The sequence below is a fragment of the Malania oleifera genome, chromosome 9, assembly GCF_029873635.1.
Source record: "Malania oleifera isolate guangnan ecotype guangnan chromosome 9, ASM2987363v1, whole genome shotgun sequence".
Lineage (NCBI taxonomy): Eukaryota > Viridiplantae > Streptophyta > Magnoliopsida > Santalales > Ximeniaceae > Malania > Malania oleifera.
Window position 1 is genome coordinate 23,416,803 of NC_080425.1, and position 72,089 is coordinate 23,488,891.

General features: G+C 37.1%; 1 protein-coding gene and 1 pseudogene across 3 annotated transcripts; both read left to right on the plus strand.

The window, feature by feature from the left end:
- Positions 1-7,401: 7,401 nt before the first annotated feature.
- On the plus strand, positions 7,402-51,361 carry LOC131164802 (protein SUPPRESSOR OF GENE SILENCING 3-like). Of its 3 annotated transcripts, none has more exons than XM_058122266.1 (6): positions 7,402-7,611; positions 34,065-35,121; positions 35,334-35,628; positions 35,823-36,067; positions 50,444-50,601; positions 50,987-51,361. In XM_058122266.1, exons 2-6 carry the CDS (start codon positions 34,081-34,083, stop codon positions 51,186-51,188), a joined length of 1,941 nt encoding a protein of 646 aa, XP_057978249.1. In that variant the 5' UTR covers positions 7,402-7,611; positions 34,065-34,080; the 3' UTR covers positions 51,189-51,361. The 3 variants fall into 3 exon arrangements, with proteins under 3 accessions (XP_057978249.1, XP_057978248.1, XP_057978247.1); XM_058122265.1 differs by having other exon boundaries at positions 7,465-7,611; positions 34,070-35,121; XM_058122264.1 differs by lacking the exon at positions 7,402-7,611 and adding an exon at positions 10,634-14,753.
- LOC131164801 (heat shock cognate protein 80-like) lies at positions 23,774-31,533 on the plus strand (annotated as a pseudogene).
- Positions 51,362-72,089: the final 20,728 nt, after the last annotated feature.

A 72,089-nucleotide genomic window follows, 5' to 3' on the forward strand; every position in this document is an offset into this window, starting at 1 on the left:
AATTGCTTGTAAGATGATTGGAAGAAGAAACAGTTCAGGTCTGGATTAAAGCAAAGATCAGCAATGAAGGAGAAGATTGGAAGATAAGAATAGGGAATAACTGGGGAGGAAGGCTGTGAAAAATTCTTTTTCCATTTGCAGTGTTTTAAAGAACTACAAAATGTATCTTATTTATTTGTTGTTTTTATTATTATTATTTTTAAGTTTTTAACCTTTGTATATGAAGGCTAGAAGAGAATAAATGACGTTTTTCAATTTTTGAAAGATGAGCTTGTAGTTTCACAATTATTTAGAAAACTGAAAAATAAAAATTAAAAATGTTTTTTCACAACTAAAAATACCCTGAAAACATTCAAACTAACTAATGAGGCAAAAATTGAAAGGTAGTTTTCAACTCTCTTGATTTTTGGGAATTTACTCGTGAAATCTCTTCAGTGATGATTCTCTTGAGATTAAGGTAAGAAATCAAAACAAGAGTTAGAGGGGACTTACCCTTTGATAAGAACATTGATCTTAGATTGTTACTTCTTAATGCATCAGCTGTGTTCCTCAATTAACATATCCACCGATATGACCTTGATCGACCATAGCTTACTTTATTATTCCTAAGCAAGGGGACTTCTCTTGGCATGCTACCCTTCTACTCCTCTTCTAGGGTTGGCGTCGGACCTTAATTTTTTTCTCCCAAGCTCTCATTGTTAACCTTTTATGGTTGGGAGTGAAACTCTCTATTCTTCGTCTCCAATACTAAAATGTCAAAAGTTGATGTAATGCCATCTACATGTGAAATGCTAGGTATCACACTTTGTGACGACATGAGCTTGCGTAGTAGGGGGGCTTTCTAGTACAGTAGTGTGGGGCCCACACTACCGACACAATGAGACCCTTCCATGTGGGCTCATGTCATCACGGGCCTGTGATGCATAACATAACTCCATTTACATTTATTTATATTTTGAGTGTGTTCAACTCATCTAACACGCTCATATGTGTTACCAAATAGTGCTATCATTTGGAGGTAGGTAGCAACCGATCATGCATTTTAAAATTTATTTTTTCAATTATATTGTCATATTTAAGTGATAATTTCAATTTTTTTTATCTTGCTTTATTGTTTCTCTGAAATAGAGATGTACATAGTTATTACAATTCATGCTCACTAATTTATACTTACCTATCATAAATAAATGGGTTGAGATACACCTATAAAATATACGGGTAATAAACGAGTATTCCTTTTGGACTAAAAATAAATTAAGTGTACCCTTTTAATCGATCAATCATTAACTTTTCAGCCCCATCAACCATTTATCAATTGACTAATGTACTTCCTTTTGAAATTATACTATGATTACATAATTAGTATTTAATTTGGATATCTATGTATGCAATTATATAATTACGGACAATTTGGTTTGAATACGTACCTAATTGACTTTTCTAATTATAAAAAAACAGCTAATATACATGTATGTAGTTATATATTTCATTCCATTCATGTAATACTCTATGTACGCAGTTATTGTAATTAAATATTAATGTAAAAAGTGATAGTCCATGTGAATATGTACATAATTACATGATTATTTATGTACGTAATTAGCTTGATATGATTACCCAAATCAATTAAAATGCATGTACATAAATACATAATTAGTTCGACTCAATTCATATAATTTTTATTCTTGTATAATTTAGTGCTCACTTTAAATAGGTTGATTCATGTTTAAATGGGTAGAATATGATTGATGAATGGGTGTTCTTATGATTTTAAAATGTCTACTTGGAAGGTGCTATTGAAGCTTCTTGACACTTTACTTTCATTTTCTTCTTTCTTCTTCTTCTTCTTCTTTAACTTAATCGGTTGATTTCTTAGTTCTTCCTTTCATTTTTCATTGTATTTGCTCGTTTTTTGTTCAAGAAGATTGGTTGTTTCACATGGCAGAGTGTACGCGAACCTATATGAGGGCTCGTTAGGCCTTTAGTGTAGAGGCTGAGCCCCATGAAAAATTGTTTTTATTTTTAAATAAATATTAAAAATTAGTTAATTTTTCAATTTTTTCAATACTTGTATATTACTAAATAATAATAAAAAGTTTGGTACTATTTGGTTAGGAAAATAGTCCCTTTTTTATTTTTATTTTTCAAAAACTACTAAAATATTAGTTTATTCTTAAATTTTTAAAATTCACAAGGAAAAGTTGAAATATATATACCATTATTTTTTAGATTTTTAACTTCTTACTTGGAAGTATGAAATTTTGATATTGGACTTTGATTTGTGTGAATTGTGTATTGAATTTCTTCTAAATCCACATAAATCTAAATTCAAGCCCCAAACAAAAAGTATTTTCCACAACTAAATAGGCCTTGAATTTTTAAATTTTTTTTTTCCTTTTACCACTACTCACCTCAGAGCTTTACTAAAAAAATATCCATTTCGAGACTATGCATTGTTTTGTGAGTAGATCATTATCTAGTAATGCAGTGCTCCCTAACTTATACTTGCTCCCAAACCTGTAATGTCACGCCCCAAACCTGTAGGGGTCTAAGGTGTGACTTCCTATAATAATTGCACAAGTGACGTATAAATATATTTGGGATCATTACGCGTAAAGACCTCAAGCGCGTGAATGGGGCCAGTTTTATTTCTTTTGTATTCACCCTTCATCTCCCATCTTCATCAAACCTATTTATACAAGGATGCCTTGTGGCATGCCTTAAGACTTTCTTTTCCTTCTTTTATCAAAACCCCATTTTTACCCAGGCCCAATATTATTATTATTATTATTATTATTATTATTATTATTATTATTATTATTTTATTATTATTATTATTTTGCTATTATTATTATTATTTTAATATTATTATTATTTTGCTATCATTATTATTATTATTATTATTATTATTATTATTATTATTAGTTTTCATTATATTTATTACTTTATTATTATTATTATTATTACTTTACCATTATCATTTTTTATTCTTATTTATTTATCTATTATTATTATTATTATTATTATTATTAGTATTTTTATTTATTATTATTATTATTCTTATTCTCATCATTATTTATTTATTTTTGTTATTACTATTATTATTATTTTGTTATCATTATTATTTTTAATATATTTTTATTATCATTATTATTTTATTATTATTAACATTAGTATCTTATTTTGACTATTATTATTTTTATTATCTTTATCTTTATTAGTACTGTTATCATTATTATTATTATTATTAATTGTTAATTTTAATCTTTGTATTATTACCTTATTAGTATCATTATTTTACTGATAATATCTTTATTATTTTTATTTTAATTATCTATTTTACTATTAGTATTATTATTATTATTTCCTTATTGATCTTTATATTATTATTATAATAATTATTATTAGTATTACTATTTTCATTATTACCATAATAGTTAAAGTAGAAAGAGAAAAAGAAAAGAAAAAGAAAATCGAAAAAGGAAGTTTTTTTAGGGTTTCTAGAAACTAGCGGTCCGTCATTATCAAAACTAGGGATTGAACTTAAAAAGTCAACAGAAAAGGATGGAAAAGAACTTTGATTAATTGCATTGAATGAATCCAAAGATGATTATATTTGAAAAAAAAAATTGTATTTTTTTTTAAAATAAAAAGGTGGAGAAATTTGGTGATTGAGTGGTTTTGAAATCAGGGAGCAATGGAGGTCAACATTAAAATCTCTTAATTTAAATAAGGGATTAAATGGGTCACATGAAATCATTGATTGGGGCTAGGGATTAATGGAGATTGAGATTGGAATTCCATGACTAAAATCAAGGATTTATGATGATTGATATAAAAATCACTTATTGGAATTGAGAATTTATGATGATGGAGATTTAAAAATCCAAGATTAAAATAGAAGATTTAATAGTGATCGAGTTGAAAATCCCTTGATTGAAATCAGGAACTTATGATGTTGAAGATTTAAAAATTCAAGATTAAAATCAAGATTTAATACTGATTGAGTTGAAAATCCCTTGATTCAAATAAGGAATTTATGATGGTGAAGATTGAAAAATCAAAGATTAAAATCAAAGATTTAATGATGTTTGAGTTGAAAACCTTCCAATTGCAATTAGAAATTTGTGGAGATAGAGAATAAAAAAATTCAAGATAAAAATAAGAGCTTTAATGATGATTGAGTTGAAGATTTCTTAGTAATCTATCATTAATGGTTATCAAGAAGACTTTCAATTTGTAATCAATCGTCAAGATGAATTTTTTAAAAGCAAAAGATACTTGTGATTCAAAAAGGAAAGTTTCCTTTTGAAATGAGAATCTTTGACAAAATGAAGAGGTTTTTTTTTTGAAAAAAAAAATATTACTAGGTTTCATCATTAGGCCATTAAAAAGAAATAATTTGAAATCAAATTAAAAAAGTTTTTCTTTTTGGAATACTGGCATTTTGAAAATGAAGAGAGAATTTCAAGATCACCCTTCATGCTTCAAACTCGTGGTGTTTGCAACTACTTCCATTCACCAATACGTGCTGAAGAAAGAGTACTCACACCGTACTTAGGGAGGGAAGAGAGAAAAACACAGTGAGATTCTCCTCCTCATCCCATCATAAGCCGAGGTGACATCATGAAGGTTAACAAGAACATCCTATTTTAATAAGATGGACATAAAAGTGTAGTTAAAAATTTCAATTTATACAAGTGAGCAAACATTGTAGTACCAATAATGCAAGCGAGATTATTATCCACATGCAACATAAACTAAATGTAGGTAAAAGAGGATCTTTCTCTTTATTTCAAAGTTAATCCTAACATTTTTGGATTTTTGTTGGTTTTCTATATCTAAAGACATATTTGCAAGGAAGGAAACCTAATCTATTTTCAAATAATAAAAATGATAGTAGTATTAGTAGTAATAATAATAATAATAATAATAATAATAATAATAATAATAATAATACTAGTAGTAGTTGTAGTTGTAGTAGTAGTAGCAGTAGTGAAAATAATGGAATAATAATAACTCTTACTATCCATCATAAATATCCATGCAAAAACTTTCTTAATGAAAAGTAAAATGAAGGAAACTAAAAAAAAGTAAAAATTATCCAAATATTTATTTTCTTTCCCTAGTTGGCCATGACTGCTGCTTTAACCCCTCCATGGTCTTCACCCAGCAGCACGCTATTACACGAACTTGATCAGCCAAAACTAAGTCACTCCAAACCTGGTTCTCCTCTCTGAGAGGCTCAAATAATTTAATAAAACAATGATATGCCCAAGAGAAATCAAATATATTCATATGAAAATACAATAAAAATCACATCCAAGACATCATTATATAATATGTTAAAACATGATTCTAGATTGCCAAGAATTTGAAAAAAAAAAAAAAAAAAAAACTTATAAAAAAACTTGAAAAATTGAAATACAATACCTTGCACTAAGGATCATGTTAAAATTTTGATAAGAACACGCAGTGGAAGAAGATCGATCCTTGCAAGCAAGTGTAGCCTTTTTTTGAGAACTCTATAATCTTCTTTTTCTCCTCTCTTAATAAATATGCAAAAATTTAATCACTTTTCCTCTCAAGCCCTTAAGCATGAATGTTTTCCACCCTCTTCTAAAAATATGTATGTCTTGCCCTCACCATAGCCTTTTATTTATAAACACGGGGTTAGAGCTTAAAAGAAATTTTAATCCCAAAAGTGTATTAGGAGCAAGGAAAACTACTTCCTTGCCCCTCAAGTTGCTTGGAAGCACCAAAGAGGCTAAACTACACTAAGAAAAGTTAATCTAACAAGGGTAAGAGTTTAAAACATCAAATTGATGTCGTAAGAGGGCTCCAAAATGAAATTGAGATCCAAAAGTTACAAAAAAAGGTTTTAAACCTTTTTTATGCACACTAAGCAAAGAAAGCAAGATTCGGTAAAAAATGGGCATCGACAACATTGATTGACTTTAACATCACAATTTTACTTACCTGGGATAGTAATTTGCTTTGCCGTAAGGACGGTTGAACCCATGTCTATGTGCAATCTTCAACCTTCCAAACTATTCATAGAAGTACCTCCATGATCTGGTAGCAAATTTGTCTTGACATTTAGAATTATCCTTCTTGGTTTATTTGGAATTTCAAAACAATTGTATCAATGAGATCTTGAACCTAGTGTTTTAATATGCTTTTCAGTGATGTGTCCAGGGCCATTCATGTGAAACTCGTAGGTTGCATTGTGGTTGTATCATTTTGGAGTTAGACTAGGTTTTCGATGGAAATGGTGCAATCTTTTCTTGTTTAATTAGTTGACTTAAAGTCTCACAAAATTGGCATTAGGCACAACTGGTGCATGATTAAGTTGAGCCTTGGTCCAAGTGATTTGTTTCACCATGGGTTAAGAAAGCAAAATAATACATTTGACACATAAGATACTGGTGCTTTGTCAGCATCAAAACAAAGATCGGATTCAAAAAGTCAACAATTATCATAAAAATAAAAAATTATTATAATAATTATATTTCAAAATTATTTAGTAATACATGAACAATTTTTTTATACATAATAATTGAAAATAGTAAAAATATTTTTTAAATGATTTTTATTACTTTCTAAAATTTTAAAAATTTTATGGATACTTTTTTGTTTGAATTGCATATTAAATTCATGAGGTCATTTTATTTAGTCTTAATACAAATTATTTGCAAAATGAATAATTCCATTAATAATAATTACTTTTGCATATTTAGATATTTGAACACAATTGTCAAAACAATTGGAAACTATAAAACTCAATTTTTAATTTTTTTTAGTACAATTGATAATCAACAATAAGAAGAGAAAATTAACAAAATAAACAAACACATTTTCACAATATGTTCTCTCACTATATTAGAAATGAAAAAAAATGGAACAAAAATAAACCCCTAAAATAATATAAACATATAAAACTGTATTTTACAAAAAAAAAAAATTATCTTTATTTTTAAACAAATCAAATTCTTAATATTTAGGTAAACTAATTTTTAATACATCTTAATTATCTTTTTTTTTTTATAAAAAATTAAGTGGCTTAAATTTAAATTCTTAAAACTGGATTTCCTAAAAAAATTATTTTCATTTTAAACAAATTAACTCCCTAATATTTAAGTAAAATAAAAATATCAATTTTTTTTTATTTTACAAAAATAGAAACTAATCAATTAAATTTATATTTAAATTCTTAAAACATCCACACGTAGGACAAATTTATACTTTTCTCGTGCGTATCATGACACATGAGATCCTTGTAAACAGCATTAAAACGCAGATGCGGTGCCACGAGGCAGCTCAGCCACATTTTGGGTCCCACTAATCCAATTTACACTTAAATTTTATTCAACAAATTTTATACGCTTTTGGAGTCCGGACCTCATTTCTCTTTTTTTAATGTTCTCCATTCCTCCTAAATTGCTCTCTGCTCCGTCACCATCAGCACCGTAACTGTCATTCTATCTCTCGTGTGCTCCCATCCCTCTGCAGTTCCGGAGCGTGTGTCGCACTCGCCTGTGATTTCGCCGTCCTCCGCCTATTCTGCTCCAATTTCCGGCCGACTCCGTTTTTGTTGTCGCGCTACTCGCTGTATTCCTCTCTCTCTCTCTCTCTCTCTCTCTCTCTCTGTGATTTTGCTCCCATTCTTCCTCGCGCACTGGCAGTTGCTTTTTTGGAAACTCTGTGTGTGATTTTATATTCCATCTTTTCTGAGCTAGAATTGAATCTGGTTATTGGTATCTATGCATTTCAAAACTATATGCTTTTGATATCAGAAGGCTTGAGCATGAATCATATTTGTTGTTTAAATTTAAAGCGAGGTGGTTTCTTTCATTCCTGATGGACTTTGAGTTGAAATAGAAGCAAATCTGTGGCTACTTTTTAATTCTTAGCGAAATCGAATGCATTTTATTTGAGAGTTGGGGGACCATTGGGTGGTCTCATTTGGATTGTAAGGATGCTACATGAACATGCAGTAGTCTGTGTTCTACATTCAGTAATTTTAGAAGAGAGTTTGTTTCATCACTCATGCCTTCTCCAGAACAGCAGCTCATTGCAGCCAATATTTTAATTCAAATTCTTATTGCAGTTTAAAATACAGATTGATGGATTTATTAGTGTCGTGAGAATCTTCTTTTCAATAAATCCTCCGTCTTCCCATCAAATCTATAATTTATACCGTTCTGTTGTTATTTGAACATTTTTTTTTACCATCTTACACATCCTTCTACATTTTTAAATTCATATATTTATTTACTTACATTTTAAACTGTAAGTATCATTTTCTTGTTATTTTATGATTCTTACTGTCATCTATTAGGTGTTATTTTATTATTCTTACAGTCATCTATTAGGTATGTGTTTCCATGAAAACGTGGCGAAATAATTTAAGTAGCATAAACTTGTTATTTTGATGTGATTTAATTGGAAGAGTTCCAACATTGTTGTCTGTAAATATTTTTGCAAAGATTGGAAAAGAAATTTGTCAAGGAATAAGAAAAATTATACGAGATCAAAATGTCCTCCTATAAGTAGGAGAAAATTACAATAGCCTTCCAATTCCTTTGCAGACCAAACAAAAAAATGCCCCAAAACACATCCAAGGCTAATGCACAAAGTAAAGTGAAAGAAACCACTCTACCCCACGGAAAATGGGGAGTCATAGCCCAATCCTCAAGATTCTATTGTTCTTTTCCTTTTTACAGAATCCAAAGAATAGCAAATCAAGTACAGTGCTACAAAACCTTCTTTTTCTTTGTCAAAGTCTAAAATCACTCTCATCATGTGGACGCACCACCTCTCAAAAAATTATAGGGCAATTATAGCTGTGTGGTCACCTGACCATGAAAAAGCAGGTACTTGCTTGTCTCATTGGAAGCTAAGCACATAGTGTGGATATACAGGTTGATTGCCTTATTAGGTCTCCTGCAACATGTCACTAGTTTTAATTTTGTTGAGAACCGAACTCCAGATCAACAAGTGAATTCCTTAATTTTAGAGGGAACCTTAGCATTCAAAATTGTTAAAAGAAGTGGACTTTTGTCTACTAATTTATAGAATAGACAATTTAGATGTTTAATCTTAGTCTACAGGTAAACAGAAAGAATATTCTTTGTACTACTTTCCTAAAGATTTTTGCTTTTTGTCATTTGATGTTGGAGAGGAGAGCTGGTTCTTTGTCTGCTTATGTACTGTTTATAAAATTAAGTTGCTGGAGTAGAGTGCTTGAGTAATCATTTAATAGCTGCCAGTTTTAAGTAATCTTTGCTTTTCAACATTCCTGCGACAATGTGCTGGAAATTATAGAGCACGTGGACTTTTTGAAATGGAAGAGAATGTGTGACAAATTTTTTTTGGTGAAATGAAATGCATTTTACTGGAGAGTTGGGGAATCTTTGGCTCTCATGTGGAATGTTAAGAATGCTACATGCACATGCTGTTGCCTGTCCTCCACCTCTAGTAAATTTAGAAGTGAAAGTTTGCTTCATATCTCATGCCCTCCCCAGAACAGCAGCACATTGCTACTATTTTAATTTAAATTGTCAATGCAGTTAAAAATACAGATTGCCAGATTATTTGTGTCATGAAAATTTTCTCTTCAATAAATCCTGCATTTTTGTACTTGAAGAATTGCCTTTTAAGGCCTCTTGGTTTACAGTGTGGAGGAATATTTGTGCTAGTTTTCGCAGAAATAAAAAGGAAAAAGATTTGAATAAGTTCAAATCTGTATTGGTGGATTTTTGTTTTCCAGTGAAGATTTATACACTAGTTTGCCAGGAGGTGAAGGGAGTGGAAGGCAAGATAATGGACGGAGGGGTTTAAATACATTTGTTTGGGACAAAAGGTTCCTCAATACCGTTATTTCCCTGCGAAACTCCCAAAATATAAATTGTGGGTTTCAAAAGGAACCTGAAAGTTAGTTGAATGATTATCCTCTTATTCCTTTATGTAAATTAAAGGGTAGTGTTAAAAAATATGTTTATTTTTATTTATTTATTGTGGCTTTTATCACAGCCGTCGGATCGTCTCTAAATCCAATGGTTATGTGATGTCATATATATGTTTGTAAGTCATGGGAAAATATAGGGATTGCTTGTCATTTTGTACAAGAGTGAGCTAAAGGTGGGTTCTCTCTAGGAAGAACTTTTCTTCAACAGGTTGAAGGTGAAGGGGTGTATAGGGGATTTGGGATTGGGAAGAGACTAATCAGATCTTGTACTGCCATCATTTCATAGTGGATTTTTCTCCAGGTGCACGCTTCGTGGATGTAGGCAACCTTACCAAACCACGTAAAATCTCTCGTCTCCATTTTTTTGTGAATGTTCTTTGTGTGATTTATTTTGTTGATCGGAAGATTAAAATCGCTGCGCGTCAACAAGTGGTATTAGAGCACAGTTTTGATTAGGTGCAGATTTGATAGACAGATCAGATCGAAAGAAATTTTTTGGAGAAGAAGGTTTTCCGCGAGAGTTATCAAGATCAGAGCGGTTCATTCAGATCGGATTGAGGTACGCGAAGATTCAGATCAGGTGCCGGAAAATTATTTTAGAAATTTTCAATTGAAGGAGGATCATTTTTCAATTGAAGGTGTGAAAAAAAAGAATTTGGAAGAAAAAAAATTTTCGCGAATGAAGAACATGGTGAACAGTGCCAGAATTGGGTGATAGACTCGGATTCAGAATCAAGTGGGGTTGGAGCGCGGGTCGAGGCGTGGATCCTCCTCGTGGAGCACTGACGTCATGCTGACGCAGGTGCCGTTGCTGACGTCATCCTGATAGGTGCTGATGTCCGAGGAGAGAAAGGTAAAAAAAGAATATATATATATATATATATATATTTTTAATGGCGAGTACTTTAACGGCCAAGTTCGAGGTGGAGTCCTTTAATGGGAAAAATAATTTCAGTCTGTGGCAGAGTATTGTGAAGGATGTGTTGGTCCAATAAGGACTGATTAAGGCACTGTATGGGAAAGATAAGAAGCCAGAGATCATGTCAGATGATCAGTGGGAGGAGCTGGAAATGAAAGCGGTAAGTACCATTCGCTTAAGTTTAGCACCTCCAAAAATTAAATACAATGTGTTGAATGAAACATCACCAATTGAGCTTTGGAAAAAATTGGAGAATATTTATATGTCCAAGTCCCTAGTTAATAGATTGTATTTGAAGAAACAGTTGTATCAGTTGAGGATGACTGAGGGCACAGAAGTCAGAGACCACCTCAATTATTTCAATAAAATAATCACGCAGTTGTTGAGTATTGAGGTAAAAATTAAGGAGGATGATAAAGCACTAATTCTGTTGTATTTGCTTCCCAGTTCACTTGTTACTTTAAAAACCACACTACTGCTAGTTAAGGAGACACTTACAGTTGATGAGGTGACTACTGCCATTCTGGAGAGTGAGAATTTTCACAAACCAGATCATTCAGGACATGGAGAAGGGTTGGTGGCTAAGGGTGAGTCTAGCCAACAGCGGGGCGGGAGTTTTAGGAGGGGTAATTGGAATCGAGGGAAATCTCGATCCAAGTCCAACGGTAAGGGTGGGAATTGGAGGAGTGGTTGTTTTTATTGTGGGAAAGAAGGACAAATGAAGAAGGGCTGTCTAAGGAGGAAAAGAGATTTAGAGGAAAAGAATAGAAAGAAGACTGAGCAGGTTATTGTAGTGGAGAGCAGTTAATTAGTTTTTGATGGGGATCTTTTGGCTGTTACTACAGGTTCCAGTTATTTAGCCGATACCTGGACTTTGGATTCAGCGTGCTCATATCATATGTGTCCATACAGGGACTGGTTTGACTCCTATGAACCAATCTATGGAGGGACGGTGTTAATGGGTAATGATGCTTCCTGTGGTATTCTTAGTATTGGAACGGTTAGAATTAGGATGTTTGATGGTGTGGTTAGAACCATCAAGGATGCGAGGCATGTTCCATATCAGAAAAAGAATTTGATTTCCTTGGGCTCTTTGGATAGTAATGGTTTCTCTTTTTCAGCTATGGATGGTGTGCTGAAAGCAGCTAGAGGTTAACTGGTAGTAATGAGGGGTCATTTGAGGAACAATTAGTACACTTTGGTGGGTAGCACAGTGACAGGTGGAGCTGCAGCTAGTACCTCTTCAGATACAGATACAGATGATACTACTCTGTGGCATATAAGGTTGGGTCACATGAGTGAGCATGGTTTGTAGGAGCTGCACAGGCGAAACTTACTGAGAGGTAATTCTTATTGTCAGCTTAAGTTCTGTAGATACATTTTGTTTGGTACATAGCACAGGGTGAGTTTCAGAACAAGAAAGCATACTAGCAAGGAGGAGCTGGAGTACATTCATTCAGATGTATGGGGTCCAGTACAGGTACAGTCTCACAGTGGTGCTATTCATTTTGTCTCATTTATTGATGACTTTTCTAGGAAAGTTTGGGTGTATTTTCTGAAGCACATGAGTGAGGTATTTAGTAAGTTTAGGGAATGGAAAGCTCAGATAGAGAAGCAAACGAGGAAACAGGTGAAGTTTCTGAGATCTTACAATGGACTAGAGTACAAAAATAGCCAGTTCATTGACTTCTGTAAGGAAGAGGGGTTCACTAGGCACTATACGATTCCACATGGGCCATAGCAGAATGGGGTGGCTGAAAGGATGAACAGAACATTACTAGAGAGGGTAAGGTGTATGAGGATTCACGCTAATCTGCCTAAGTCGTTCTGGGCAGAAGCAGTGAGTATGGCATGCTACTTGGTAAACAAATCTCCTTCTGTAGCTATTAACGCAAAGATTCCTAAGGAGGTATGGACAGGTAAGCCAGTAGATTACTCTGTGTTGAGAATATTTGGTTGTCCATCGTATGTGCATGTGCAGGAATAGGACAGATCAAAGTTGGACTCAAAGTCCAAATCGTGCGTATTTCTTGGTTTCCAAGAAGGAGTGAAGGGATACCGGTTCTGGGACCCTATAACACGAAAGGTGGTCATTAGCAAGGATGTGGTCTTCAATGAGGAAGCCATGTTGAAGGAGAATGCTGATAAGAATGTGGAGTTTGATTCAGCAAAAGTACCTATTCAGGTGGAGCTGGACAGTATGCAGAATTCAGGTATGGGTAATACTTAGACTACTGTTGTTGATTCTGTTGCACAGGATACAGTGAGATAGGCTACAGTTCCTTAGGAAATTCCTTAGACAGGTGATAGACATGAGCCTACAAGGCTAGCCATCGGTAGAGAAGGAGGAATGTTAAGCCTCCGGTCAGGTATGGGTTTGAGGACTTAGTTGCATTTGCTCTGATTACTAGTAGTAGAGATCCTTTTGATTTTTAGGAAGCAGTTCAGAGTTCTGAACGAAATAGTTGGCTTGGAGCCATAGTTGAGGAGATGGAATCTCTTCATAAGAATGACACTTAGGTGTTGGTTCAGAAGCCCAAGGACAGGAAGTTGATTGGTTGTAAGTGGGTTTCAGAAAGAAAGAACCTACTTCAGAATGAGAAGGGATAAAATAGAAGGTCAAGTTAGTAGCAAAAGGATACAAACAGGAAGAAGGTATAGATTATAATGAAATCTTTTCTCCTGTTGTTAAGCGTGCTTCTATTAGATCCTTGTCAGCATTGGTTGCCATGCATGATTTAGATCTAGAACAGATGGATGTAAAGACAACTTTCCTTCATGGTGAGTTGGAGGAAGATATCTTTATGGAGCAACCAGAGGGGTTTGTGGAACAAGCTAAAGAGCACCTGGTATGTAAGTTGAATAGGTCTCTTTATGGTTTAAAGCAATCTCCTAGGCAATGGTATAAAAGGTTTGATTCTTATATGTTGAGGATTGGGTATGTTAGAAGCAGTTATGACAGTTGTGTTTACTTTAGATTGCTTAACAGTGGTGTATATGTGATCCTTATGCTATATGTGGATGACATGTTGATTGTCTTTAGCAGTATTGATGACTTGAATGTGTTGAAAGCTAGGTTACAAGATGAGTTTGAGATGAAGGATCTTGGTGCAACTTAAAAGATCCTTGGCATGGAAATCAGGAGCGACAGACAACAGAAGAAGTTGTGGTTGTCACAGGGTAAGTATATTGAGAAGGTGTTGGAAAGATTTAACATAGATAAGGCTAAACTGGCAAGTACACCTCTAGCTGCTCATTTTCAGTTGTCTGCTAAACTATGTCCTTATACTGATGAGGATAAGTTGGATATGACTAGTGTGCCTTATGCTAGTGCAGTAGGGAGTTTGATGTATGCTATGGTATGTAGTAGACCAGACTTGTCATATGCAGTTAGTTTGGTAAGCAAATATATGGCTAATCCAGGTAGAATGCATTGGAATTCAATGAAATGGGTTTTCAAATATTTGCATGGCACTTCTGATTATGGTATCCTGTTTAAAAGTACTAATGATTGTAATGTTCAGGGTTATGTGGACTCCAATTATGCAGGTGATTTGGATAAGAGGAGGTCTACTTCTGGCTTCATTTTTACCATGGCAGGTGATTTCATTAGTTGGAAGGCTATGTTGCAACCTACTACAGTTTTGTCTACTACAAAAGCTGAATACATAGCTTTGGCAGAGGCAGGTAAGGAGACTTTATGGTTAACTAGACTGATTCAGGAACTTGGTGTTATGCAGGATAGGTTACACGTATTCTGTTATAGTCAGAGTGCGATCCACTTGGCAAGGAATCATGTCTACCACTCTCGCACGAAGCATATTGACATGCGGTACCATGCAGTTAGAGGTTGGGTTGAAAGTGGTAAGTTCATTTATCGAAGATCCACACAGATGGAAATGCTGCAAATATGCTCACGAAGCCTGTTACATTAGCTAAGTTTAAGTGCTGTCTGGACTTAGTTAATGTAGTCTCTTGTTGATTGTTGATAGAACATCCCAGAGCGTGGGGATGGAATACTGTGCTTGGCTGTGATTAAAAGCTAAGGTGGAGATTGTTAAAAAATATGTTTATTTTTATTTATTTATTGTGGCTTTATCACAACCGTTGGATCGTCTCTAAATCCAACGGTTGTGTGGTGTCATATATATGTTTGTAAGCAATGGAAAAATATAGGGATTGTTTGTCATTTTGTACAACAGTGAGCTAGAGGTGGGTTCTCTCTAGGAAGAACTTTTCTTCAACGGGTTGAAGGTGAAGGGGTGTACAGGGGATCTAGGATCGGGGAGAGATTGATCAGATCTAGTACTGCCATTGTTTCATAGTGAATTTTTCTCCAGGTGCACGCTCCGTGGACGTAGGCAACCTTTCCGAATCACGTAAAATCTCTCGTCTCCATTTTTTTGTGAATGTTCTTTGTGTGATTTATTTTGTTGATCGGAATATTAAAATCGCTGCGCGTCAATAGGTGGTAATCATCACATTTTCCCTTTCTTTTCTTTCCTTTTTCTTCCTTTGAAACCTTTCTGTTCAGTGTTCCCTCCCCTCCCCTTAAACTCTTGAACATAGTGTTAAAGATTGTTTTAGCTATTATTTTTCAATAACTTTAAGTGTTATTGACCGTATTGATCTTGTTTCTAAATTCATTCTCTATGGGATGTTCAAATTTGTTTTAAGAGGATTGTAACATGGTTCTGTTAGTAGTTAGTTTAGTCCTTGTTATTTTTACATTTTTTTCCCTATGGAGGGAGATTAGAGTTTGTTTGCCCTTTTTTCTGTTTATTATTTGTGCTTCCTGATTTTCCTTTTTTTTTTCTCTGTTTTTTTTTTTCTTTTTATAGTAAAAGAAGAATTTCATTAATAGAATAAGAACATACAGCCAGGAGAATAAAACATCTCCTTAATGTATTCTGAAAAATCAAGATAAAGAACACAAAGAAACAATCTGAAAACTAAAAAACAAGTGAGAGAAAAAACCAACATGAACTAACTCTCCAACACATGACGCCAATCATGCTGAATATTAGAAAAGCTCACTCCCTTAAAATTCCCCTGCCCCATACACCGAAGAGAAGCCAAATAATGTATCTTTTACCAAACTAGCAAATGAGGTAACTCCTTGCCTAGAAAAATACACACATTGTGCTCCATCCACAATCCCCAAAAACTGCCAAAAAAAGAAAAAAAGAAAAAAAAAAAAACACATTCCAGAGAGCTGGCCCTTCCCTTTTTCCTGCCAAAACCAGCAATGAAACTGCCAAAGAGTCCTCCATTAGCTCTAAACCCACCCAATATTTGCCTAAAATACCAAATAGCTATTTCCATATCCTCCAAGCATAATCATAATGAATGAGCAAATGCGATGCAGATTCTAAACAATAAAAATAAAGGACACAGATGTTTGGAGATATAGCCTTGTCTCCTTACCTGCAGCAAGTTATTGGTATTAATTCTATCAAGCGCAACCAACTAGATAAAAGGCTGGATTTTTTTAAAGGGGACTTTGGCTTTCCAAATGGATATTTGGAGAGGAAGGTAAATTATGCCTATTCAAAAATCACAAAAAGATTTGCGAGAGTAAACCTTCGAAGGATCTAAAGACCAAAACTGACTATCCTCCTCTAAATAAAAACGACAATTATTCAACAAGACTAGCCAAGAGGATAGCTCTACCATCTCCCTATTGTTTAACAGTCTACGAAAGTGGAAATCCTCAAGAAGGCAAAGGACCACCTGGATCAACAATAAAAGTAGAAATGGAATGATCCTGTCATGAGCTCAAGCGAAAAAGGCATGGAAAAGAGGTGGACAAAACTGCATCCCCAACCAAGGATCTTTCTAAAAATAGATATTACTACCTCTTTCCACCAGGAGTTTAATATGGGGAATGAAGAGGGAATAACTATGAGAGATAGCTTTTCATGGACTCTCAGAAGAACATCTAAATCTCAAATCAGTATCCCACCCATTGTCGTTTAATCCTTACTTATCACAAGGAATAATTTTCTAGTGGAAACTGCCAAATCTACTTTGCGAGAAGAGCTTGCTTTTGGACACCAATTTTCCAATACCCAAACCACCCTCTTGTTTAGACCTACCCATTACTCCCCAACTTACCAAATGGTTCCTAAAATCCCCTGACTTCGACTTATGTCCTAATCTTTTCACATACAGCCAGTCCCACATACGGGTAAAGGAGGAGGATTGCTTTAGGTAGTTGAAAGTCCGCGTAAAATTTGTAAGGTCATTATGATATGAATCCTTACTTAATATTCGCTGGAGTGTCCCCTACGAGTGACGCGTTGCACTTATACCACCTGAGTGTAGCGAAAAGTGGGCGAGGGTGGGTTAGGTCGTCACCTCGAAGCTAAGCGACGTGTCGGGGCCCGGATATGTTGTCAAATATGTGAGTTTCCGCATTATTCTGGATATGAGCGGGTAAAGAAGTTAGTTTAGGAGAGTAGGATTAGATTACCAACTTGGAATATAGGGACACTTATGGGTAAAAACATGGAAATTGTGGACACAATAATTAGAAGAAAAATTAATATAATTTGCCTTCAAGAAACTAAGTGGATGGGGGATAAAACTAGAGAAATTGATAAATCAGGATTTAAACTTTGGTACACTGGAAAAGAAAAACATAAGAATGAGGTAGGAATTATTGTAGACAAAAACTTGAAAGATAGTGTTGTAGATGTAAATAGAGTAGGAGATATAATTATAAAAATTAAGATGGTCTTAGGCCAAGAGATACTAAATATCAGTAGTGCTTATTCTCCATAAGTAGGCTTATCAGAAAATCTTAAGAGACATTTTTGGGAAGATGTGGACAGTATTATACAAGACATATCAGGAATTGGGAAAATATTCATAGGAGGAGATCTAAATGGACACATTGGAAGAGATAATAAAGGTTATGAGAGGATATATGAAGGATATGGATATGAAGACAAAAATGAGCCTAGAGAAATTATTTTAGACTTTGTTATATCATACGATTTTATTATAATGAACACTTGCTTTAAGAAGAGAGAAGAACACTTAATAACCTTCAAAAGTGGACAAAATAAAAGTCAAATAGATTTTTTCTTAACTAGGAGGGTAAATCGTATATCATGTAAGGACTGTAAAGTTATCCCCGATGAAAGTTTAACCACACAACATAGAGTTTTAGTGTTAGATATATGTATTAAAAAAATGGAAGAGAAAAGATAAAATAAATCAATGTAAGAGAACTAGATGGTGGAATATAAAAAGAGAAACTATAATAAAATTTAAAGAAAAAATGATCTAAGATGGTGAGTGGACTATAGAAGATGGTGTAGACACAAACACTCTTTGGAGTAGCAAAGAAAGTTGGTGGTGGGATCAACATGTTCAAAAAGCCTGAAAGACAAAAAGAATTTGGCGTAAAACATGACAAGAATGTAGAAATATGGATAGCTTTGAAAAGTATAAAGAGACAAAAAAAGATGCTAAAAAGAGCATTAGTGAAGCTAAACATAGAACATTTAATAATTTGTATGATTTTAGAGACAAAAGAAGAGGAAAGATATATATTTAAACTTGCTAGAGCTAAAGAAAGAAAAAGTAGGGACTTAGTTAATGTAAATTGTATAAAAAGTGAGGATGATGTTGTCTTGGTTAGGGAAGAAGACATAAAAGAAAGATGACGAAGTTACTTTAGTAAGTTATTTAATGTAAACCAAATAGAATACTTAAACTTAGAATTGATAAATGAGGAAAAACCTAAAAATATGAGATTTATTCGCAAGATTAAAGTTAACGAAGTTAAGTTTGCACTAGAAAATGTGAAAAGTGGAAAAACTATAGGACCGGATAACATCCCAATTGAAGTTTAGAAATTTTTAGGTGATAATGGAATTATATGGTTAACTAATTTATTTAACACAATTATAAAAACTAAGAAAATGCCAGATGAATGGAAGAAAAACAATTTAATACCTGTATACAAAAATAAAGGAGATATTCAAAATTGTAACAACTATCGTGGAATTAAACTTATGAGTCATACAATGAAATTGTAGGAAAGGGTGGTTGAACAAAAGTTAAGGCTAGAAACGAAGATCTCAGAAAATCAATTTGGTTTTATGCCTAATAATAGATCTACTATAGAAGCTATATATCTTTTAAGAAGATTAATGGAAAAGTTTAGGGAAAAGAAGAGGGATTTGCATATGGTATTTATTGATTTAGAGAGCATATAATAGGGTACCTAAGGAAGTTCTATGACAGTTTTTAGAAAAAAAAGGGGGTGTATGTAGTAGGTATATTGATGTCATTAAGAATATGTATGATGGAGTAATGACTAGTGTAAGGACTATTGGTGGAGAGACTAGAGAATTTCCAATCACAATAGGTGTGCATCAAGGATCTGCTTTGAGCCCTTATCTTTTTGCTTTAGTGATGGATCAACTGACTAGGAGTATCCAAAATGAGGTTCCATGGTATTTGTTCGCAAATGATATTGTTTTGATTGATGAAATTAGGGGTGGGGTAGAGGCTAAGTTAGAATTATGGAGAGAAGCTTTAGAATCTAGAGGCTTTAGGATAAGTAGAAATAAGACAGAACATATGAAATGTAATTTCAATAATAGTAGGAGGAATATTAGAGACAAAGTTAAACTTGATGATGTAAAAATAAATAGCATTTGTAGATTTCGATACCTTGGATTTATTATGCAAGATGAAGGAGAAATTGAAGAGGATGTAATGCATAGAGTTAAAACAGGTTGGGTAAAATGGAAAAGTGCTTCAAGTGTGATCATAAAATACCCTTAAAATTAAAAGGAAAGTTTATAGAATGTCTTTAAGACCAATTATACTATATGGATCAGAATGTTGGCAACTAAGAAACAACATATCCAAAAAGTGAAAGTTGCCGTGATGGGAATGCTTAGATGGATAAATGGTATAACATTGAAAGATAAGTTAAAAAATGAACATATTCATAGTTTCCTGTAGAAGATAAGATAAGGGAGGGACGACTCAGATGGTTTGGGCACTTGCAACGTAGGCCACACAGTGCACCAGTGAGGAAGAGTGAGCTAGTTATTGTGAAGGGTAGTAGAAGGGGTAGGGGTAGAACTAAAATAACTTAGGATGAGATAGTAAGTAGAGATTTTTTTAATAGTCTTGAATTTGTCGAAAGATATAATCCATAATCACATAAATTAGCAGAAAATGATTCATGTAGTCGACCCCACCTAGTGGGACTTAAGGCTTGGTTTTGTTGTTGTTGTATTGCTATTTAAACGTTTGTTAGAATCCTACAAATCCTTTCTACAACAACAACAACCAAGCCTCGAGTCTGATTGGGTGGGGGTTAGCTATATGAATAATTTTTCACCAATTTAAATGATTGTGGACAATTCCCTTGACAATTTAAGGGCTATTAAATACTTACTCATTATCTCATTCCAAGTTGTTTTAGGTGTTATCCTACCTCTTTTATGACTACTAACAGTAACTTGTTCACTGCTTCTCATTAGTACACTATTTGGCCTACATTGCCTAAACCATCTAAGTAGCTGCTGCCCTATAATATCTTCCATTGTTGCCATGCCTAACTTACCATGAATATATTCATAATGTTACACCCAAGGTCTTAAATTTCGATTCGACTCAAATTTCAAAGCTCCAAAAGTACGGAAATTTCGATGGAAATTTCGATTTCGATTTGAAAAAATAACGCAACTAGTAGTAAAACATGGAATTCTTTGTGAAACTTTAGAAATGGTTAATAATATAATAATATAAGTTTTAAGACTAATATATTACAAATTAAATACATCTATATTTTGTATAGGGTGGAAAAATTTTAAAATAGTATTTGTATTAAACATGTTTGTAAGATAATGTACATTAAACAGATTCAGTTAATGCAAATGAAATTCATAATTCATTTAAATATTATTTATTATACAAATATTGATAATTTAGACATGAATGGTAAAATAAAAGATTACTATAAGTTTATTTTTTCATATAATTTCAAAAGCACTTGTGGTAACCTTTTGTTTCAATAAAATAAATTAAAAGAGAAATTTCACTTCACTCTTAAATCTCTCGTTTGAATTTCGACGAAATTTCATTGTGTAGTTAAAATTTTGACAAATTTCGCTAAAATTTCGAGGTTTCGATAAATTTAGGATAATTCGTTGAGATTTCAACGGAAATTATGCAAGACGGAAATCGACTGCCATTTCGATTTCGAGGGGGACAGAAATCGGAAATTTCGACGGAAATTTCGACAATTTCATGGAAATTTAAGACCATGGTTATACCACTCATCCACCTTAGCATTTTAATTTAGGAAACTTTTACTTTTTGGATATATTGTTTTTTAGTTGCCCAACATTTGGATCCATATAGCATAATTGGTTTTATAGTCATCCTATAAAACTTTCCTTTTAATTTTAAGGGTATTATACGATCACACAACAGATGCAAAGTACTTCTCCATTTTAACCACCTTGTTTTAACTTAACATCTTCGAATTCTCTTTCAGCTTGCATAATAGATCTAAGGTATTGAAATCTAGTAGTGCTATTATTTCTTGACGATAAAGGTTAATATGTTCTCTATATTCCTCCTACCACTGAGATTACATTTTATATACTCTGTATTATTTCTACTTATCCTAAAACATCTAGATTCCAAAGCTTCTGTTGATAATTCTAACTTAGATTCTATTCCATCTCTAGTTTCATCAATCAAGATAATATCATTTGCAAACAAAATAACCTTGAAACCTCATTTTGGGAAAATCCTAGTAAGTTCATCCATCTTTAGTGCAGAAAGTAAGGGGTCAAAGTAGATACTTGATGTACATCTATTGTGATTGGAAATTCCCTAGACTCTATCATACACATCCTTAATGACATTAGTATACCTACTACATACTCCTTCCCCCCCCCCCCCCCCTAAAACCCACTATAGAACTTCCCTAAGTATAGTGTCATAGGCTTTCTTTAAGTGATAAAAATCATGCAAGTTCCTCTTCTTTCCCTTAAACTTTTTCATTAATTTTATTAAAAGATATATAGCTATGTAGTCGATCTCCTAGGTATAAAAACAAATTGATTTTTTGTGGTCACCTTTGCTTCTAATTTTAGTCTTTGTTCAAATATCCTTTCTTGCATTTTCGTTGTATGACTTATAAGTTTAATTTCGTGATAGTTATTGCAATTTTAAATATGTCCTTTATTTCTATATATAGTTATGAAAGTGCTTTTTCACCATTCATCTAGCATTCTCTTAGTTTTTATAATTTTGTTAAATAAATTAGTTGACTATATAGTTCCATTATCACCTAGGCATTTCCAAACTTCAATTGGGAAATGTCTTTAATGAAGACATTATCATCTTCATTTTAATTCATTTTACATTACCTAAGTCAAAGGGGAGCTTAGGTGCAACGGTAAGGTTGTCATCGTGTGACCTGGAGGTCACGAGTTCGAGGCGTGGAAACAACCTCTTGCAAAAATGTAAGGTAAGATTGCGTACTATAGACCCATTGTGGTCTGCCCCTTCCCCGAACCCCGCATATGCGGGAGCTTTGTGCACTGGACTACCCTTTACATTACCTAAGTCCTTGTTCTTTCTTTCTCTAGCTTGAGCAAATTTAAATGTCTTTTTTCCTTTCTTTTGTTTCTAATCTAGCCTATAACTGATCATATGCTCTATGTTTTTTTTTTTTTTTTCACAAATGACCTTTTTTGCATTTTTCTTGCCTCTTCATACTTATTACTTATTTTTTTCAATATGTCTATATTTTTCCCATGTTTTATGACAAATTCTTTTTGTATTTGTGATTTTTTGGACATCTTCATCCCACCTCCAGCTTTCTGTACTAGCCAAGAATCTTCATCAAAATCTCTTTCATCTTTTTAATAAAGCTAGCCATCTTGGACCACAAAGTGTTTGCATCTACACCATCCCCTAGTTCTCTTGCATTGCTTCATGGTATCTTTTCTCTTCCATTTTTTAATATATATATCTAATAAGGGAAGAAGGGGGAGCCTAGGCACATTGGTAATATTATCACCATATGGCTTGGAGGTCATGGTTTTGAGACATGGAAACAACATCTTACAAAAATGCAAGGTAAGTTTGCGTACTATTGACCGATCGTGTCTGCCCCTTCCCCAAACCCTACATACACCAGAGTTTTGTACACCTAGCTACCCTTACATATCTAACAAGGGGCCTCTATGTTGTGTAGTTAAACTTTCACATGCTAACTTTACAATCGTTAAACGATCTACCCTCCTTGGCAAGAAAAAAATATTTGACTTATTTTTCCCACTCTTGAAGGTTATTAAGTGTTATTCTCTCTTCTTAAAGCATGTATTCATTGTAATAAGATCATGTGTCATGTCGAATTGGAAGATCATAACAGAGTCTAGATTTTTGAAGGAACCTTGGCCTTCCAAATGATGTGGCTCCAAGGAAAAAAAATCAAAGAAGGGATTTTTAAAAGGTGTAAGAAGAAGGATTTGAAAGAGAGGAACCGCGAAGAATCACCTTCCCGCACTATCTCATCCCCCCTATAGGGACAAACTTGTCCAATATGAAAAGCAATGTGTTAATCTTGTTTACCATTTTTTCACTAAGATTCCTAAAAAAATGGAAATACCATGAAAGAGGGCGTCACTTAGAAGAAACGAAAGAGATCATAGATGCACTATGGATGGAAGAAATCTTAAACAATCAGAGCACCTTCAACTTGAATGGGACCTCACCCAACACATTCTCCCAAAAACGTACCCTATTACCATTACCAACTTTGATACGAGTTGCGTCTCTGCTTCCCATCTGCTGTTTCTTCTTCCTCTTTTTCTTCAGCGTGGAGAGAGTGCGAGAGAGAGAAATGGCGGAAGCGGAGACGTTTGCATTCCAGGCCGAGATCAACCAGCTCCTGAGCTTGATCATCAACACCTTCTACAGCAACAAGGAGATCTTTTTTCGCAAGCTCATCAGCAACGCTTCCGATGCTCTGGACAAGATCCGTTTTGAGAGCTTGACGGACAAGAGGAAGCTAGATGCTCAACTAGAACTTTTCATTCACATTATTCCTGACAAGACCAACAATAGCTTGTCAATCATTGACAGTGGAATTGGAATGACCAAGGCTGATTTGGTAAACAATCTTGGAACCATTGCAAGGTCTGGGGCAAAGGAGTTCATGGAAGCCCTTGCTGCTGGTGCTGATGTTAGCATGATTGGGCAGTTTGGTGTTGGCTTCTACTCAGCCTACCTGGTTGCTAAGAAGGTCATTGTTACCACCAAGTACAATGATGATGAGCAGTATGTCTGGGAATCCCAGGCTGGTGGGTCATTCACTGTTACCAGAGACATCTCTGGTGATAAACTCGGCAGAGGTACCAAGATAACTCTCTTCCTTAAGGATGACCAGCTTTAATACCTTGAGGAGCGTAGGCTCAAGGATCTGATTAAGAAGCACTCTGAGTTCATCAGCTACCCAATCTCTTTGTGGATTGAGAAGACCACTGAAAAGGAAATTTTAGATGATGAGGATGAGGAAGAAAAGAAGGAAGTGGAAGGAAAGTGTTGGGGGATTAAACTTGGAGCAACAATCACGCACAAAGAAAAATACAAGCACATCCACGATGGAACACCGGATTTACGTGGTTCAGTCCAAACTGACCTACGTCCACGGGAGCACACACCACTGCACTATAAGCTGGGAGAAACAATACAAGGAGGAGCCACTGCTCAACTCTCTCTCTCACCAAAACTCTCTGCTCTCTGCACTTCTCTCTGCACTCTCAGCACACTACACATACACTCTTATGCAACCCACACACACCTCTCACAACTCACTACAACACATAGCAATCTCACCACTCCACACACACACGTATATATATACAAGAGGGAGCGAAGAGTTCAAAGAGGGTGGCGGCAGATTTCAACAAAATCTGCAGCGTAGGTGGCCGCCGGTCTTCACTGTCAAAGGTGGTGGCTGGGTTGGTGCGGCTATCGGCGGCTCCACACTTGCAAATTCAACAATCTCCCACTTGGAGGCGGAGACAGCATCTCAACCAGTGTATATGCAAATGTTGTGCTCATGTCTGTCTTCAATCATGAAGACCAACTGAAGTTGAGCATAACTTCAGTTTCTCTGTAGTTACCACCTTGGTCAACATGTCAGCTGGATTTCTGCTGCCTTGAATCTTTTCAAGTGTCAGTACTCCATCCTCTAATAGAGATCTGATGAAGTGATAACGCAATCCGATATGTTTGGTTCTGAAATGAAATGCAGAGTTCTTTGCCAGATGTATCCCACTCTGACTGTCGCTGTACAAAACATTCCTCTCCTGCTTTAACCCAAGCTCTGTCAACAAACCCTGAAGCCAAATCATCTCTTTGTTGGCTTCTGTCACTGCTACGTACTTAGCTTCTGTAGTGGATGGGGCTACAATCTTTTGTATCTGCGACATCCAACTAACAGCTGTTGTGCCAACAATGAATACGTATCTGGTGGTGCTCCTGCGGTGATCAATTTCATCAGCAAAATCGGCATCTACATACCCTTTGACTTTCAATTCTCCTTTGCCGAAACATAAGCACTTATCAGTAGTGCCTCTGAGGTACCTGAAGATCCACTTCACTGCTTCCTAGTGAGTCTTTCCTGGATTAGACATGAATCTACTGACTGCTCCCACTGCTTGGCCAATATCTGGTCTTATACAAACCATAGCGTACATGAGACTTCCAATGGCTGAGGCGTAAGGTACCTTAGCCATGAAGTCCTTCTCTTCATCAGTCTGGGGAACCTGATCCTTGGAGAGGTGAAAGTGTCCTCCCAAAGGTGTATTTACTGCTTTGGCGTTGCTCATGTTAAACCTCTGTAGAACACGGCCAATGTACTCCGACTCAGATAGCTGCAATGTTCCTTGTCGCTTATCTCTGGAGATTCGCATCCCAAGTATCTGCTTCGCTGAGCCTAAGTCTTTCATGTCAAATTCCATTGACAATTGCAGCTTCAATTTCCTGATCTCTTCTATATCTGGTCCTGCGATCAACATGTCATCCACATATAACAACAGAATGATATAGCTATATCGATACCTCTTGAAGTAGTAACAGTGGTCGGCATTACACTTTAGAAAATCATTCCTGTGCATAAAGCCGTCAAATTTCCGGTACCATTGTCTGGGAGCTTGTTTGAGACCGTACAAGCTCTTCTTTAACCTGCACACCAAATTCTCTTTACCTTTCGCTGAGAATCCTTCTGGTTGATGCATGTAGATTTCCTCATCAAGATCACCGTGAAGAAACGCCGTCTTCACATCTAACTGCTCAAGATGTAAACCCTCTGAGGCAACAATACTCAGAACAGATCTGATGGTTGTCAACTTCACAACTGGTGCAAAAATGTCGGTGTAGTCAATTCCTTCATTCTGCTCGAAGCCTTTAACTACCAACCGAGCCTTGTATCTCCTGGAGCCGTCATGCTCCTCTTTGATTCTGTACACCCACTTGTTGTGAAGGGCCTTTTTACCTTTGGGCAACTCAGCTAGTTCCCACGTTCTGTTGGAGGTGAGGGACTTCATCTCGTCCTTCATTGCAAGCTCCCACTTGCTCGCATCTCCTGCCTGACATGCTTCACCATAGCATTCGGGCTCTCCTTCATCTGTAAGAAGTAAATAATCTATATACCTTCTGTTTGGTACATGGGGCCGAGTAGATCTCCTAAGCTCCGGAGCTGGAGTAGGAGACGGTGATGCGACAATCTGCTCCATTGGTTCCTCCACCTGAGGATTCTCGGCATTTTGTTGTTGTGTCCCGACACACTTTGGGACATCATCCATATCTACACAGGTTGATTCTCTCTGAACTGGTTCGGTGGATTTAGCTGTGTGCCTATCTTTGTACATCACCTTTTCATCAAAAATCACATCTCTGCTTCTGATCACCTTTTTGTTTTCATCATCCCAAATGCGGTATCCAAATTCATCTCCACCATAACCGATGAAAGTGCATTTCCGGGATTTTGGATCCAGCTTATCCCTGACATGATCATTGATATGTACATATGCAACACAGCCAAAAACTTTCAAATGTGAAAGTCTTACCTCTTTGTTACTCCAAACTTCTTCTGGTAAGCAATAGTCCAATGGTATTGAAGGACTTCTATTAATCAAATAAGCTGCTGTATTGACTGCATGTGCCCAAAACATCTTTGGCAAGCCTGACTGCATACGCATGCTTCTGGCTTTTTCTGTCAACGTTCTGTTCATCTGCTCGGCTACGCCATTGTGTTGAGGAGTACCTGGCACAGTCCTTTCCATTCTGATGCCGTGCTCATAGCAGAATTTCTTGAACTCGGTGTCAACATACTCTTCACCGTTATCAGTTCTCAGCCTTTTGATTTTCAAACCAATTTCATTTTCTACCATCGCTTTCTAATTTTTAAAAGCATAAAAAACATCAGATTTATACTTTAGGAAGTAAACCCATACCTTCCGCGAATGATCATCGATAAATGTGACGAAGTAATGCTTTCCTCCTGTAGACGAAATGGTTGTTGGTCCCCATACATCTGAATGGACTAGCTCAAGTCTCTCCTTCTTCGGGGTACTGATATTTTCCTGGAAACTAATTCTCTTCTGTTTCCCAAATATGCAATCCTCACATGTGTCGATCTTCACTGACTGTAAATCACTCAACTTACCCTTTGAGTGCATCACCTTGAGTCCCTTCTCACTCAGGTGTCCGAGTCGTTGATGCCATAGGTTGCTATCATCATTTCCTGTAGCAACTGTAATAGACATACATGTATCAGGAGTTACATAAAGAGTACCACTTTTCTTACCTCGAGCAATTGTCAATGCACCCTTCGAAATCTTCCATCATCACCAATGAAAGATGTGTTATAACCTTCATCTGCCAATTGATCGACTGAGATCAAATTCTTCCTCACGTCTGGAATATGTCTGACATCCTTTAGCTTTCATATTGACCCGTTCATTTTGATCTTCACTGTCCCCTTACCGGCAATGTCGTAAGGTTGATCATTGCCCAGATATACTTTACCGAAATTACCTGATGTATACTCCTCTAGGCAATCTCTGCTGCAAGTGGCATGGAATGAAGCTCTAGAGTCTAACACCCAAGACTCCTTTTTGCTCTCCAAAGAGCAGATCAACAAATCATCAATTTCGGAAGCAATATTTGCTTCTGTCTTTGCCCTCATCCTTTTCTTTTGACTTCTACACTGGTTCTTGTAATGACCAGTCTTTCCACAATTCCAGCACTCAATAACTTTTCTACTCTGAGAACCTGTGTCCTGAGTACCTCTGGAATCTCTGGATTTGGACCGCCTGGTCCTGGATCTACCACGATTGTTAGATCGTCCATGCCTGCTTCCCTTTCCCTGGTTTTCCACATTCGAAACTGAATTTGAAGTGGAGTCGTTGTTCGACTGCATTCTGATCTCCTCTGTCCAAATCATGCTGATAACCTCGTCGTATTTCAGCTTCGATTTTCTTGCAGAGCTACTGATCGCAGTAACAATACCTTTCCAACTCTCAGGCAGCTGACTGAGAATTAATAGGGCACGGATCTCACTGTCAAAGGTAATCCCGACCGAGGCGAGTTGATCCGACAACTCGTTGAAATTATTTAAGTGTCTGCTGAAGCTTTCACCTGCAGACATGCTCATGGTAAACAGTCTTTCCATGAGATGTACCTTGTTTGCGGCTGATGGCTGCTCGTAGATGTTAGATAGCGCATCCATAAGGGACTTGGTGGTTGTCAAGTGCTTGATGTTGAAGGCAACAGACTTTGTCAACGTCATCCTCACGGCTCCGAGGGCTTTTCTGTCAAGCAACTCCCACTCGCTCTCCTTCATGGACTCTGGCTTCTCCATCAATGGTAAGTGCAACTCCTTACCAAACAAGAAGTCCTCGATCTGCATTTTCCAGAAACCGAAGTTCGTGCCATCAAACATCTCGATGTGAGAGCTCTTTTCATTTGACATCTCGATTCGCTGATCTAGAGATGGAATTAGCTCAATCGGACAACACGGTTGGATCCGAAACGACCGAAAACCCTAGAAATGGCTTAAGTCGCTCGAAAAACGGACCCGAAATGGCTTTGAAAAACCCGGTCAAGGTTTCGGTCAACTCTGGTCAACCCTGCTGATGTGGCACGTGGAGCCCATTGCTGACGTGGCACGTGGGGCCACTTGATGACGTGGCACTAACTTGGCGTGGGTCCGAGGCTGACGTGGCGGCTGACTCAGCTGCTGACGTGCGCGATGACGTGTCACCGGTCCCCTGCTGACGTGGCGCTGACACAGCGCTGACTTGCCCGCTTACTTGGCGCCACGTGGCGCCGACATAGCGCTCTGACAGGGCGCTGGCGTGGCGCCCTGACGTGGCGGGGTCTGGCTGATGCGGACGCTGACGTCAGCGTCTTCAACCTCCGAAACGCTCGCCGGACTTTCTCTGGCGCGTGGGTGCGCGTGAGTATTTCTCCTGACCAGGTGAGGGCGCGTGAAGGCGCGTGGCAGGGCGGAATTTACGCCGGTTGCGCGTGTGGGCGCATGCGGCTTCTTCTGAGCTCTGTTTGAGCTCCGGTTACCTTTGTTGGATTCGTCTCGGCGAGGAGAGATTGATGGCAGCCTCGAAATCAAAATTTGAGCTACTGGACAGAGGCTCAAAATCCGGAATTTTTCTCGATCTGGCGATTTTACTCCAACCAAAGCTCTGATACCAATTGTTGGGGGATTAAACCTGGAGCAACAATCACGCACAAAGAAAAATACAAGCACATCCACGATGGAACACCGGATTTACGTGGTTCGGTCCAAACTGACCTACGTCCACGGGAGCACACACCACTGCACTATAAGCTGGGAGAAACAATACAAGGAGGAGCCACTGCTCAACTCTCTCTCTCACCACAATTCTCTGCTCTCTGCACTTCTCTCTGCACTCTCAGCACACTACACATACACTCTTTTGCAACCCACACACACCTCTCACAACTCACTACAACACAGAGCAATCTCACCACTCCACACACACACACGTATATATATACAAGAGGGAGCGGAGAGTTCAAAGAGGGTGGCTGCAGATTTCAACAAAATCTGCAGCGTAGGTGGCCGCCGGTCTTCACTGTCAAAGGTGGTGGCTGGGTTGGTGCGGCTGTCGGCATCTCCACACCTGCAAATTCAACAGAAAGGTTGAGGAGGTTGATGAAGAGAAGGAGAAGGAGGAGAAGAAAAAGAAGAAAATCAAGGAGGTGTCCCACGAGTGGTCTTTGGTGAACAAGCAGAAGCCCATCTGGATGAGAAAGCCAGAGGAGATCACAAAGGAAGAGTATGCTGCATTCTACAAGAGTTTCACCAATGATTGGGAGGAGCACTTGGCTGTCAAACACTTTTCTGTGGAGGGCCAACTTGAGTTTAAGGCTATTCTCTTTGTACCAAAGAGGGCACCTTTTGATCTCTTTGACTCAAGGAAGAAGCCGAACAACATTAAGCTTTATGTCTGCCATCTTTATCATGGACAACTGTGAAGAGTTGATCCCGGAATATCTTGGATTTGTGGAGGGTATTGTGGACTCTGAGGACCTTCCTCTCAACATTTTCCGGGAGATGCTACAGCAGAACAAAATCTTGAAGGTTATCTGCAAGAACTTGGTCAAGAAATGCGTTGAGCTCTTCTTTGAAATTGCTGAGAACGAGGATGACTATAACATATTCTATGAGGCTTTCTCTAAGAACCTGAAGCTTGGCATCCATGAGGACTCCCAAAACAAAACAAAGCTTGCTGAACTGCTCCGTTTACCACTCTACCAAGAGTGGGGATGAGTTAACCAGCCTGAAGGACTATGTGACAAGGATGAAGGAGGGCCAGAATGATATCTACTACATTACTGGTGAGAGCAAAAAGGCTGTGGAGAACTCCCCATTCCTGGAAAAGTTGAAGAAGAAGGGATATGAGGTTCTTTTCATGGTTGATGCCATTGATGAATATGCTGTGGGGGAAAGAAGCTGGTCTCAGCAACCAAGGAAGGCCTGAAGCTAGATGAGAGTGAGGATGAGAAGGAAAAGAAGGAAGTTCTCAAGGAGAAGTTTGAGGGTCTTTGCAACGTCATCAAGGACGTGTTGGGTGACAAGGTTGAGAAGGTCATTGTTTTTGACCGTGTTGTGGACTCTCCCTGCTGTTTGGTTACTGGGGAGTACGGATGGACTGCTAATATGGAAAGGATCATGAAGGTGCAGGCTCTCAGAGACTCAAGCATGGATGGTTACATGTCAAGCAAGAAGACCATGGAAATCAACCCAGAGAATCCCATCATGGAGGAACTCAGGAAGAGGGCTGATGCTGATAAGAATGACAAGTCTGTTAAGGACTTGGTCTTGCTGCTTTTTGAGACTGCTCTCCTCACGTCTGGGTTCAGCCTTGATGATCCCAACACCTTCGGAAACAAGATCCACAAGATGCTGAAGCTCGGTCTGAGCATTGATGAAGATGCCGCGGAAGCTGATGTGGACTTGCCTCCTCTTGAAGATGTTGAGGCTGATGCTGAGGGCAGCAAGATGGAGGAAGTTGATTAAACTTAATTTTAATTTTAATTTTTTTTTGCCAAACTCCTTATATTAGTTCTTATTGTTAGATGCTGTGGTTTTGTGTTTTTTTTCTCTTATGGTTGCGGGGTGGCTCCAGTGAAGAAATTATTAGTATAAAAAAAAAAAAAACTTTGATATGGTTGAGAGGGAAGAAATGACTTGCTACCTAGGGAACAAACTTCCATAGGAAAGCATGAGAAATAATTCCACTTTCTCTTGTCTCCCATGCATTTCGATAGAGCTGGGATGTTGTTAGGAGGTCTAAGGCCCGGGTGAGGTCAGAGGCTTGGTAATGTGGTTTCTAAAAATATCTCCTTTTCTGGGAAATGGTTATGGAGATCACCTTTAGAATTTTGAACCTAATTCTTTATGGCATCAAGTAATAAGGAGTTAGTATGGAATGTGGAGTTAAGAGTGGATTCTAGAGGGAGTGGCAATGCTACTCACGCAAGCCTTTGGAAGTTGTTTCACAGTAGCCTGCCTTTTCTTCCATTTCATATGTGCTAAGGTCCACAACCTAATAGCTTAAGATTTTAGGTGAAGTGGTATTCTAACATGGTGTTAGAGTCAGGTTGTGAGGAGGGCCTGGGTTCTAGTCTTGTTGCCCAAGTTATTGTTTATTTGTTAAGAATCATCTTATTCCATAAAATGGGTGCACATGCTGTTGGGCTGCACATGCAAGGGAGTGTTAAGGCCTAATATACATTGTTGGTCCACAACCTAATAGCTTAAGCTCTAGTTCCCCATTAGGGAGGTGTTATTTTACTATTCTTACTGGCATCTATTTGGTATGTATCACCATGCAAACAAGGTGAAATAATTTAACTGGAATAAACTTGTTATTGCGACTTGATTGAATCTTAAGAGTTCAAACATCATTTTCTGCAAATATTTTTTTAAGTTTGGAAAAGAAACTTATCAAGCAAGAAGAAGAAATTATAAGTGTAAGAGATCAAGCTGTCCACCTACAAATAGGAGAGAATTACAACAACCTTCCAATTATTTTGCAGACTGAACAAAGAAGTGCCCCAAAACACATCCTAGGCTAAAGGTCAAAGAGAAGCAAGAAAAACTAGTCTACCCCACGGAAAATGGGGAGCCATAACCTAATCTTCCAAATTCTATTGTTCCTTTCCTTTTATCCAAAGAATAGAAAATCAAGCACATTGCTACAGAATTTTTCTTTTCTTACTCTTGCCAAAATCCGTAACTTTATAAAAGCTCACGCTCATCATGTTGATGCAACTCACCAGAAATTATAGAAAACTATTATAGCTGTGTGGCCACTTGATGATGAAGAACCAAGTACTTGCTATTCTCATTGGAGGCTAAGCACATCACCCAGATATTCAGGTTGATTGCCTCATTAGGTCTCCTCCTGCAGCACTCCATTAGTGCAAATTTTGTTGAGAACCAAAGTTCAAGTCAACAAGTGAACTCCTTAATTTTAGAGGAACTTTAGCCTTCAAAATTGTTTTCTCCAGAGGAAAAGAAGGGGACTTCTATCTATTAATAGAATAGACAATTTAGATGTTTAATCGTAGACTATTGAATGTGGTAAAAACATAGAATATTTCGGTGTAATACTTTTTGAAAGATTTTAGCTCTTTTGTTCATTTGATGCTGGAGAGGAGAGCTCGTTGTTTGTTTGCTTATGCACTGCTTATAAAATTAAGTTGTTGGAGTGCTCAAGTAATCATTTAATAAGTGCCAATTTTAAGTATGCTTGCTTTTCAATGTTTCTGTGACAGTGTGATGCAAATTGTAGAATGTGTGGACTACTTTATCCACCATACAATCTGCAATGTTCTGTTAATTGTCTATGTTGAAAAATGATAAGATTGATGTGGAACAATTTGTTTTCATACTCTGGTGAGGTTTGGGTGTCTCAAGCTACAATTCAGGATTTTTTGAAGGTGAAGTTTTGGGGTTTCAGGAAGAAGAAGAGAGAGTATATTTTGGGACTGCTTTTACAATCCTCTGGTCACTTTTTCTGAATAGGAATGCTAGAGTTTTTAAAGATCAAAAGACTTAACCAAGATTGCTTTGTAAGAAAGTTATTTTTCTTGCTTCTTTTTGGGCTCATTCTTTTGCGAATTTTATTGAGGGATTCCTTATTCTCATTTCATTGTAATTGTGTATTCTTTTTTAATAGACTTGTTTTATCAACTAAAAAAAAATGATAAGATCAGTTTGTTTAGTAGTCAATAAATATTTATGTTTCTTTTCCTCTTCAAGTTATTGAGCATGCTAATGTTTGAAAGTACAATATATAGTGAATTTCAGTGCATAACACATGTTGTGTGTGCGTCAATCAATCGTCTAATGTTTGAAAGAACAATATCTAGTGACTTTCAGTGCATAAAACATGTGTCTACGTCAATCATTCATCTTCACATTTTTATCATATATGTGTTAGCCTTCTGATGCAGTATCTTTTGCAGTATAACTAATTTGTATATGATAAACTTCATTTCTCTCTCTTCTATTGCCTATAAATAATCTGATGGGGATTTTCATCCTCTATGATACAGCATAGATCTGCAGACTATGATGAGTTCAAGAAGAGAGGGTGGAAAGCCTTTCAATATTGGTCCTAATGCTAATTTGTCACTTGGGGGGAATTATGTATCTGAAAGCCCTACAGTTGATCAGTTGAGTCGTGGTGTGGCAGATGCTAACTTGGCCTCATCTGATGATGGTGAGTGGGAGGTTTGTGCCAGGAAGTCCAAAAACAGAGCTGGAAGCAGTTCTGCAAAGGCTTGCATTCCTCAGAATTCAAATTCCAAAGCATGGGGACACCCGGATGTAATTCAGAAGCTAGGCATGTGTAATGATGGTCCTGGAAAGGCATCTGGCAATACCTGGCCTACACAATTTGCTGATTCTAAGAGACCAGCTGGTAGAGGGGGTCTAAGGCCCCAGTCATTTAATAGAGGATTTGAGAACAATCATGTGGCCCCACCAGCTGTTATTCCTCCACCTATGGTGGGAGGATGGAATTGGTCTTCTAGAGCTACTGCTGTGCAGCTGAAAGGGTCTGAAGATGTAAGGGGCAAAGACGTTGATGATGGTGGCAGAGACGATGATATTGATGTTGGTGATGACAAAGATAATGACAAAGATAATGACTCTGATGCTATTGATGACAGTGATGATGATTTCTTTAGTGATGGCTTTGATTCTGATACAAGTCAAAAGAGCCATGAGACACAAAAGAAGAATAAATGGTTCAAAAAATTCTTTGAAATCTTAGATAAGTTAACTGTTGATGAGATCAATGAACCAGCAAGGCAATGGCATTGTCCAGCATGCCATGGTGGTCCTGGTGCTATTGACTGGTACCGAGGGCTGCAGCCCTTAATTTCACATGCGAATACCAAAAGGACTAAAAGGGTGAAGCTCCACCGAGAATTAGCAAAAATTTTGAATGAGGAGCTGAGTAGGAAGGGAACTTCAGTCTTACTTTCTGGAGAAACATTTGGTAAATGGAAAGGCTTAAATCAGACAACAATCAAAGATTATGAAATTGTTTGGCCACCAATGGTTGTTGTTATGAACACGAAACTTGAAAAGGATGAAAATGACAAGGTGCAGTCATATTTACTTGTTTTCTTATGAGAGAATACATCTGAGATCAATTATTATTCAAAATTCAAATACATTCTTACTATAAAATGCCACAAAAATGGGTTATTTAATGAAGGGATTGGCTAGATTTATTATTGCAATTCATTCCATTTGTTTGTTTATGTATTTATTGTATTTTTGCTTATTTATTTTGTCTTATATTGAATTTTCAGTGGATTGGCATGGGAAATCAGGAGCTTCTCGATTACTTCAGCTCATATGCTGCTATAAAAGCTCGACACTCATATGGTCCACAAGGACATCGAGGGATGAGTGTGTTGATTTTTGAAGCATCAGCGATGGGTTACTTAGAAGCAGAGCGTCTGCATAAGCATTTTGAAGAGCAAGGAACAGATAGGAATGCTTGGGATCGTTGTCGGGTCCTATTCTATCCGGGTGGGAAGCGGCAACTTTATGGTTACATGGCAGTGAAGGAAGACTTGACTATCTTCAACCAGCATTCCCAAGGTTCTCTCTCTGTTTGGGTTGCCCAAGTCCGACCTATGTTTGTTTTTTCCTTTTTCTTTTTTCGCCCAAAGGGGGAGGGGGTCGAGGTGGTGATGGTGGTGGTTTGATTTTTTGTTGATCTTGGGATTTCATAACGATCCTTATAGAATTTTGCTAATCCAATTTCTTGCTGTTGCGTGTTGCATTTTGTCTAGGCAAATCCAAACTGAAATTTGACATGAAGTCCTACCAAGAAATGGTTGTCAGTCAGATGAAGCAAATGAGTGAGGATAATCAGCAGCTTATCTTGTTCAAGGACAAGGTTGTTAGAGAACAAAGGCGTTCAAAAGCCTTGGAGGAGTCTTTTGGTATTGTGACCGAGAAGCTTCGCAAAACCATAGAAGAAAATCGTATTGTGAGACAAAGAACCAAGATGCAGCATGAACAAAACAAAGAAGAGGTATATTTGAATTATAGATTAATTTTAGGTTGCAAGATGTGGGTTATAGTGTTTAAACAAGATAAATTTATTGCTAGTTGTATTTTATGCATTGGATTTTTTAAGCCATTTTTCCGTTGGTTCTACATGTTTCTGAGATCCTAGTGTTTGTCTTGCTAGGGTGTGGCTCATATTGGAGTCGGCAGCCACACCACTTAGCCGCACTTGTTGACACTGGAAACCGACAGCCACCAAACTCTGCCTACCATGTTGAATTGCAGCCACCTTCTGTGACTTTTCCCCTCCCATTTGTGTATATATATGTAATGTATGTGTGTGTAATTGTGTGTGGTAAGGTTGTGAGTTGCGTGCTATGGTGTGTGTAGAGAGAGGGAGTTGCAGAGTGCGGTGTGGTGGTGTGCAGAGTAGTGTGAGGCAGAGTGTGTGTTGTAGAGAGAGAGAGAGAGAGAGAGAGAGTCGAGTCGAGGACAGTAGCCTCCTCCTCGTAATTCTCCCGATTATAGTGGATTATGTATTCTCTCGTGGATGTAGGTCACAGTGGACTGAACCACGTAAATTTGGTCTTGTATTGTGGTTTTATATTTTGCTTGTGCGATTGTTGCTCGTAGATCCACTTTTCAACAAATGGTATTAGAGCGAGGTTGGAGCAAAATCGCCAGATCGAAGCAAAATTCCCAGATTGGAGCCTTTGCACAGTTGCTGAAAACTCAATTTTGAGGTCACCAAAACATTCCTCTCATTGAGATGAAGCCATAGGAGGTAACCGGAGCTTGAACGGAGCTTCGAAAATGCCACACGCGCCAACACATGCCCTCGACGGAAAGATCGCGTTGCCACGCGTCCACATGTGCCGGTAGGTGATTGGAAGTGCGCTCACGCGCTCTCACGCGCCGGCAATCGGAAGGTGGGATTGTGAGCTCTCATGCGATGGTGCACGTCCGACAGCGTTTGGAGGTTGAAGATGCTGACATCAGCTGCCACGTAAGATCTGAGTCGGCATTTGCGTTAGCAAAGAGTCTGGCCACGTAGCGCCATGTCATTGAGCTATGTCAGTGCTGAGTCGGTTGCACAGTCAGCAACCACGTCAGTGGGGGACTTAAGCCACCTCAGCAGTCAGGATCGTGCCATGTCAGCAGCTGGGACCCACGGTGGGCCCCACAGGACACGTCAATAGGTGGGCCCTGGTGCCATGGCAGGTGGGCCCAACGGTGCCACGTCAGTAGACGGTGTCAAGTAACGGCGTCAGTGACCGCTAACGGCGTCAGGAATATTCCATTAAAGGAGCGAATATTCTGTTAAATTTGACGGATAGTTGACTATATTATTCTGTTTGACCTGAAGTTTGACTGGGCCTTTTGGAGCTATTTCGGGTCGGTTTTCTGAACGGTTTGAACCATTTCTAAGGTTTTCGACCATTCTAGAGCCATTGGCAATGTCCGTTTTGTGAGATTTGAAGTAGAATGGTAGATGTTGGCACTTCAAAATTTGAGGTGGAGAAGTTTGATGGGCGAAACAACTTCAGCTTGTGGCAAAGCACGTTGAAGACTATTTTGGTTCAACAAGGCTTGATCAAGCTGTTGATTAGGAAGAAGGTAGATGATATCAAAGATGATGATTGGACCGAATTAGAAATGAAGACGGTCAGCACAATCCGATTGTGTCTGGCAAATGAAGTCAAATATTTAGTGCTAGATGAAACCTCACCGATGGAGCTCTGGAAGAAATTGGAGCAAATATATATGTCGAAGTCCCTTACCAATAAGTTGTTTTTGAAGAAGAAACTTTATCAACTCCGAATGAACGGGGGAAGTAGTCTTTTTGATCACATAAATGATTACAACAAGATTTTGACTCAGTTGTTGAGCCTCGGTGTAAAAATTGATGAAGAGGATAAAGCGCTTCTACTTTTGTTGTCTCTACCAGGTTCATTTGATGGTCTGATAACCCCATTGCTCATGGGGAAGGATACCTTGAAGTTGGATGATGTGATGGCATCACTTCAAGATTCTGAGACGTTAAGAAAGCCGGTTGTGACTTCTTATGAGCAAGCTTTGGTAGCTAATAGTAAGAGACAAGGAAGAAGCAAAAATCGAAAACTCAGAGGTAAACAATGGTGTTCAAAATCAAGAGGACGAGATACGAGCGAGGTCGTATGTTATTGGTGTGATAAAAAAGGGTACTTCAAGAGGGACTGTGAAAATTGAAAACGATACAAAGAAGAAAAGAAGACACGGGATGGTGTCAATGTATCAGAGCATGTCACATGACATGATAATGATGAGGTCCTTGTAACGGCGAGCAGCTTACATCGACAAAATCGAAATAATGTGCAGTGTCGATATTGCAAGAAGTATGACCATATGAAAAGCGAGTGCCGAAAATTGTTGAGAAAGAACATGAATGCTTATGGCAATCCAAACGATGATGGATGGGTTTTGGACTTCGGGAGTTCAGTTCATGTTTGTTTTAACAAAGAATTTTTCATTCTTTCAAAAAAGTTTGCAGTACGGTATCACTCAGTGATGGGCCTTCATGCGATGTCAGAGGGATTGGATCTGTGAAGCTGAAGACGCCTGTTCGAGTGGTCCGTATTTTGGATGATGTAAACTTCGTTCCAAGGATGCGAAGAAATTTGATCTCCCTTAGTCGGTTGGATTCTAAGGGTTGTCAAATCTCTGTCGCAGGTGGAGCTATGGAGGTGACCCAATGTGACTCAATGATATTTACTAGGAAGGAGTCTTGTGGGCTGTATCAGTTGATGGGAATCACAGTGGTTGGTGGTTTGACCTCTAATGATGATAGTGGGACGTCGTCAGAAACGAACAAACGAGTTTGGTTTGCCGATGAAGAAGGCGGTGCTCTTTGCACGGTTCAGATGGTTCAACCAAGTTATGAAGATTTGCCTTGATCAAATTCGTATCAAGGTGGAATTGAGAGTTGATACTCGCCAAGGTGGAGATTGTTAGGGTGTGGCTCGTATTGGAGTCGGCAGCCACACCACCCAGTCGCAATCGTTGACACTAGAAACCGACGACCATTAAACTTTGCCTACCATGTTGAATTGCAGCCACCTTCTGTGACTTTCCCCCTCCCATTTGTGTATATATATGTAATGTATGTGTGTGTAATTGTGTGTGGCAAGGTTGTGAGTTGTGTGCTGTGGTGTGTGCAAAGAGAGGGAGTTGCAGAGTGCGGTGTGGTGGTATGCAGAGTAGGGTGAGGCAGAGTGTGTGTTGTAGAGAGAGAGAGAGAGAGAGTTGAGTTGAGGGCAGTAGCCTCCTCCTCCTTGTAATTCTCCCGGTTATAGTGAATTGTGTGTTCTCCCGTGGATGTAGGTCACAGTGGACCGAACCACGTAAATCTGGTCTTGTATTGTGGTTGTATATTTTGCTTGTGCGATTGTTGCTCATGGATCCACTTTCCAACATGTCTTGCACCTAAAACGACAGTTAAAATTGGAAGTTGCAGGGACTATAGAAGAGGAGCCTTGTTCTTGTCTGACCCACAAACATGTATTTTACATGCATTTGTTGATACACATGTAGTCACAATTTCTCTGAGCAGTAATAATAGCTAAGATATTTTCTTGTTAAAAATTAAATATTTTTTTACATTTTGACATGCTCTTGTGTATTCGGGATGAATTTCATTATGTTGTGTGAGCTACCATATTCCATTTTTTTCTTTTAAATTTGGTCTATAATCATTTGTATTGTATTATACATGTTTGTCGCAATACAAATCACAACTGGTTGGTGATATTCTCTCTCTCTCTCTCTCTCTCTCTCTCTCATGTGGCAAAAAAATAAAATAAATATGGATTCCTAACAAGTAACAATATTGTGACGTAGAACAGTAGGGGATTACAGAGAGAGAGAAAGAAATAAGGGAGAGAGAAAGAGGACAGTGAATAAGAAGAAAGATGAAGGAAGTAGGAAAAAGAAAAATGAGGGAGGGGTCTGTACCTAAAGGAGGTGGGAAGAAACACAAAACTACCAAGTATTTATATCCTGCAATGAACTAATACACATAGTTACAAAGTAACCCCAACAAAACAGAAAATTATACAACACAATGTTAACCTCATGCATATATTGATCTAATTCTATGCTGAAAATAAGTATACTGGGTAGGCAGAGTGTTATGTAAATTGGAAGACCTAATTACAGACATTAGTCTTCCACTCTATTTATAATACATGTCAAGTATATCGCAATCTCCATAATCCCTCAACTCACTCTTAGTTAATAACATGGGTAATTACACTAAAGAACTGATAATCAATGACTAATAACTCTCCCCCTTAAGTTGGAGCATAAATATTATATGCTCCTAGTTTGTTACAAGATAATTTAATTTGAGCACCCAAGCATTAGTAACAGAGCAGCAAGATGGTGGGTTTCAAGAAGCTCCTGCACAAGTTTCTCTTGAAAAAAATAACAGTCAACTTCGATTCTTCCGCTCTCTCGTGGAAGATTGGGTTGGATGAAATTTGAATAGCAGCTTGATTATCATGCATCAACTCCATAGGGTGAGACTCTGGAAAACCACTTTCTTCCAACACGTAGTGCATGCCTTGGCCCTATATTCAGACTCAGGACTGATTGGGTCACATCAGGTTGTTTCGTAGTGCACGCACTACACTATTGAACACAATATACAAAATTTGACAGTGATACATTATATAACAAATGGGGGACTAACGGAGTGGACAAGGATGTAAGCAACTAATTATCCAGAGGAAATTTGTATAAAAAGGGGCAGCTTTGTTTAGTTAATCTTTTTAGATGGAAATGAGAAACTTGGAATTATGCAAATTTGCTAATTTCCTAGTCCTTTTAACATTAATCACATCATATGGGAAAATTTTTTACCTCACCTAATACCTGAAGCACAACCTTGCAATTTTTTCAGACTTGACTCATTTTCACAATCTATCTTCAAATTATCCATCTTGAATATCCACAAACATTCAACAAATACTTGCAGACTACCCACAACAGGCAGAAATAAGGTCTGTTTCTTGATGCTGGCAGCCTGGCAGCAACAATCATTTCTCATATGTGGGCCAAACACAGAACAATCAAATTTCAACTGGGCAGATTTAAAATATAGCATGAAATGCCGGTTGGGAGAGAAGATTTTTTTTGCCATCTGGAAGTAGCAGAAAAGGGGTCGAAAATTCCACGTGTCTCAGCCACATGTGAGCCGTTGGCAATGGTCTTCCGACTAATGACAGATTGGGGGATGACAAGCCTGTTGGTGATGGCTGTGTGTCAAAATAGCCTAGGAAAAGGTCAAAAACTGAAGGGGTAGTGGTCAGGAAAATTTCAGTTGGCATGTTGGACCACACACCTGGTCAGACAGAGGCAGCAAGTAAAATTTTGTTTGAAAGGCTTATTGGTGTTTCTGTTTCTGATGGTGATGGTTATGGAGGTGTGAAGATGTTTTTAGCAATACTGTTTTTGAAAATGGTTGGATGACTGTAATTTTGGCTTGAAGGCCCAGAACTTTTTAACAATGAACATTCTCTGGTTTCTATGAGTGCATCACCTGGTGTTCTGAATGAAGGGATTATGAGTTGGAATGGTGATTACAGTTAAAATGTAGTGCAGTTGATCTCTGAGCAATCGTTTTGATGGCAGCAGCAAAGTACAGTGAAGTGACTGCAACTCAAGTTTGGGGTGACACTTTGATTGAGATGGCTATGGCATGGGTCATCGTGATTTGCTCTGACGCCAAACCAAAGTAGAACAGTAGGACTTTGTTTGGACTAGTGTGTTTTACAAAACGAGAGGCAAAAAAAAAAAAAAATCTATTTTTCATTGTATTCTCTCTATGTCTAATACTATTAAGATTCTAATAAGGGAGAGAAATGATGTAAACAAGCCCTAGGGGAATACACATACAGATGGAGGAATAACAGAGAGAAAAATAAAGGATGATGGAAGGAGGAGGAAGAGGAAGAACAAGAAGATGAGGGAGAGGGCTGTGCTTTGAGGGATAGAGAAGAAACATAGTTACAGCTACCAAGTATTGTACCCTACAGAAGAAAGTAAAAGAGAGAGAACTATACAAGAGGAAGTGAATATCACTTCGTGTACTTAGCTTACAACTTTGAGATGTATCTATACAAGAGAGTGAGGTTATCCTTACATTCCAATGTGGGACTAAAAAACTATACACTATGTTCAATACTCCCCCTCAAGCTGAAACGAAGATGTTGACAAGTCGAAGCTTCGAGATAGCAATCTATAATAAACTTGGGCCAACAGACTTGGTGAAGATATCAACAACCTGGCCTTTGGAGGAGATAAAGTGGGGAGAGATAATCCCAGAACGAACTTTTTCCTTGATGAAGTGAATATCCACCTCAATATGCTTGGTCCTCTCATGCAGAACTGAATTAGAAGAGAGAGATATAGTAGACTGTTGTCACAACACAACAAAGAAGAGTCTGTCAGAAGAAAACCAATCTCAAATGGGAGAGAGCGTAGCCACAGGATCTCACAGGTACCTTGTGGCATAGCACGATACTCAGCCTCAGTAGAAGAACGTGAACCCACCGCCTGCTTTTTACTCTTCCAAGAAAGATGATGATCACCCTTGAAAGTACAAATACCTGAGGTAGATCGTCTATCAGTCTTGGACCCAACATAGTTAGCATCAGTAAACACGGAAAGACCTAGTCGTATTCCAGATGAATAGAATAATCCTAGTCTAGGTGAGGTCTTTACATACTGTAAGATGTGATAGACGGCATCAAGATGTGAAGTTCAGGGATAATGCATGAACTGACTTATTAGGCTCATTGCATAGGCCAAATTAGGCCGAGTGTTGGTCAAATAGATGAGGTGACCAACAAGTCGCTGATACACCGAAGGGTCTGTCAATAGATCACCAGACTCTGTAGAAAGGGAGATATTCGGATCCAGGGGCGTAGAAGTAGGCCGACATCCCAACATACCAGTCTCCATAAGGAGATCTAGGGCATATTTTTGCTGAGAGAGGGAAATGCCCTTGCGGGAGTGTGCTATCTCAATGCCCAAGAAATACTTGAAGGGTCCCAAATCCTTGATGTCAAAGGTGTCCCCCAAGTCCTTTCAAATATGAGCAATTCCAGACAAGTCATTACCTGTAACAATAATATCATCCACATAGATAGAGATAATGGTGCAAGGAATATGGGAGAGATGCCTAATAAAGCAAGTGTGGTCTGACTGGCACTGAATAAATCCCATAGAGGGAACCACATCACTGAATCTTCTAAACCATGTACGAGGTGATTGCTTAAGCCCATATAAGGACTTGCACAATTTACACACCTTTCCAGAATACTCCCCCTGAGTAGAAAAATCGGGAAGGGGATCCATGTAAATAGTATCAGTAAGATCACCATTCAAGAAGGCGTTCTTGACATCAAGTTGATATAAAGGCCAAGTGAAAGAAGCCGCCAAAGAGATCAGGAGGCGAACAGTAGTAAGCTTCGCCACAGGAGCAAATGTAGCATGAAAATCTTGACCTGGAATCTGCGTAAAACCCTTGGCCACCAAGTTGGCTTTATACCTATCAACTTTACCATCTGCAAGGTTCTTAATTGTGAACACTCATTTATAGCCCATTGTGCGCGCACCTGAAGGAAGGGGAATAAGATCCCAAGTATACTGCTGATGTAGAGCTTCCATCTCAGTACGCATGGCTGCAACCTATTTGGGGTCTTGGAGGGCCTCATGAACTGAGCGAGGTATGATAATAGCATCAACTTGTCCCAAAAAGGCTTGATAACTCGAGGAAATATCCTGATAAGAAAGATATTGGAAGAGAGGGTGGTCAATATAATAGGCTAAAGAAAGTCTATCAGGAGCTCGACGAATTCGAGGAGGGTATCGTGAGGAGGGAGCAGGGGGATCGGTGACTATAGGAGACATACCTGAGCTCGGTGAAGATGTTGGCAGAGGCTCCAAAAGGTGCGGTCGGCGAGTGTAAACCTGTGGAATCAGAGAGATATGGTCCTGCTTAGTGGGGGCAGAGGTAGGAGGCTCTGAAGATGAAAACGACACCGGAGAAGAGGGCAATAGTACAAATGGGAGAAAGATAGGCTCAGGTCGAGGAAGTGGAGATGGCATTGGTGAAGATATGGAAGGAGAGGAGTTAGTGTAAAAGGGGGTAGACTCATGGAACGTGACATTGAGAGAGTGATAAGTGTGCTAACCAACAAGATCATAACAACGATATCCCTTAGACATAGAGGAATACCCTAGAAAAATGCACTGGATGGCCTTATCATCAAGCTTGGTCCGAGAAGAACTCCAGTCATGAACAAAGTAGGTGCATCCAAACACTCTAGGAAGAAGGGAGAAAAGGGATATGTTAGGATGCAAAAGATGAAGTGGAGCAGAATTCTGCAATGCACGACTCAGGGTATGATTGAGAAGATAGGTTATAGTGAGAACAGTGTGAGGCCAATAAGACTTGGGGATTTGCATTCCCCAAAGAAGACAATGGACAATAGACATGATGTGGCGATTTTTGCGTTCAACCACACCATTCGGTTTAGGAGTGTAGGGATATGTCAACTGTTGGAGAATACCTTGTTGACACAACTCAGCACGAAACTAATTACTGAGGTACTCATAGCCATTGTCAAACCTCAAGATACGAACCACGGTATTGTATTGAGTCTTAATTATTCACAGGAAAGCTTAAAAATGAGTGAAAACTTTGGATTTATTTTTCATGAGGTAGACCCATGTACGACGGGAGTAATCGTTGATAAAAGTGACATAATATCGATGCTGAGTGAGTAAGGAGACAGCGAAGGGACCCTAGGCATTACTATGAACAATATCAAAAGCTACAAGAGAACGGTGCATACGAGACAAATAAGATGAACGAACATGCTTAGATAATTCAGAAGTAGCACACTGAAAATTAAAATTCTTGCAAGCTTTATTAAATTCTGGAACCAACCAACACAAATATATAAAATTTGCATGTCCCAAATGGGCATACCACAAATCCAAGGTTTTTAAAGAGAAAACAGTGGAAACATCAGAAGGCAAAACAGATGCCCGAAAGCTAGAAGAGGATGCAGGACAGGAAGGCAGATCGCCAAAGTATAAAGCCCGTCCCTTTCAAAGCCCCTGCCGAAAATCTTCCTCAAACTCAGGTCTTGCAAGTAACAAGAGTTGGGTAAGAAAACCACAGTGTAGTTATATTGTTTGGCAATATGGCTAACAGATAACAAGTTATAGGAAAATTGTGGAACATAATAAATAGGGAATAAAGATAGAGTCGAGGATAAACAGGCAGTGCCTTGGGTATGAATGGAACAAGAGGTACCATTGGCAATTGGGATAGTACGAACCAATGAAGGGAGATGCAATGTAATGAGAGATGCCTCACCAGTCAAATGGTTGTTCGTCCCTAAGTCCACTATCCAAACGGGTGTGCCACTGGGCGTGCTAGACTTGCTTAAAAGGGCAGTAGGGTTACCTATAGCAAAGGTGGCTGTAGAAGAGGATGCAGTCAGTGCAGTAGAGGCAAGGAGGCTAATTTAAGATTGAAGCTAAGTAAGTTGAGCTTGGAGCTGAGAGAAATCTGGAGTAGCAGCAGGTGCAGGAGTAAGAGAAGCCGGAGGTGCAGGAAGAGATTCTATAACAACTTCAATGTTAGAAGGTCCTTGACCTTTGCCACAACCACGACCATGAAAGCTTGTTTGGAGTAACGTGCCTGCAGCACAAGGTGGAGAATGAAGCAACGCTTAATGGTGTGATTATTCCGTTGGCAGTGCTGGCAAAATCGAGTCTTGCGGTCAACAGACCTAGCACTAGTAGGGGCTGCAAGGGCAACCTGCTCGGGCACACTAGAAGAAGCAAATCCAGGTAGAAGACATTGTTGCCGATCATCACCATCAATCATTGCAAATGCCTCGTACAAAGAGGGCATCGGGGATGTGTTCAAAATCTGAGTTCGGAGTGATTTGAACTTAGGTTTTAAACCCATCAAGAACTGATAGGTATGCCAACAATCTTGGCGCTTTGCCTTAATAGCTGCTGCCTCGGTAGGAAACTCAGAAGGAGGCTCAAACTGGGCGAGCTCCTCCCACTGAAACTGGAGATAGCTGAAGAAGTTAGTCACAGATAAACCCAAAGAAGCCTGTTAGCTTTGGTGTATTCCCAAGAGGGGGGGTGAATTGGGTATTTAAAAAATTTGTCCCTAGGTCAACCAACCTAGTAGTAGCATTACACAAACCTAGGGTCTTTCTATTTAATTATAAACCCAATCAACACATGTACTATATATAATAAATCAAGCATACTACATACATGTGTTGAAAATAAAAGTGCGAAAAATAAATTTGCGGAAATATAAAGAACACGCACGATATGTTATCGGGGTTCGGCCAACTGTGCCTATGTCCCCCCCTCTAGCTTGCAAGTCCGAGGATTCCACTAATGCTCACTTAACGGGTGGAGCGGCACCGTTTACAATTAGGTCAATTCACGGGACTGACCTCAACTAACATGTCTTATCAAGATGGCGCGCCTAACTTTTCTATCCGGGTCTAAGTCAGTCGGAGACTATTCAACAGGGCTAATCTCCCTCTTCAGGCCCACGCTTGGAATACAATCAATATAAATTTACGTACATGGAAATATGCTTCTTCACAAGCAGACTATGTACTATAATGCAGCATGGTATAATCAATGCACCTAAAAAATGTATGAACTATAAGCTCAGTGCTCTACGTGTGCAATCAACACTTAGTATAGTGACTATCTCAAGTCAAACACATAAGTGTTTATACAAGCTAATCTTTGAAACTAAGCAATGATAAACTCTCAATCTTAGTTTAGGGTTTCAAAGATTCAAACTAATAGAAATCTAGAATATCTCCAAAATAATTTTCTCAATAACAATGCACAATGAGATATTCAAATCTGAGCTTGTAAAATATTTTTGCACACAAAAAATTATAAGCCCTAATGAGTTTTGCAATGATAATGTAAAGACCCACTTAGCTATAAGATTTTTCCCACACAAAGATTTATCAAATAAAATTGGGGGAAAAATGAAGCTACACCCTCAATATGTAAATCACAAGCAAAGCAAGTGAGGGTTTCTTAGCAATTTAAAAATGATTATTAAAACACTCAAAAAGTAAGATTTCTCAAAGGAATGAAGGTATTTGAGTGTTATGGACTTAGAAGGAGAAAATAGGATTTGGAATTTTTCAAAGAATTTTGGCTTAATCCTATTTGCTAATCTTGTTTTAATTTTGCAAATGAAGAGATATATAAAGACATAGGCAAAATTATGACCGTTGGGGACACCAAGGGTAGTATTAAATTTGTTTTAAAACCAATTAAGCAAATTAACCCAGTTTACTTAATTTTAACCCCAGTAAAAATTAATTAACCCAAGAAGGTTCGGGTGGCTGAATAGAGGTTCGGTCGCCCGAACATACTCATTTAAAAAAGAAACTCTTTAAAGTGGTTCGACAGCCTGAGTTCTGGTACGGTAGCCCGAAAAAAAGTCAGTAGCATTTGTTCGTAGGTTTGGGTGCCCGGTCAACGGGTTGGTAGCCCGAACTCAGAGGTTTGGTCGCTCGAGCCTATTTTTGAACTGTTTTCCTCAATTTCCCGAGTTGGTGAGGGGTCCCTTTCAAAGGGTTCGGGAACCCGGGGAAGATATGTTCAAAAATAGTTCGGTTGCCCGAGAGCTAAGTCAACTGTTGATTTCTCAACAGTTCGAGCGCTCGAGGAGTTTTGAACTCCTAGGGTTCGGTCGCCCGAGCTATCTCAGGATTTTCAATTTAGTCCAATTTTTACTTCAGTTAATTTCCCTGATATTTTAAATGATGTTGGGGATTTTCTTACGTGCACGTGCTGGGACTTAGGGTCTTTTTAAGGCCTTTTTAAGTACGCCAAAAAACCTGGCGTCGGTCGACCGAAGGGTGATCCCTATGATCTCTCTAAGGTCTTGAGCTTATAAGTTCCTACATGCATGCAATGCAGATTATTACAGATTTTTGCCCTATATTACTGTTATAGACCTAAATAAGGCAATAATATAAAGTACAATAAAGAGAAAGCTTCAGGGTCTTTGTTTTCTTCAAGTCTTCATGTGTCATCAACTGATTTCGCCAATATGAACCTACACATAAGCTTGGAAAACATTAAATACCAAGAGTGTTTGTCATTATCAAAAATCGGGTATGACCTATAAGGTTAACAAAGCCTGGGTCATCTAGTGGAGCTCTTGATAAAGCTCAAAAATCTGAGCCTCACACCTTGAGTGTGCGAACATTTTGGTCAAGGCAGACCAAAGGCTATGAACAGTATCGTGAAACATGAACATCTTGCAGAGGCGGTTTTCCATAGAAGCAAATATCTAACCCAGGATGACACAGTTTTCAATGGACCACTATTGGTGAGCAAGATCAGTATTAGCAGGGCGAAACTCCAATCCTAACAACCACTCAACCTTGCCACGACCCCCAAGATATAAGTGAGGGGACTGTGATCAGGCATGAAAGTTGCCACCATTCAGAAGAATGCTGGTGACCTTCTGAACAAGAGCAGTTTGAGCCAAAGATAAGTCAGGGCGTGGAAAATTCAGAGAAGAAGAGGTGGATGTACTGTCCTTGGTAGACATATCACCGTCCTTGGTAGCCATTGAAAAGAAGAGGAATAGGCTGCAAAAGTATCAACGCTGCAAAACAAAGCAAGTCGTCGGAAAAGCCGTCGGGAAAAGGATGCTAGAAGACACAGGAGTTGCCAAAAAAGCCACAAGAAGTTGCTGGAGTGTCCGGGAAAGGCGCCAAAAAAGTTGCAGGAGGTGCTGGAGTTGCCGGAAAGCTGTTGTAAGTCGCTTGAGTAATCGGGAAAGTTGCCGGAAAAGCTGCTAGAAAGTTGTCGGAAGTTACAGGAAAAAGGTAGCCGAAGTCGCTGGGAAAGTCGATGGAAAAGTTGCTAGAGTCGTCAAGAAAGTTGTTGGAGTCACCAGAAAAGCTGCTGGAGTCTCCAAAAGGTTTCAAGAAAATAGTAGACTGAGTTTTCTGATGTACAAGATCCACTAATAGTGGCAAGTACAGAGCATAGGACTCAACCTACTACCAATAAAGCTTTTGTTAGGACCGAAAGAGCCCATGGGTGGGCTTGATACACATGGGTGAACACCAACTTGATCTAAAAGCTTAAGCCTATTGGGTCTTGGGCCCAACCATGTATATAAGTCCCCATCATCCACTCAAATTTTCCAATGTGGGACAAGTTCACAAGTGGAATTCTCAACAGCTTTCTGATGCACAAGCTCCACATACGTGGCGAGTGCAGAGGAGCATACGACTCAATTGAGAACCCCGACCTTAAACAAGGAACCCAACCTTGCTCTGATACCAAGAAGAAAGTAAAAGAAAGAGAACTATGTAAGAGAAAGTGAATATCACTTGGTGTACTTAGCTTACAACTTTGAGATTTTTATATAGCTATACAAGAGAGTGAGGTTATCCTAGCATTCTGATGTGGGACTAAAAAATTATACACTATGTTCAATACCTACATTCAATGATCTATAACACTAATACAAAGTAACCCCAAAACTACAAGAAAGTATACAACACAAAGCCATACATATATTATCCTAGATCTACAACAAAATTAACCATGCCAAAATAGGCAGCCTAAATGATATAGGTCGTCCTCCATTATAGTGATTTTAAGAGAATGGGTTTTCTGAACTTCCACCCCCTAAAAATTTTTTGGGAAAATTAAGATATGTCACTTATTACGAAGGTGCTGTGTCAAATTGATTACTGGAGTCTTAAGTTTGATGTCGAATTTTTCTCTTTATTTACTTTCATGTTTAAATTGTAGCTGATGATGGTCCTCTATGCTGGAGTTCTTGATGCAAATTTGCTAGCAGTCAATGTGGAACTTCTACACTTGCTTATGAGCAAAAGTCAATATGGCATTGACCGTTTGATCTGAAATAGGTGTTTTGGGTATGTCTTTCGATGGTCTGGCATGGGGCTTGAGATTTATTAAATATTTGAAGTGACTTAGTCTCGCTGACACCTCTACTACCAAATTGTTTCCTTGCAGTGGGCAAGGGAAACTGATGCCCCTTTGGGAAGTTTGATGAAGCTTATGTTTATGGAAAAGCATGTTCATTAAATTCAATAGAGTTGCCTTAGCTTGGAAGAATTTATAATTTTTTTTTTGGCTAGATTGAGGAATTTGTAATTAGTGTGATGACATCTGTTTGCTGTTGGATTTGGGAAATTTCTTATTAGCATTATGAGAAACATGCATTTTCGTAGCATCTTTTCTGTTCTTATTACACTTTAATGGCTCTTGTAAATTTTTTTAGATGGATTTCCAAGAGCAATTTTTCAAGGATCAAATCACAATCATTCACGATGCTAGAGATGCGAAGGAAGATGAATTTGAGAAGCTGCAACAGGAGGAGCGTGAGAAGGTGAAGCAGGCAAATGCAAATCCTTCTACCATCATGGATAGCATGGGCAGGTATGCTTCACCAATGGTATAATACCATTAATGCATGCTTAAGCCGTAAGCACCCACTGCATAGAATAACACTAATACTCTACTCGATATCGTTACTGGTAGCCTTTTCAATGGCACACCAAGCCGTATCTATAGTTTCGTAAAACAGAAGGTGGCTATTGAACCTTGTTTTGGAGATAATGGCCCTATTCAAGGGATACTTATTTTAGTAAAATAGTTCTCTTATATATTTGTATACATACAAACCCTTGTTGCAGCCGGTCGCGAAAAACATATTTGATCGAGTGAAGTAGAATGCTGACTACTGAGCGAAGTATTATTTGTTGGCCAAAAACGAAAAAGGCTTTTAGTTTCTTATGCGTGCTTTCTGTTTTCTTGGGTATAGGTTGGAAGGAGTTGCGAGATTCATCCAGCTTCAAGATAAGGAGATGGAAGAATTTGTCGCCGAGCGTGACAGATTGATAAAAATTCATGAAGACAAGAAGGTGGCAATGAGGCGAAGGCATTTGAAGGAACAACTTGAACTGGAAAAAGGGTTTGATGCTGATCTAACCCGGCTTATGGAGAAGTACACCCCACATCACTAGGAGGAAAATGCCACAAAGTTTTGAGAGAGAGAGAGAGGAAAATGCTGCCAACTTTTGAGCAAGAGTACTTTTTAACAGCACCTATTGCCGCGTGATTGCAAATAAATAATTAGAGAATTTACTTTTAATCTCTTTGAAGTTATAAAAATGAGTATAAATCTGGAATACTTTTACCACATGATATGTTTAGGATATGCTGATTATAGCTATATAATATAATATTATAGCTAAAAATACATGTTTTATAAATATTGAATTTTGGTATTTATATAATATTATATATATAAACATTGTCACAATAATTTTTCTTCTTTTTATTTCTTCATTTTGTGAAAAATTCAGTGGGTGACCTTTTTTTATTGAAATTGTTATCAAGCTTATTATATTTGTTTTTCATAAATATAAAATTGTATTGTTCTTTATCTTTTTCGTTTTGGTCTTTTTACAGATAAAAAATATAATATTGTAATTGAAAATGTAATGCTTTATAAATATGAAATTTTGGTGTTTATATAATATTTTATATAGATATTGTCATAAATAGCTTTACATCTTTTTCTCTTTTTTTTTTTTTTTTTTATTTCATAAAAAAATTCAATGTATGATCCTTTTTTTTTTTTTTTATTGAAATTGTTATAAGTTTATTATATTTGTTTTCATATATCTAAAATTGTATTTATTTATCCTTTTCGTGATTGTATTTTTACAGATAAAATAAAATTTTATATCATAATATGTTACTATATCTCAAATATGTTCAAAAAATTTGGGAAAGCATTGAAAAATATCAAAATTATATAGCATTTATGAAGTGTAAAATGTGTGTCAATAGATACGATATACTGACACTTATAAGTGTTAATACATCTACAATAATTAAAGTATGGTACTTGTACCATATGATAGTAAATTTTTATTTTGAAATTAATATTTTTGAGAAAAAAAAAACATGTTTTCCTAAATTTTGAAGAAATTTTGTCTTATTTTATAAAATTGGAATATAATTATTTAATGTAAGTTTATACATTTCAAAATGAATTGATATCTTATTGCAATAATTATTTTGATTTTATATTTATAATTGTTATGGAACACACTCAAATTGAAAAGGAGATGGAAGAAAATGAGAGTAAAATAACAATTTACTTGGATTTCACAATGTGCTAGTCTCCTAAGAGCTCTTGTGAAAGTTCCCATCATATAATAATACATTGACATTGAAATATTGTACCTTATTGCAAGGACGTCTCCCAACATAGCACTAAGTCTTTCTTATATTAGGAGGTTTTACATGAAAGATGAGAGATCATTCCGAGTACAACTCATGATTCAACAGTCTTCACCTCAACTAAATTTGAGCCCTCTAGAGTTTTTAAATATTTACCTCCACTTGAAATTATAAATCACTAATTTAGTACTTATAAACATTAAGCAAGTTTAAGTGATGTAAGATCTTCTCCATAATAACAACTTTCAACATGTCTGCTAATCTCAATGCCAACCATCTCAATAACTATAAGCTAAATCTCACATGTAACAATCAACTTGTATATCTCTTGGTAGGCTAGTATATGACTATAATTGGCTTTGTATAAGCATGATAGATGTGATACATCTCGAAGTAGATGAGACTTTAGTTGTTGTAATGTAGAAGAATAGTGTAGCCCTAGGCCCCCAAGTTAAATTTAACTATTAATCCTTTCAGCCATAGGATCCACCATAAATCATGTGTAGATAATGTAATAACTTACAGGAGCATAAATTTGCAACAAATAAATCTATCATAGTTGAAACATAAAATGCGGTGCACCTCTCATCATCCACTTCTCCTACATAGTTATGTCTTGCACCAAACTTAATGTTAATATTTGAAATTTGAAATACTTGTCAAGCACAACAAAAACCCATTTTAAAGTTCTTTAATGATTTTTGTTTAGATCTAACGTAAACTTGGCTACCACACTAACCACATGTGGCATGTGCAAGATTTTAATGACTGCAAAATATTGCATGCATCAAGCATCCTACAACATTGACATATATTGCCTTCAGCATCATGTCCACACCCTCCTTTTACCATGTATATTGTCTTAAAGATAATTTGAATAACTTGCTAATGTGGTGAAGGATGTAGACATGATGTTGATGACAATATATGCCAATGTTGTAGGATTCTTGATATTTGCCATAGTTTGCATTTATTAGAATCTTACACAACACTAGCTTACCATTACTCATGTTAAATGACCTTAAATATTTTATATATAAATACTTTGAGAGACCAAAAAATTTCTTTCTTGTCCCTCTTAATTTCCTTCCCAATGATCTTGATTTTCTTTGTGGCACCAAGATTTTTCATTCCAAATATCTTATTCAATAAGGATTTCATGCGAACATCGCTAACATCCTTTGTAGCGATTAGCATATCAGCCACATATGCTAGAAAGAAAACAAATGAACTACTAACTAGAAATTTAAAGTGAACAAAATAATTATATTTAGACTCATCAAGTAGAATATTGAGCAAACCTTTATGTTGTTGGGGCAAAAATTTAGTTTCTTATGCTTTGTGTACTTCTGAGTATGTTTTGAGGAAGTTGTTACATTCATCTAGCCCAAGACAAAAGAGATGGAAGAATTTGTTGCTATTTCTATTCTAGCTTGTTGAGAGAGAGAGAGAGAGAGAGAGAGAGATTTCCCCCTTTGTATCATATAGTATTTTGGGCATAAAAACAATTTTAAAGATATAGCACTAATGCACATAAGCAAGAAAATAAGGTATGTCACGTGTAAAAGCGTTTCTTGCCAAAAAATATATATGTATATATGTATGTATCCCCCTTGTGATATAGTCAAGAAATATTGGGGGTGTGCTTTCTGAAAAAGAAACTTTAATTTGACACTCAAGAATGCAATGATTATTCTAGTTAAGTATTTAGGCACAATGTAAAATGTGACTAGAATAATCAACCATATAAACCCCAAAAATATTAGAAAATTGAAGACAACGATCATATGGCAAAACCAAAGAGCTGTGGCAATATATATATATATATATATATATATATATATATATATATATTAAATTATGATTTGCAATAAGAATGACACATCTAAGCACATGCCACACTTGATTCAAAACAAATCTAAGCCAAAAAGTGTTGGTGAGCAAAACAGAGTAGGAATCTAATTTTGGATGCTCCCTCTATCGATTTGAATCCTAGTTTGGATGAAATAAATTGCTTATACTAGTCAAGATTTAATTTATTAAGCATGCCAAGAAGTATAAGCAACCTTTTAAAAATTTCTTTATCATAACTATACTGGATATTGATTAATTTATTTCAAGCATTGCAACCAGTATAGTCTTCCTAGAGCTTTCAAATGCATCAGAAAATATATACTAAAGCATGAAATGATACTCATAACCTAGAACAATTCATATCTACTCATAGACTAGATATAGTATTTAGGGTTTTTCAGAAGAGCCTCAATACTTAAACAGCTAAACGTGATGCAAATGAGTCTTTTATGCTCTCTTTCTACAACTGGAGCTCAGCTCCCCTTAAGAATATGATGATTATGTATGGATGAAGTTTAATATTCAATTAATTTTTAATAATCCTTTCAAAAATATTTTAACATTTATTTCAACATAATCATCTTTGCACAAAATTTTATTTTTGGGAAAATTTCTGTCGAAATTTTGGCAATAAGCTGTCTGTAAAATGGATATTTCCCAAACCTGTAAGTCATAAAAATCATACAAAATATGCACCAGTATTACACATCACTACATCAGCCATGCAAGTGGCGTTCCAGATATAATCAGTAAAGCAAAAATAGCAGTGATAGTCGATGCATGATAAAGTAATATAATCATCAATATTATGAGTTCAACCATCAACAGTAGCTATCAATAACGACCCAACCATCAGATGTGCAAAATAGATAGTGGGTGAATGTGCAACACAATCGATGAAAGAAAATAGGGTAATGTATGATGTTTAGATATACAGACCAAGATAAAAAGTAAGCAAATAAAGAGATAAGAAAAGCAAATTGCTTCACGATGTTCTCCTAAGGCCTATGCACCATCTCCTTCGTCAGAAGATCCTGCCTCATCTCTGGCTATGTCCATCTCATCATCACCTTCATTGTTCAACTCATGAATGGGATTGTTCAGCTCGTTGAAGTAAACAACCATGACACTCTCTAGCTCTCTGTGTCTTTGCTCCAAGGAGACAGCAAATTCTCTAAACTCATTCTAAAGAGATGTATACTGAGCATGAGATGACAAGGTCAGCTCCCTTATGTCTGTCTAAAGAGACTGCATGATATGGAATTGGGACTCTTTGAACTCGGTGAAGGAAGAAGCAACACCAGTGATGGCAGCCATTAAATCAGCATAGGAGGGCTGCGGTGGTTGTGCTGGCTGATCCTGTGGAATTTCTTGCTAGTCAGCCTGTCTCCTTCCAGCAGTGGGCAACCACATATTTCCAACTAACTCCCATAAGCCTCAAAGTGACTAAGGAGAACAAGTCTGCGTTCCTCCTTCTCTTAAGCACAGCAACATTTAATCTGGTCACTTCCATACTCTTGAACACCCCGTTCAATATCCCTCCATATGGCATGATAATCCTGCGGCCAACAGTCCTAAAGAACATCCACTTAATCATCAAATTAGGCAAGTCTAATTTTTTTTTTTTTTGGTGAAGAGACACCACATAACAAAGCAGTCCAGATAGGACACATGGACCCTAGAACTAGCTCTAGGCAAGATATTATAAGTAATCAAATGATGTACAATCTTAGCCTCTAGGTTGAAGAACCTATAATGTGTAGGATGATTAGGGTTAGCATCTGGAACAGTCATCACAAGATTGGCAAAACTCTCAATAGTAAAATTCTGCTCATTTATCCAAGAAGATACTGCATTAGGACACTCAAAATCTCCCCTCTGGATGTTAAGGGTTTTAGCCAAGTAGTCGGTGTCAAACCTCATCGGTGTTCAGATTCTGGGAGTAGCATCCATTATCGTCATGACCTAGGTTAGAATAAAATAACCTAACGAATGTGGGGTAGTACCCCCTGGGCTGGTAGAACATGAATGAGTCCCATCCCTGATGCCTAAACATATCCATAATATTTCCAAAATGTTGCTCCATAAAAGTTAGGTCAAGAATTTTACCTAGGATGACCTCCTTGGGATGAAAGTCCCTCACGTATTTCGTTCTGGCAGCCATTGAGAGAAACTAGTTGTCGTCCACGTAACCAACTTCTTGGGTATCCATACATTTTTTGGACCTCGTCATGGTGAAGATGGATTTAGGCAAGTGGCTTTTGGTAGGTAGTCTATGAAGGCACTAGGAAACAGAGAGAAAAAGAGAAGTTTGGTCGGCTGAGCTGCAATAAATGCAGTTTAAGCTAAGTTTGGTCAGTCGACTAAGCAAGCATTCGATCGACTGAAACTTTAGGTGACTTTTTAGTTTCCATAGCTCGGTTGACCAAAGTACTTTTGTTCTTGAAGGGTACGATTGACTAAATGACGTTCGGTTTTGGATTCGGGCGACCGTGGGTAGGTTGAATTGGATTCGGTCTGTTAAATTTCATAAGTATGAATCATATAGTCGACCGAACTAGGTCAAAGTCAAGAATCAAAGGTACGGTCAACTGAATTCATTAAAACATACAAATATAGTCGACCGAACACAGTCAACAATGCAATTTTGACCTGATTTTGACCAATTCCTTGTTTTTACTACCCCTTATGGCAATCCTATGCTCTAAGGAAGAATAATTATCTGTTTTTAATTGGAACTCTTCCATCCTCTTGTCCTATGGGATAAGTTTTCATGATTACCCACAACATTTCTTTGTCTAAGCATCTGACACCTCTAGATGTACATGTACATAGAATGTGCCCCATCATTAAACAAATTTTGTATATACGTGAAAGATTTTTCTTATTTATTCTATTTTTATTTCTTTTAACTTCTAAGGGTTTATTATGATTATTCTTTTCATATTTAACTTTGAGTATGACTCTAGAATAATCACCAATTTCTTTTTCTAAACAGATAATATTCAATATCTTCTGAATCTTTTTCTTTTCTAAGCTGGCATGATAATCCTTTAAATCTTTCAATTGTTTTACCAGCCTCTTATTCTCATTTTTCAAAAAGATTTTCTACTTAAATATCCTAACTAGAAGTTTATGCATTCTAAATAAAGTACATTCTAGTTCCTTGTTCAAGGGCATGCTTTCATTTATCAATTCGGCACATGATTCATCACAAGAATTATTATAATCATTATCATATGAATCATTGCATGTAGCACTAGCAGTATAATCATAATTTTCAACATATGATTCAACGCATAATGTATTCTTGTATTCTACATGAGAATCATCAAGTGCATCAATAATAGAATTATCACAATATTTAATGGATGATCCATCATATGAAGCAACACAACATTCAACACAAGAATCATCCATCGAGCAAGAGAGAGAATCATATACTTCTCGTTCTGTTATTGCACTAACCCAATGATTTACCACTTTTAGAACATTTGAGCTTGATGCTACCGAAGTGGTGGTCTCCTTCTCATGGGTCTCTCCATACTTCTTTTCAAGCTCAACCGAGATCTTCTATGCATTCTTACATGCCACAATCTCAACAAAGATATTAGAATCTAATGCAAGACATAACATGTCCATGGCATATGAATTCACATGCATTATCCTACTATCATTTTCATTCAAGGGTATACGAATTCCATTATCAATCACTTGCTAGGCCCTCCAGTCCATAGATTTTATAAAAATGCTCATTTGAATTTTCCAGTGGGTGTAGTTCACACCACAAAACAATGGAGGACAAGTAAGCAATTGTCCCTCTCCGAATGGGGATACGCCAATGTGAGCCATCTCGATCTTTTGCAAAAACTTTTAAGTCTATGCAACGAGACTTTGATACCAATTGTTGGAATTGGTATATTCCCAAGAGGGGGGGGGGGGGAGGGTGAATTGAAATTTTAAAACTTTAGCCTAGGTCAATTCAGATTCCTCAAATAGTAATGCACAAACCTAGGATCTTTCTATACAATCATAAACCCAATCAAATATTGAAACAATTAAACACAAACATTCAAGTGCTGAAATTTAAAATGCGAAAATTAAAAGCAGGCAAAAGAAATGTTATCGGCGTTCGGCCAATACTACCTACATCCCCGCCTTAGCTCGCAAGCCCGAGGATTACCACTATTGCTCACTTAACAGGTGGAGCGGCACCGTATAAAACACCTTACCAGGATGGTGCACCTAACTTTCCTAATCGGGTCAACACAATTTTGGGACTATTTACAGGGCTAGTCTTCCTCTTCTGACAACTCGTGGGGAATATAACTAGTAATATCAAATTTGTGTACAAACAGAGGTGCTTCTAAACTAAGCAGATGATGTATAACAATATACTCAATACAATTACAAATTGCACTTCCGTATGATATGAATGGATAAGCTCAGTGAAGTCTAAATGCCAACTCTAAGTTATATGCAACAATAAAAGTTTATATGTGAGAGTGGTGTGAATATATCTTTAAGTTAAAATATGTATATCAATCACAAGCAATAACCTTAAAGATCTCAAGTGCACTCTCAAATTTCTCTAAAACAAATATCAAGTATAAAGTATAGGAGATATTTGAAATCAAGCTTGTTTGAAAAAGTATCTCACAAAAGCACAAAAACAAGCCTTTGAATACTGGCAACAATAATGCAAGACTCACAAGCTCTAGAGAGTATTCCTACTGAAAACTTATGAATTAAATCACAAGGGAACACTCAAGCTTACTCTCAATAAAATCAATTTTCAATCAATCAATTTGAAAGTGTAAGCTAATATTAACAATCTCCAAAATATTCTTACCAAAGGATTTTAGCAAGAAGGATTAGTAAGAATAGGATATTTGGCTTGTATATAAGAAAATAATGATTTGAAAATTTAGAGAATTTCTGGTTAATGATATTTACTAATCCATACTTAATCTTTCCACATGAACTGGTATATATAGACATACACAAAGTTATAACCATTGAGGGACATAGGAGTCCTTCTAGAAAAAGAATAACGAAGGTTAAATAAAATTAACCTTGTTTTACTGCAGTTAAAAATGTTCATCTCAAGAGTTTTTAGTCGACCATATTTTAAGTTTGGTTGACCCAATAGCCAAGTTCGGTCGACCGTGAAGATTTTGAGTTGAAGGTTTGGTCGACTGACTTAGGGCGATTTCCGAATCCTTCGAGGTTTGGTCGACTATATCTAAAATTTGGTCTGCTATTTTTATGGTTCGGTCGACTCAATCACAAATGAATTGGAAGTTCTGTCAACTAAGTTGTTGGGGGTCAGACACGTGTGAGTTCAATCGACTATGGAAGATGTGTTCAAATACGGTCGACAAAGTGAAGTCAAATTGCTGACTTCCACCCAATTCAGTCGACTGAGGAATTTTACACTGCCTAGGTTTGGTCGACTGAATTTGTCCACAAACTATTTTTAGCCCAAATAATGACCTAAGTTAAATCCCTATAAATGTGAGTTATTAATCTAAATGCTTAAGGGATTCCTAAATTCATTCTATGGTATTTTTGAGCTCATGCAATCGATAATGCAAGTCAATGCAATTATATTACAAACCAAATTTAAAAACTAAAAGCAATAAATTGAAAAACTTCTTCTTCTTTCTTTTGCTCTTCAGATTCCCATGGATTATGCTAGGAGTATCTGCTTGTTAAGATTTTTCTGGAAACTATATCACCTTCATGTGTGTGTTCTGAATGATTAACCTGTTCAAGTACTTACAAGCACACATTAGTAACATGCGGTTTGTCATTATCAAAACCAAGGATCAAACTCAAAAAGTCAACAAACCCTTTGTCTAACAATTCTTGTAACTATTCTTTCAACTTTTTTAATTTCATTGGCACCATTATGTATGGCGCTTTAGAAATTGACGCTGTTCTTGGAGCTAAGTTGATAGCAAACTCGATTTCACGATCAGGAGGCAATCTCGACATATCTTTCGAAAACACATCAGGAAAATCCCTCACTATTAGGATGTCTTCTAACTTTAATTCCCCTTTTGGCACTTCCTTTACACAGGCTAGGTATCCCTGGCATCCCTCCAGTAATAACCTCCTTGCTTGGATAGCTGATAATATTTGTGGTAGGGTACGCACACATATCCTTACAAATCTGCATTCCTGTTCTCTTGGAGGTTTGAATACCACCTCTTTCTGATAGCAGTCAATAGTGGCATAGTTGGCAGCTAACCAGTCCATTCCCAAAATCAGATCAAAACCATGCATGTCTAGAACTACCAAGTTAGCTGGCAAGGACCTCCCTTAAATATGGATTGGACAATCTCTGAGTACCCTCCTACACAACACTATGGTTTCTGTCAGCATAGTCACTAAAAAATTAACATCTAGTGGTTGAACTTCTATTTCACATATCTTGATAAACTCTCAGGCTATGAAGGAGTGAGTCACCCCTGAATCAAACAGAATAATAGATTTATTCGACAAAATAGAAATGAAACTCATCACTAGAGTGCCTGCTACCTCTGTGTCTTTCAGTGTTAGAGCATAAACTCACGTCAAGGCGGTATTCCTCTGCTGACCGCCTCGAAGTGCCTAGTTGTCTCCTCGGTATGGTCTAGGAGTAGGCGCATTACCCAGCTGTGCATGACAGTCTTGTGTTATGCAGTTGGGTCGACTGCATTGATAACATATCATTTCTCTAACCCAACATTCTCTTGGGTGTCTCCTGTGGCACCTATGATAGGGAGGGTGCAATGGTCTGTCCTGTACAGCTCGATCTCCCATCATCTGTTTCTGACCTCCACTACCACAATGCCTCCTCCAAGGCCCCTGGCTAGTACCTTCTTTAAAATTAGGAGGTGTGGGCCTCTTCCTCTAGCTCTGTGCCCCATCACCTTTCTGTAGGCTGATCTCTATCACCGTGGCTTTATCTACTAGCTCTAAAAAAGTTTGGACCTAAAAAGCCACTACCTGCTCATAAATACCCTGCCTTAGGCCGCTTTCGAATTTCCTTCCCTTCTTTTCCTTGTCTGGCACCATGTATGGGACAAAACGAAATAGCTCGATGAATCTAGCGGCATACTACTGAACCGTTAAGTGTCCCTGGTTCAAATTCAAAAATTTCTCCACTTTAGCATTTTGGGTAGTAGAGGGGAAATACCACTCGAAAATATTTCCTTGAAGCGTCTCTAAGTCAAAGCTATAGGTACTGACCTCTGATCTTCCAACAATCTCGTTGATCTCCACCAGCGTTTGGCCTCCCCTATTAACTTAAATGTGAAAACATAATTTTTTGCTCCTCGGCACAAGGGAGAACTGTCACTGTCTCCTCAATTTCTTGGACCTAGTCTTCTACCACAAATGGGTCAGCTCCTCCTAAAAATGATGGGGGATTCATACGTATGAACTGCTTAATTGTGTAGCCCTGTTCCCATGAATTCCTCACTATTTCTGCCATCACTTGCTGAGTGATACTACGCAACACCGCATCTGAATCTTCGCCGCCCATATTAGAAGGCCCGCATCATTTCCTCCACCAGCATTTGTATTGCTGTTCCTAGGGTCCACCCTGAAAATGGAACAAAACAGTATTAGAATCCTATCATCATAACACATCTAATGCATTTATCTATCTAAGAACCATAAGATATCATTTTATACCAATCTTCTTTACGTCCTTGTTCCTAGTTTAAGATTCAGTCTTACCACTTAGAAATAAGAACCGGTGATAGTTTACCATGATTTTCCTAAAATCATCATCTCAGGAAAATCATAGAAACCACCACAGAATTTCCTGCTTCCAAGCTGTGAGACAGAACGTTAAATTTCAATCTTAACCTCCAATATTGACTAACTAAAATCCCAATCTACACATCTCCTACCCTCTTCAAGATCCATTCCTACACTCTAGTATTGTTATCCGTTGAAGTCTGCAGAACCTAGCAACCTAGGCTTTTATATCAAATTGTCATGCCTTGATTTTTCTATATATATATTTTTTCAATACAATAAACAACAATAATCAATCAAACATCTATTGAATGATAATTCATAATATAATAATCACAAGAAAAATATCCATATCATAATATTTCAAAACCATATATAATATTTTTATTTTCACGTACTTTAAGTCAACCAGTTAATTCCCAAAAATATCTGTCATAATTTATTCCCCTTACCTGTTTACTGAGAAAATGCCTGCAGGGATCCTAAACCAATGCCTGTGCTAATCGGAGCTCAAAACCCTAAAATCATATTTTCTAGTTTAATCAACTAAATCCCAGAATAATTACCTTCCTAACATTCCTAGGCTCATACACTCTTATTAACCAGTTAAATTCCAAAACAATTAACTCATACATCTTCCTTATCTCAACTTTGGAGTGGTGCCTAGGAACCCCAAACACAAATCCGCTCTGATTAAACTGCGGAGATTCATCGTCAGGATCCCGAAATGGTGTTTATTAGTTGATTCGGCCTAGTTTTGGGAGAGAAATAGAAGTGAGAGAGAGTGGTGGCTGCAGACCTAGAGAGAGAATGAGGGAGAGTTCTAATTTTCCCAAATAAAATGATTTGAATGCCTTATATAGCCCATAGACCCGTAGCAAAATCGTTGACGATTTGCCTTGAAATTGTCGATAGTTTGGTCTTTAACCAAACTCATTTTCACTATTTTACCCTTACCTAGCCGCGGTAACTCAAAACCATTGATGGTTTTCTAGGGTGCCACCAAACCGTTGACGGTTTGGTCTACACCAAACCAAATTTTCTTCTTTTCTTTACTTTTCTTGTTATTTATATTTTCTGGGTCTCTACACCCCAAGCCCATGAATAGTTTAAAAACCTTGAGCCCAGCATTTTAAACCCAAACACAACATTTTTTTAGAAAAAACCCCAACCCCACCAGGCCCACTCAAAGCACATCTGAGCCCACATGAGCCCAAGGGTTGACTCGTGTGAGTCAACCCAGTAGGAACTCAACAGATTAGGGTTTGAACGAGTTGACTCGTCCCTGAACCCTAACCTCTGAATCTGGGAAACCCAAGGATCACCCAAACACAACACTCAAACCAAGCATTCGACCCACATGCAACAACAAAGCACACACACAATCACATACCACAAAAAAAACAAAAAAACAAAAAAAACAAAAAAAAAAAAACAAAAAAAAAAAAAAAAAAAAAAAGAGGAAGAGGGGGAGAGATGATACTTATCTTCTGTATATTTGAAAGCTTAGCTAGACCCCTTTTGAGTCTCAAATCAAACTTCACCATGAATAGAACACGCTCGGGTGGTCTATAGTTTGCCATCGTAAAGGCGAACAAAGTTGGGGCTTCAATAGTTCAGAAAACCGAGAGAAGGAATAGAGAGCGGATTCAGGGATCTGAAAGTTTAGAGTTCCAGATTGTTTGAGAGAGGGAGATAGAATAGGGGGTTTCAGGAAGATCTGAACCATAGGGTTTCATATTGTTCGAGGCGAAGAGCAAAAATAGAGTGAGAATAGGGAGTGAGAGGGGGTGAGAGAGCAGCAAAGGCCAAGGTTTCAGGAGATCCAAAAGGGAAAACAAGAATCTGAACACTAGGGTTTTATATCGCTTGAGGGGAAGAAAAAGAGAGAAACGAGTTTTTCTGAGAGTAGAGAGAGGAATGAGATGGAGAAATGGCCCAAAACGTAAAATTTTACCTTTTATATGTTTAGTACTGAAGCCATCAGTGTGCGACACATGATGCATCATCCATGCATTCATTGTGTTATGCAGCTTGCCCCTGGCCGTCTGACTTGTGCTTCTTCATGACGATCATGATTGTGCCACGTCAACGATCTGGGTCATATTAGAACATGGCCAATGAACATCACCCTGATGTCATTCCCTGCAAGCATAAATGAAGGTATATATATATATATATATATATATACACGTGTCCTCACCTGGGGATGACACGTGGCCTAGTCCATTGACCCTGTCTGGTCCTCCGTGAACCGTTTGACCCCCACTGAACTAGTTTGAACCGGTCTCTTTAATTTCTTATTTATTTTCTTATTATATTATTTATTTGATTTAAAAATTAGGAAAAATAGGGAAAATTAGGGAAAATTTTGAAAAAATATTTTAAAGTCCAGGAAATTATTTTTATGTACTTTTTACTTGAAAAAAAATGGAAAATGGGATCCAAAAATCTCCCAGGAATTTTGGAAAATGTTTAGAAAATTTTTTTATAAAATTTGAAATAAATCTGGAAGCTATTTCATAAGATATTTTCTTGATTTTTAAGAGGTATCCCTATGATTTCAAAAAAAGGGCCATGAGCTTTTCAAGCCTCATATGTCTTAGTTATGAGGGATGCCTTATTATAGATATACTCTGTAAAATGTGAATATTTGTGTGACTTACTTAATTGTATGTACTTTTGTATTTTTTTAATTCATAAGGGGAGTAAAATAAAAGGTTATTAAAATTAATTTGGGATAATTTCTAATTAATTAGGTACCGTTCATAAAATGGGTGTGTAGGGGGTGTTAGTACCTTTCCCTCATATAACCAAACTCTTGATTCCGACCCTGGTATACGCAGACCGATTCTACCCTTAATTGGGTAGTAATCATGTGTTCTAATCACACCCAAAAGGTTTGTGGCGACTCCAACTCCAATTTTTTTTTGAAAATAAAAATCATTATTATTTTTTTATTCGCCTCCCTGGGGCACCTCGCTCCCTTGACGTCGCAACAACGCTGTTAACCACTAACTCGCTAACTTTCACTAACTTATTAATCTTATTCTTATTGATGATGCCAATTAGTTATATATTATATGTGTCTGTGTGAGTGAACAATTTATATGTATGTGTATATTATTATAGTGATATAATAGATTATGTTATTAAATCCATATGTATTACAGATACATACATATTATTACATAGTTACATGTTATTACTATGTTTGTGTGTGCGTGTGCCCATATATATATAAATTATAATAATAATACATACATATATGTACATATTATTTACTTACACTACTAACATTACTAATTGTTGCTGACTACTATTATTAATCACTATAAAGTTGCTAACTCAACAAACGACTAACTTTCACTAACTTATTATTTTTATTTTTATTGATGATAATAATTTATTCATATTTTCTATTATCATGTAACATAATAGGACATTAGAATACATGGACCCAGAACCTTATGATCATAGAGTCCTTCGTGGACAATGCATGCATCGATCTACAGGTGTTTGGTAGTCATAGGATGGGTTTCTACTTACATGTTGTAGACGAGATGCTATGTTCCAAGTGAAATGCCCTTGCACCCATATGTCATACCACTCCTATAACAATAAAGTTTCTATGGAGTGGAAAAGGTTGTGTTTTATTAGTTGTACGTGTACTTGATCGCTACATTTATTGAGCATTCGAGACTAGAGATGCACTCGTTTCATCTACCTATCAAGGAGGCGAGATTACATTGTAAGATGTGAATTTTCAATTTGGTTTGAAAATAGGTGGACATCCTCTAGTTGGTAGGACAAACCTTGACTAGGGAAGCTTACATTATTAAGCTAAAATGGAAATGGAGAAAATATGGAAACAGAGAAAATGGAAACGTTTTAAAGAGGATGAGCTACAACCACATGCAAAATTCATTCCATAAAAAACACAATTATCACGTGCTAAAACCATTAAATACCACGTGCTCATTATCTCATTAGAATGCAATAACTCATTTCCTTATATATCTATCCTATGTATCTATAAATAAGAACATTTGTGTTGTGTGAAGTGTGCAAGTGAAGTGAGTGAACGAGGAGTGTGAGAGTGCTGAAGGTAAGAGAGAGATAAAAGTGTGAGAAGAGTTGAGTTGAGTGTGTGGTTCCTCCTCTTGTTTTTCTCTCAGGTTATAGTATATTCGGTGTGCTCTATGGATGTAGGTCAGATTAGATTGAACCATGTAAATCTGGTGTTATTATTTTATGTGCTTATTTTGCTTGTGTATGTGATTATTATTCCTAGATCCATAACAAGTGGTATCAGAGCTAACGGTTCATAATTTTGGGTAAGGGACATCGTAAAAATTTGAGACGTGAAGCTAATTCTCCTGATGTGCTAACAGTTGGAGGACCCAGTGTGTGGCCAAGGCTAATAAGGATCATCTAGGTTGCATATGGATCCGAATAAGGTCAAGACGTGAGAGGTAGATTTGGTTCGGAGGCACGTGGAATGCAATCCAATGCATGTAAGGCGCCAATGGTAAGGCCCACTTGAGCAACTATTGGGGAATTAGGCTTACTTCCATAAGGGAGATAGTTTCCATTTAAGGGAAAGCAGTTGGAACTCACAAGTAAGGAGGAGATTGTTGAGAATTTCACTTGTGAGTTTGTCCCACATTGGAAAATTTGAGTGGATGATGGGTGCTTATATACATGGTTGGACCCAAGACCCTATAGGCTTAAGCTTTTAGGTCAAGTTGGTGTTCACCCCTATGTATCAAACCCACCCAAGGGCTCCTCCAGTCCTAGCATACATGTTGAGCTTCTTGGGGTCGATCCGTGCCCACATCATATGCTACATGGTTGCCAATTGAATCTTGGTTGGATAGCTAGGCAATTTAGAGCAATAGAAGACTATGACGATGATATTTATTTGACTTTAGGGGCTCGAACGTGTATTTTGCAATTGATAGGTGGTTTCCTACTAACAGATAAATCATCCTACATAGTCAATTTGATATGTTTGCCATTGTTTATGAAATATTACTCAAATTCGAACATATAGTTAGGGTTCAGCTGCCTTAGCATATTGTATAGGGAGATGTGTCAAGAGTCTAAGTGAGGTGTAAAGGAAATTGTCAACCCACTTATACTACTGCGAGCTTGGGCATGAGATAGATGTCCCTACCTTGCACCACGACGCCTTGATGGTGCTGACTGGAGCCATGGTCCACTAGCTATGCAGTATGAAAAGCTTAATAATTATTCATTATTATGACATTTAGACAATCAAACACTATCACTACAAAGAATGAACTGATCAAATTGCTTGTTGTTATGTAGGTGGAGAGTTGTTTTCTCCATCACACACACATTGACACATGTTTTATCTTGGTATAGATATCATTTAGATCTATTAAAAATGAATATTTTAATATCTCCTCCACTTTAAGGTCAACAACAATTGATTATGTATATTCTAATAACTAGATTACTTTCATCTTATGATTGCAGTTCATTTGGCAACCGTACACAGAAGAATTACTCAGCAGGTTTCCCGATCATTGCTGCAAATATTGGGAACTATAATTTGACGATTGATAATCTTGACGATATGTTTTTATGTTGTTGAGTTTCATTGATCTGATCATGTACTAAGACAATTCAAGATGAACTAGTGCATCCAAATAGAGATTGACTTCTTTCAGGAACTCCATGACATCAATCTACAACATAGGATTGGCACAGATTAGTTAGTATATCATAGGCTTTGGCTAGATATATGGAAGGATAGACATAATCACATGATTACTACATACCTAACTGATGAAGGACTTTCCACAGTGATTATATGAAATGGTATCAAAAAAATATATGTCGATTTTTGTCACATATGGCTACACCACAAGAGGTTATAGTATGGTAATTTACTAATTTTAATTCCAATAATCAATAACATGAAATTTTTTAAAAAAATTAATTTTTTTAGACATCAAACTTTGAAAGCATACATGAATTGGCGAGGTGCCCTACAACTATTAGAACTAAAGATGAAGTGGATCATATCCAAGTGTTATGCATCAATGGACTGAGGACTATAAAAGAATCATAAAGAATTTATTCTAATCAACTAGAGGTGACCACTTGTTTTTTTGATACTACTGCAAAGCCTTTTAGACCTCCTTCATATAGGCATTGAAAAAGGACTACATCACAAGTTCAAGTGCAATATGATGATGATGACGATAGCTATGATAACGGTGATGGTGGTGGTGGTGGTGGTGGTCGTTGAGAATTTCACTTGTGAGTTTGTCCCACATTAGAAACAGTGAGTGGATGATGGGTGCTTATATACATGGTTAGGCCCAAGGCCCAATAAGCTTAAGCTTTTGGGTCAAGTTGGTGCTCACCCATGTGTATCAAGCATATCCATGGACTCCTCTAGCTTTAGAAAGTGGTATCAGAGCAAGGTTCGATCGAGTGCCCTTAAAAGATTATTATTATTATTTTAAATATCTTGTATTGAATTATGGAGGCTAATCTAAGTAGAATGGTTTCTTTGAATGGTTCAAATTATCATATATGGAAAGGAAAAAATGGCATACCTACTTTATGTGAAACAATTCCATTTTCATGTGTTTGCTTCTGAGAAGCCAGAAAATAAATCTGATGAAGAATGAACTTTGTTGCATAGGAAAGTTTGTGGATATCTTAGGCAGTGGGTAGATGAAAATGTTTTGAATCATATTGATGGTGAGACACATGCATGCACACTTTGGTGAAAAATTGAGGCGTTGTATGCTCACAATACCAAAAATAATAAAATTTTTATGATGAATAAGTTGATGTATTTGAGATACCAAGATGGAACTCCCTTAACAAATCACTTGAATACTTTCCAAGGATTATTAATTAGCTGGCTAGGATGGGTATCAAGTTTGATGATGAGGTTCAGGGTTTGTGTTTACTTGGTACATTGTTGGACTCTTGGGACATTTATAATGTCATTATTTAACTCAGATCCAAATGGTGTTATCAATATGGATCTAGCCAAAAGTAGACCGGATTAGGAAAACCATCATTGGCAAACTCAACACATACCAGCATTTCTCACTCATCTATACATTCAAATAATGGGTTAAAATGCGATGTTTTATGCATGCTATACATGAAATTGAAAGTTAAGGAGTTGTCCCAAGAGGGGGGATGAATTGGATTATTAAAATTTCTTTTAATTCCTTTCGTGAATACTTAAACTCTTGTTAATCTAGAAATCACACAACCAAACCTTATTTGGACAATCAATCCACGAACCAATACTTCAACTTAACATAAACAAAATTGGTTTATAATCACAAGTTCAGCGGAAAATTAATTAAGTTATGAACCTTAATAAATAAGTATAAGTATGGTAACTTGAATACTTTGTAGATTTTCAGATATTCTTCCAACAATTCAATTCAACCAAAATGAATAAAATAAAATACACAAGTTAGATTGATTCCAGCAATGCTTTCAAAATTTAGCACTTTAATAACTCAAAGTAATCAATCACAAAATATTCAATCAAAATATGAAAACTAGCTCTTATACAAGTTTCAACTTTTGTAGCCCTGTATATATGAATTTGATTCAAGCCCTATAGAGAATGAACTTTGTCTTTCAAGATGATAAGTAAATAAACATCCACACTCGTCCCAAAATTCAAATTTCAAATAAACCTTCAGTTAATAGGATTTGGGTGTTGAATTAATCACCGTATTCCCTTATGGTTTTCGTAATTAATATTGATCAACCAACGTACTTCCTTTCGATTTCTGCAAATCCAAAAATCAAATTAATCTTTAGTTTATTTAAAATTCAATCCACGTAGAGTTTATGATCAAAAATTAAAACACAACCACGCAGTTAATATATGCTGTAAATTAAATAGAATAAGGAAAGAGAGTGTCACCACGTTTTTTATGAGGTTCAGCTTATCCCCAGCCTACGTCCTCACCTTTGGCCAATACCACCAAAGGATTCCACTATATCGTTCCTTTCCGAGTGGAACAAACCTTTTACAAGCGATACCCCACGCTTAAACACTCCTTAAGTAGGTTAGAGCAACGCCTCTCCAAGTGATACCCCACACTCGGTCACTCCTTCTATAGGCTAGAGCAAGACCTCTCCAAGTGATACCCCACACTTGGTCAAAGATCCAAAAACCTGGAATCGTTAAGAATCAAGAAACAATAAATACGTACAATGACACTCTCACAAAGAACAGATTAGTACAAATTCAATCATTATGTACTTCAATAATTAAATATCAATATGAAATACAATGAAGCTCAAGAGAATTTATCACCGAGTTCCTTCTAAATGAGAATTAGCAACTCAGAACTTAGAAGTAGGATGGATCAGTACTTCAGAAATTCAGCACTTCAGTTGAGCAAAGATTTGAGCAAAAGAAAGCAGCAAGAGCTTTCAGCTAACAAACAGATTTTTCAATTCTTTTGTTCTTAGTTTTCTTGTTGTATAATTTGATTTACAAAACCATGTATTTATAGGCTTCTAAAAGTGATTTTGTGTTTCCCAAGATTACTTAGAGTATTTCCTAAGTTTTCATTAATTTTGGGGCACAAGAAACCTTAATTCGAAATTTAAAACATTTAAAATTTCTAATTGTTAATAGTGTTCAGATGACTGAACTATTGGGTAGTTCAGTCTTCTGATGTTCCTTAAAGCTCTAAAAATTATAGTTTGGACACAGGGTCAGACGATTGAATTGCAGGTTCAGACTTCTAAAGTCCCAGCTCAGACAACTAAAGTGAGGGTTTTGTCTTCTGAGGGTGTTCTGCCTGTTCTGTGTTTCAACAAATAAATCTTCAATTAACTGAACTAATTCTTCAGTTTTCTTAAGAAATTATTTAGACGTCTGAAGTAAAACTTCAGTCGTCTAAGGGTGCATATTTAGACTTCTGAGGGTACACCTCAATTGTCTGGGCAGACCAACTTCAGAATTTTCATTTTAGGTTTCAAAAATCCTTTTTACTCACTTGCTTTGATTTCTTATAAAATATTTTTCGGGTTTTGAAATAAGGTCTCCAAGTCCATAATTAACCCTAGAAGATCTTTCAACATATTTCACAAAGATATTTAAATACTAAGTACTTACATAAAGACTTCTTATGATGTTTTGATATTCTAAACACTTAAGTCTTTATGCTTGTCTTTCTTTGAGCTCTCTTACTTTGTCTTTCTTTAGCTTCATCTTGTTTTCAAGTTTTAATATACTTTGAGCTTTGAGCAAGTCCTCTTTAACATCTATGTTCTCATAATCTTCAAGCTTTATTAGATCATCTTTAAATCCACGCTTTGACTTTTTAAGCTTCATTTAATCATCTTTCTTTGGAACATAAGCTTTGAATGATCCTTATGAGCATTTGACCTTGTGTTCACATACTTGAATCCTGAAATATCATTACTTAACCAAATATGTTAAGTTCATCTTATTTGTTATCATCAAAACAAGATTTTAAGCCTTATAAGGCCTACAATCTCCCTCTTTTTGATGATGACAAATAAGGAACAAAAAATTGAGTAAGCCTTAAAAGGACTCCCCCTTACAATAAGAATAATCTTAACAATATTTGTAATATCAAGATCAAGTTCAATATTAATTTTAATATCATGCTCATATATCAATAATCATTTCAAGATCACGATACCAATATATCATCTTAAGTATGCAGCATCATGCTCAATTTTTGCCCAAAACTTCTCCCCCTTTTGACATCAATCAAAAAGAGTAAGATATCAAGAAAAATATAAGTATTAAGGCATTGAGCAAACATAATCAAAAGTTTGCATTCATCATGAATGAAAAGATAGACAACAAGTTTCAAAGTACCATGAGAAAATACAACAAATTGTACATCATAATTTTCAATGATTTCCATCATAATAACATTATTTAAAAAGTCTAACTCCCCCTAAATGAAATGTATCTCAAATTCAATAAATTCAAATTTTCATTTGTAATACCAATTGAAAACTATGTATTTATAAAAATACTAATTGTGTTTTTA

Coding starts and splice junctions, on each gene's coding strand:
- LOC131164802 (XM_058122266.1), top strand. CDS start 34,081: ATGATGAGTTCAAGAAGAGAGGGTGGAAAGCCTTTCAATATTGGTCCT. Junction 35,629..35,822: donor CTTCAACCAGCATTCCCAAG/GTTCTCTCTCTG, acceptor CATTTTGTCTAG/GCAAATCCAAACTGAAATTT. Junction 36,068..50,443: donor ATGAACAAAACAAAGAAGAG/GTATATTTGAAT, acceptor AAATTTTTTTAG/ATGGATTTCCAAGAGCAATT.